The sequence below is a fragment of the Ahaetulla prasina genome, chromosome 10 (assembly GCF_028640845.1).
Source record: "Ahaetulla prasina isolate Xishuangbanna chromosome 10, ASM2864084v1, whole genome shotgun sequence".
Lineage (NCBI taxonomy): Eukaryota > Metazoa > Chordata > Lepidosauria > Squamata > Colubridae > Ahaetulla > Ahaetulla prasina.
Window position 1 is genome coordinate 30,676,734 of NC_080548.1, and position 60,948 is coordinate 30,737,681.

The 60,948-nt window shown below is 48.9% G+C and overlaps 3 protein-coding genes across 4 annotated transcripts; 2 read left to right on the forward strand and 1 right to left on the reverse strand.

The window, feature by feature from the left end:
• The first annotated feature begins 2,955 nt into the window (after positions 1–2,955).
• Positions 2,956–7,988, forward strand: LOC131204861 (homeobox protein Nkx-2.4-like). Its single transcript, XM_058196484.1, has 2 exons — positions 2,956–3,205; positions 6,813–7,988. The coding sequence occupies exons 1-2, from the start codon at positions 2,956–2,958 to the stop codon at positions 7,316–7,318; spliced, it is 756 nt and encodes a 251-aa protein (XP_058052467.1). The 3' UTR covers positions 7,319–7,988.
• Positions 7,989–19,426: 11,438 nt separating this feature from the next.
• LOC131204533 (gap junction delta-2 protein-like) lies at positions 19,427–28,808 on the forward strand. Its single transcript, XM_058195919.1, has 3 exons — positions 19,427–19,497; positions 24,635–25,100; positions 28,342–28,808. Exons 1-3 carry the CDS (start codon positions 19,427–19,429, stop codon positions 28,702–28,704), a joined length of 900 nt encoding a protein of 299 aa, XP_058051902.1. The 3' UTR covers positions 28,705–28,808.
• An 8,702-nt stretch (positions 28,809–37,510) lies between these two features.
• On the reverse strand, positions 37,511–55,183 carry NOP53 (NOP53 ribosome biogenesis factor). 2 transcript variants are annotated; one of them, XM_058196148.1, is made up of 13 exons: positions 54,912–55,183; positions 54,000–54,064; positions 52,182–52,266; positions 49,725–49,927; positions 48,929–48,999; positions 48,751–48,846; positions 48,449–48,553; positions 46,903–47,109; positions 44,678–44,853; positions 44,069–44,135; positions 39,632–39,708; positions 38,881–38,937; positions 37,511–37,583 (listed from the first exon to the last, which is right to left on the reverse strand). In XM_058196148.1, exons 1-13 carry the CDS (start codon positions 55,145–55,147, stop codon positions 37,577–37,579), a joined length of 1,452 nt encoding a protein of 483 aa, XP_058052131.1. In that variant the 5' UTR covers positions 55,148–55,183; the 3' UTR covers positions 37,511–37,576. The 2 variants fall into 2 exon arrangements, with proteins under 2 accessions (XP_058052131.1, XP_058052132.1); XM_058196149.1 differs by lacking the exon at positions 37,511–37,583 and having other exon boundaries at positions 38,877–38,937.
• Between the last annotated feature and the right edge of the window lie 5,765 nt (positions 55,184–60,948).

Below are 60,948 nucleotides of genomic sequence, written 5' to 3' on the forward strand. Positions count from 1 at the left end.
CCGGTTGTTAAGTGAATCTGGCTTCCCCATTGACTTTGCTCATCGGACGGTTATAAAACTGCAACCGTCATAAATACGAGCCAGTGGCCAAGCACTGGAATTTCGATCACATGACCATGGGGATGCCTCAAGGGTCGTAAGTGCGAGAAAGTCCCTTTTTCCAGGACCGCTGTAACTTCGAACGGTTGCTAAACGAACTGCTGTAAATAGAGCAGGGGTCTCCAACCTTGGCAACTTTAAGCCTTTTTAACTGCTAGTGGGGGTTTGAACTGATTGGGTGGGAGCTTGGCTGTGCTCTGATTGGATGGGGTTTTTTTTGTGCTCTGATCTGCTGGGGGTGTGTCCTGTGTTGGTGGGGGCTTGGTTGTGCTCAGATTAGTCTGAGTTGCAGGGGGATTTGAGCTGGTGAGCTGCATTGCTGTTGTTTGGCTTCGTGTTTGTGGTCGTGCTACATCTTCATAGTGGGTGTCTGTCTGCTGTATGTATGGATTGGAGGGGTTTGAAATGGCTAATGTTGCAGCTGCGGTCTGGCTTCTGGTCCTTGGTCGTGCTTCCTGATCAGTGTGGGTTTGGGTCTGCTTTCTGGGTGGATGTGTGGCGGTGACATCCTGTGTGGACCTCGTGAGTGTGGGTCTGGTGTCATTCCTCGTGTTAGGGACTCGTTTGTCAATAAGGGCGGGTTTCCAAATGGCTGGTAGGCGGGAGGTATCATCTCGTTTGTTCATGCTGTGTGGGCGTTTTTCTATCTCGATGGCTTCTCTGATTATTCTGTTGTTAAAGTGTTCAGTTTTGGCAAAGCTGGCTGGGGAATTCTGGGAGTTGAAGTCCACCAGGCTTAAAGTTGCCAAGGTTGGAGATCCCTGAAGTAGAGGACTAACCAATACTTAACCTGGACGTCCAACTAGCTCACAGCATTCCATCTTAGAACTAAGGAGAAATTTCCTGACGGTGAGAACAATTAACCAGCGGAACTGCTTGCCTCCAGAAGTTGTGAATACTCCAACACTGGAGGTTTTTAAGAAGAGGTTGGACAACCATTTATTTATTTATTTTATTTGTCAACAAGTACAAGAAAACAAGTAACAGAATAGACGTAAACATGGACACGTGAAAAAAATTGGCACGTACACACAAAAAAAGGATATAAATAGGCAAAACATAGCCATAAACAGAGCATATAAAACATTTGCAAAACCAATTCTTGAATACAGCTCGCCTGTCTGGAACCCATACCACATTTCAGACATCAATACAATTGAACGTGTCCAGAAATATTTTACAAGAAGAGTTCTCCATTCCTCTGAATACAACAAAATACCTTATGCCACCAGACTTGAAATCCTGGGTTTAGAAAACTTAGAACTCCGCCACCTTCGACAGGACCTGTGTTTAACTCATAGAATCATCTATTGCAATGTCCTTCCTGACTACTTCAGCTTCAATCGCAACAATACAAGAGCAAACAATAGATTTAAACTTAATGTTAACGGCTTCAATCTTGATTGCAGAAAATATGACTTCTGTAACAGAGTTATTAATACTTGGAACACACTACCTGGCTCTGTGGTCTCTTCTCAAAATCCCCAAAGCTTTAACCAAAAACTGTTCACTATTGACCTCACCCCATTCCTAAGAGGTCTGTAAGGAGTGTGCATAAGAGCACAAACGTACCTACCGTTCCTGTCCTGTTGTTTCATTACTGCTGATTCAGTTCTACAGAGGAATTATTGAGTCTGTCATTTGCACCTCTATAACTGTCTGGTTCGGTTCTGCAACCCAACAAGAAAGACACAGACTTCAGAGGATAATTAGAACTGCAGAAAAAATAATTGCTACCAACCTGTCTTCCATTGAGGACCTGTATACTGCACGAATCAAGAAGAGGGCCGTGAAAATATTTGCAGATCCCTCACATCCTGGACATAAACTGTTTCAACTCCTCCCCTCAAAACGACGCTATAGAGCACTGCACACCAGAACAACTAGACACAAGAACAGTTTTTTCCCGAAGGCCATCACTCTGCTAAACAAATAATTCCATCAACACTGTCAAACTATTTACTGAATCTGCACTACTATTAATCTTCTCATAGTTCCGATCACTAATCTCTTTCCACTTATGACTGTATGACTGTAATTTTGTTGCTGGCAATCCTTATGATTTATATTGATATATTGACCATCAATTGTGTTGTAAATGTTGTACCTTGATGAACGTATCTTTTCTTTTATGTACACTGAGAGATATGCACCAAGACAAATTCCTTGTGTGTCCAATCACACTTGGCCAATAAAAATTCTATTCTATTCTATTCTATTCTATTCTATTCTATTCTATTCTATTCTATTCTATTCTATTCTATTCTATTCCCAATTAATGCAGTTATACATACTTATGCTTATATATATGCTTATATATTATATAGTTATTTTCATGCTTATGCTTATACATACTGTTGTGACAAAATAACTAAATAACTAAATAAATAAATAAAACACATAGAACGATTACATATAATTGGGAACAGTAGGACAGGGTGGGTGGTCTTTTGTCTGAAGTGGTGTAGGGTTTCCTGCCTAAGCAGGGGGTTGGACTAGAAGACCTCCGAGGTCCCTTCCGACTCTCTTATTCTAATCTATCCTATTAAGCTGGCTGGGCTCTTTCTTTGCCGCTCTTGTTTTAATTCAGTTTTGTCAAAAGAAGGAGGAGGTTCCTTCCTCTCTCCCCCTCCTCTCCCCTCCCCTCCCCTCCCCTGCCCACCTTACCTTACCCCACCTCCAGGGTGGGGGGTGGGGGGTGGAGTCCTTAATCTTTGATAAGGTGCAGCAGACTTAAGATAAAAGCCCCAGATTGTGGACAGGAAGCCCTGGCCGCCTTCCTTTGAAAGCCAGGGGAGAAAGGCACTCAAGAGGTCAGTTCTGAAGGTGCTGCCATCCCTTCTGGGTCCCCGCCCCATGGAAGATCTCAAGGGCTTCGCTATGGAGAGCTTGGAAGATTTCTCCCAGGCCATGTCAGCAGGGACCCACCAGCGGGCTTTGGTGGGGTCTCCTTTCTCCCTGGCTCACTGCCTCTCCCAAAACACCATGCTGGGATGTTACCCTGGGTCCTTCCCCAGTCCAGCCGAACTACCTGCCTACCCGCAGGAAAGCTTCAGGAATGGGGAGTGGTACGCCTCCAGCCCCCCAGAAGGACCTTACTCTTCAAGTAAGTGCACGGCTTGGCTGTTGGCCTTTTTTAAAAAAAAAAAAAGAGGGAAAACTGGGTTAGTTCAACCTCCCAAAGGTGCTTTTCATCTCCAAAAGCCAACTGGGTTTTCTTGGTGTTTTTTTGTTTTTTGCTTTGAAAACGTTTCGCTTCTCATCTAAGAAGCTTCTTCGGTTCTGTCCGGAACCTCTTCCCTTCAAAAGAAGAGAAGCTTCTCGGATGAGGAACCGACAAGAAACAAACAAACAAACAAACAAACAAACAGGAAAATCCAGCTGCCTTTGAGGCAACCGTGACCTGGACGATTTGAGGATTTCCGTAGACGTGGATTAATCCAAGGTGGCAAAATATAGATTGATTGGTCCATTTTTTTTAATTTGCATTTATATCCCGCCCTTCTCCGAAGACTCAGGGCGGCTTACACTATGTCAAGCAATAGTCTTCATCCATTTGTATATTATATACAAAGTCAACTTTTATTGCCCCCAACAATCTGGGTCCTCATTTTACCTACCTTATAAAGGATGGAAGGCTGAGTCAACCTTGGGCCTGGTGGGACTTGAACCTGCAGTAATAGCAAGCAGCTGTGTTATTTATTTTATTTATTTATTTTAACCAATTTATTTGTCATCCATCTCGCAGTTCGAGGCCACTCTGAGTGGAGGGGGGGGGAAACAGGAGGAGGGGTCCTTCGTGCTCTCTGAGCTTGGTTGTTTTGTTGCGGTTGTTTCGTTACCCAAACCGGGTAATAATATCATCAGTGCTTCTGATGCCCTTCTAACCCTGATGATGTAACCTTGTTTGGTAATGAAATGTCTACAAACAAACAAACAAACCCAACAAGCTCAGAGAGTATGGAGGATCCTACACTCTTCCTCTTCCCCCTCCTCCCTTCTCTGTTTTACAAACCCCCTTCCCTTCTAGCACTGATGATGTTAGCTCGTCAAACATCTGCAAGAAAACAGCACCAAGGACTACTCCTTTCAACCCTGAGCTACAAGGATTCTCCTTGCATTAAGTCAGGAGGAACTTGGCCGCCCTACTTCAAACCAAACCAGGCAATTTAAAAGCACCAGCTTTCAAATTGTGGCCTAACCCCAACACATCAATCCTTTCGTTCAGCCAAACGGTGATCCATGATTCCCAGCGTAAACATCTTGATCTTGATTGCGTCTGTCTGTGTAAATGCAGCCAAGATGGCTTGTGTAAACCATCATTTCCGGCGTAGCGAGATGCATCAACCCCTGTCAGTGTGTTACAGGACCCTCTTATAACCTGGTGGGGCTCTATAGATATTAGTTCCGGAGCGAATTTAAATAGTTATTTTACGAAACAAAATTATATATCCGGCACCTTCTACCAGAAGGAATCCACGTTTTTCAAGACTGGTCAGTTCAGGGGTGAAATGTAAAATTTGTTACTACTGGTTCTGTGTGGGGGGTAAAGTTTTTTTTTTACTTTTAAAAGCATTTTTTCTACAACCTCTTCGGCTGAATGGGTTGTAGAAAAAATGCTTTTAAAAGCCTCTGACGATCAGGCAACTCAGCTGGGATCGGCAGAGGAGCCTTTTAAAAGCATTTTTTTCTAAAACCTCTTCGGCTGAAGTTCTCTTTCTTGGATTCACGATAGTTTGCTTTAGAAGAGAATAGTTGTAGCTCGGGGTTGGGCTGTGGGGTCCTTGATGCTCTCTGAGCTTGGTGGGTTTCTTGCAGATGTTTCATTACCTAAGGGGTCTGTGTGGCTCAGACTGCTAAGACAGTCTGTTATTAACAGCAGCTGCTTGCAATTACTGCAGGTTCGAGTCCCACCAGGCCCAAGGTTGACTCAGCCTTCCATCCTTTATAAGGTAGGTAAAATGAGGACCCAGATTGTTGGGGGCAATAATAAGTTGACTTTGTACATAATATACAGATGGATGAAGACTATTGCTTGACGTAGTGTAAGCCGCCCTGAGTCTTCGGAGAAGGGCGGGATATAAATGCAAATTTAAAAAAAACAAAAACTAGATAATGTCATCAGTGCTAGAAGAGAGTGGAGTTTGTGGAGAGGAGGAGGAGGAGGAGGAGGAGGAGGAGGAGGAGGAGGACTATAATGTCCGTGATCTTGGAGGGTTTCTTGCAGATGTTTCATTACCGAACTAGGTAACGTCATCGGTGTTAGAAGTGAGTGGGGTTTGCAGAGTGGAAGAGGAGGAGAAGGTGGAAGAAGAGGAGGACTGGGGCATTCTTGTTTCTTGTAGACGTTTCATGACCCAGCTAGGGAACATCTTCAGTGCTAGAAGGGAGCGCGATTTGCAGAGAGGAGGAAGAAGAGAATTGTGAGATCCTTGGTGCCCTCTGAGTTTTCTGGTTCTCTTGCAGAAGTTTCATGACCCAGGTAGGGAACATCATCAGTGCTAAAAGGGAGCAGGGTTTGCTCTCCTTATATACAAGTCACACACACACACACACACACACACACACACACACACACACAAATGGGGTTTGATTTCTCTGCAGCACCCACATGGCCACAGGATCAAAATTTGGGCACTTGGCAACTGGCATCTATTTATGACCAATTACATTGTCTTGAGGTCGTGTGATCAAGGTTTGCAAACTTCCCAGCCAGCTTTGGACAAGCAGAGTTAGTGGGGGGAGCCAGATTCCCTTAATGCCCGCACGATTCCCAGAACGACGATGGCAAGAAAGGTTGTCGAATGGGGAAAAACTCACAACTCCCGTCTTGCTCAGCCACAGAAATTGTGAGCTCCGTTGTGGCTGTAAATCAAGAACTACCTGTGTTCCCAAGAATCCAGAACCTGGATAAATGAACTCTGATAACGTCTCACCCTTCCCCTTTTAAGAGATTAACAGAGTTGGAAGGGACCTTGTAGGTCATCTAGTCCAACCCCCCCACACACACACAACACCCAAGCAGGAGACTCTACACCATTTCTGACAGATGGCAGTCCAGTCTCTTCTTGAAAGCCTCCAGTGATGAACTTCCCACAACTTCCGAAGGCAACTTCTGTTCCATGGGTTGATTGTTCTCACTGTCAGAAAATTCCTCCTTATTTCCAGGTTGAATCTCTCCTTGATCAGCTTCCATCCATTAGCCTTCAGGTTATTTAGGAAATAGCATGACACCCTCCTCTCTGTGGCAGCCCCTCAAATATTGGAAGATGCTCTCATGTCTCCCCTGGTCCTTCTCTTCCATAGACTAGCCAGGCCCAGTTCCTGCAACCGTTCTTCGTATGTTTTAGCCTCCAGTCCCCTCATCATCCTGGTTGCTCTTCTCTGCACTTTTTCTAGAGTCTCAACAATCTTTTTTATAGTGTGGTGACCAAAACTGGATGCAGTACTCCAAGTGTGGTCTTACTAAGGTTTTATAGAGTGGCATTTGTACCTCCCTTGATCTTGATTGTATCCCTCTGTTAATGCAGTTTAGGATTGCCTTGGCTTTTTTGGCTGCCGCCGAATACTGTTAGCACATATTTAGCTGGTTGTCCACTAAGACTCCAAGATCCCTCTCAGAGTCACTGCTATTGAGCCTGGTTTCACCCAGTCTATATGTGTCCTTTGCGTTTTCCTTGCCTAAGTGCCCCCCGTTTTTTGCCCCCCCCCAGTCTGCAGGTTTATGGGTACCCCTGGCTTCAGCATGCCCGGAGCAGACTGTATGGGCTACTTGGGCGAAATGGTCAAGCAACCCTCCTTCTCTGCGGGAAACCCCTCCAAGCGCAAACGCCGAGTGCTTTTCTCCCGAGCTCAAGTCCAGGAGTTGGAGAAGAGGTTTGAGATGCAGAAATACCTGACTGCCCCCGAACGGGAACACCTGGCCACCGTGACCCGCCTCACCCCCAACCAGGTGAAGATCTGGTTCCAGAACCACCGCTACAAGCTAAAGAAGCTACGGGGCCAGCCGGTGGAGGTGAAGGCCGGCTTGCAGCAGGAGGGTCCCCCGCCTTGTGACAGTAGCACCGTGGCCCACCCCGGCGGCTATCCGTTCCATCGGACGCCTGTAGAAGAGAAGCTCCTCCTGCAACATCTGTCTCCCAGCCCCAGCTCCACTGCCGATGCCCAATCGGGCCTTGAAACACCCGAAAGCGGCTTTCTCTTTGGCAAACCCTGGTAGTCTATCCATGGATTGTCACACGGGCTGGGCCTAGATGACTTGCTCCATCCAAGGAGCGTGATGATGGAGCCCAGCCGTTCTAAGGACAAAAGTTTTGTTTTTATTTTATTATTTATATAGCCGTGCCCGTCTTTCGGCTCCTGCTGGACGGCTCCCGGGCGAAAACTCAAAAAAGACCAAATTCAATCGTATCCAAAAAAACAATCCAACAAAGCCGATGAGATTAGAAATGACGAGAACCCCTGGCTTTGAATCAGACTTAGTCTATTCTTCTTGGGCAGAATTTTATTTTATTTTTTTGTGGGGGAGTAGGGTGGAAAGCTAGGGCTTCGAGGCATTACAGGAAGCTAAGATGGAAGAGGCCGGTTGAACTTCATGTGGCAGAGAGTCCCACAGGGCCTTGCATGGTTCTATCCATCCAATGGCAGCCGAGCGTTCGAGCCTTTTTGAAGAGCCTCGGTCTGGAAAGTCTTCCAGCTTTTAGGTCAAAGGAAAAATGCCAGGGGTTCAATTGGATCGGATCCCCAGCCCCCTTCGACCTCTTGATCATTTCAGCCCCACTTCCGGTCTCCACCATCAGACACCAGATCCTTCAATAGATCTGCGAGAACGTCTCCCAGAATCTTCTACTCGTCCTGAGCTCCAAACATTTCCTGCCTCCACAATCTGAATGGACAGCCAGAATTCCTCCAGACCAAGGGTCTCCAACCTTGGCAACTTTAAGACTTGTGGACTGCAACTCCCAGAGTTCCTCAGCCAGCAAAGCTCTGGGAGTTGAAGGAACTCTGGGAGTTGAAGTCCACAAGCCTTAAAGTTGCTAAGTTTCCAAGTTTGGAGACTCTTACTCCAGACCCTCCATGCTTATTTCAGAGTAAAACCACTTTTCGTGGCCCGCAGTTGGTGAGCCTTCGAGTCTCGGGCAAATATTTTAGGATCTTTCTACAACAGGGGCCACAAAAAAAGTATGTTTGTGGGGTATGTGTGTTATGGGGTGTGTCTCTCTCTGTGTGTGAACCTGCTGTCTACGATTTGAGCTGGACAAGGATTTGTACAACTCGGGACCAAGTTGGTTTAGCTTGTGGCTGTGTGTCGAGGACTACCTGCATCTCAGAAACAATGTCAGATCATGAATTTAATCGTGCTTGTGGGTAACCGGTGACCCCTGCAAAGAGACCACTAATGTACAGGAACATCAGAGAGGGGGCTAAGATAAATGAAAGATAACACACCCACACACCCGCATTTGTTCCCCATTTTTCAGAAAAGCATTTCTTGCAAAGAAACCTCTTCGAAGAGGTTGTAGAAAAAATGCTTTTAAAAGGCTCTGACGATCCCAGCTGAGCTGTCTGATCATAAGAGGCTTTTTTTTTTACTTTTAAAAGCATTTTTTTCGGGCGAAGAAAAAATGCTTTTAAAAGTAAAAGAAAAAAACAACTCTGATGATCGCGCGGCTGAGCTGGGCATGGGGGGGGGCAGGAATTTTTGCTACTAGTTCTCTGAACCACCCACCACCATCGCTACCAGATTGGGAGATCCGGTCTGAACTGGGAGCATTTCACCTCTGCTTGTGCCCTGTGGCAGGAGAACATGCCAAGGAAGTCGTTGCCAGTTATTTGCACCGAAAGCGGGGAGGGAATTGAAGAGAGTTTTCTGAAATGATGCCTCCTGCAAAGCCAAACGCCGAGGTCTCTTCGGGGCCCACTCTGGTCCTCCCGGGAGTCCCCTTGCAAGGAACTTACTGTCCCAAGACAGTGTGCCCATGTAGGACAATTGGGTGGGGGGGAGGTATGGCGCTGGGACGACAAAGAGAGCCCCTTAAGCTCAGAGTCAGGTAATTTCCAAACTGGGAAGCAGAAAATAAATTTCTCAGTACCCACCCCTCAGGTGGGTGAGATCCTGCAGGCAGCTGGCCTCTGGCTTGCAAACCCTGGTTTAGGGCTTAGCCAAGGGTGTGTGTGGGGGAGAATTCTGGGGGTTGAAGTCCACCTGGCTTAAAATCCATGAGTTTGAGAAAAGCTGCTGCTTAGGAAAGGAACAGATGGTTGCAATTCAAATTTGCAGCTTTTTTTGCCTGGGGCAAACAGCAGCTGAGCTGAAGGCTAACCTGCTCAGCTTTGTGGGTAGGAGAACCCAGGCAGATCCTGGCCCTCAGGCCCTCCCGGGTCTGCAAATGGCTTAAGTCTCCACTTTCAAGTGCCAAGTTTGTACAATGGTGATGGTGGGGAAACTCTTTGCAAAGTTCTCCCAAGACAAAAAAGCACCATCTGCATGACTTTAACTCTGCATGCTAAAAGGACTGCTTAGCAGGGCTTCCCCATTTGTTTTCCACCTTATCAGGAAACCTTTCACGCCCCAAAATGTAGATTAAGAAGGTAGAGAATAATAGGGTGGGAAGAGACCCTGGAGGTCTTCTAGTCCAACCCTCTTTCTCAGATCCTGTTTCATCCTGGACAATTTGGCTGTCCAACCTCTTGAAAACTTTCAAAGATAGGGGTCAGTTTAAAATGTGTCTGTGGTCATTGAGTAATTGGGTTTGAGCCCAAAGGGGAAAAATACACTTTTTAAAACCCAATTTGGGGTAATTTACCCAGATTTGGGGATAGCCCTGCCTTAAATTGTTGCTTTTATAGGAAGCTGGTAGCACTGAGTGAAATCTACAAGGAAGTCTGTGGCTTTATATGTTGAAATCCGACAGTGTTTTTAAAATTTCTCAATACAATTGTTTGCTCTCCAAAGAAACATTCATTGTAATTTCTTTTTCCTCCTCAATGATTTCTTTTTAATACGTTGCATTAAAAAGCACCAGTTGATCAGATTGCTTTTTCAGCATCCATAAAACCATTCTCTTTTTCTCTGTTATGAATGACTTGCTGTTATCAATAAACTTCTTAGATCACCTAAAAAAACACATTTTCATTATCATCAGTGGATGTTAAGTATCTGCTTATTTATCTCGGATAAGCTTCCCTTCTTCCTTGCAAGAATCCTATCTATGATGTGAATCTACCCAATTGTGACTTTTTCAAATCGTTCTTACTTTTGTTGCAAAGAGACTAAAATAGTTTCTTGGTGCCAAAGCTGGTGAAACACGTGCACCCACATGCCAAAGGAAATATTAATAAAAGATGCAAATACATTCACAAGGGGCCTGAAAGGAAGTTTCTTCTAATAAGCGTTAAAGATAAAAAATAATGTATTTTTCCAGATATCCCCTTCTGGGATATCTCCCTTCTGGGAGTTGAAGTCCAACAGGCTTAAAGTTGCCAAGGTTGGAGACCCCTGCTCCAAAGCACCTGAAGGCAGGACAAGAAACAAATTGGGTGGAAACTAATCAAGGAGAGAAGCAACTTTGAACTAAGGAGAAATTTCCTGACGGTGAGAACAATTAACCCGTGGAACTGCTTGCCTCCAGAAGTTGTGAATGCTCCAACACTGGAGGTTTTTAAGAAGAAACTGGACAGCCACTTGTCTGGAATGGTATAGAAGCAGAGTAACAGAGTTGGGAGGGACCTTGGAGGTCTTCTAGTCCAACCCTCTGCTGAAGCAGGAAACCTTAATACCGTTTCAGACAAATGGCCGTCCAATATCTTCTTAAAAACGTCCGGTGATGGAGCATTCACAACTTCTGGAGGCAAGTTTAGAATAGAATAAAGTAGAGTAGAGTAGAGTAGAAGAGAAGAGAAGAGAAGAGAAGAGAAGAGAAGAGAAGAGAAGAGAAAATAGAATAGAGTAGGATAGAATAGAATAGAATAGAATTTTTTATTGGCCAAGTATGATTTGACACACAAGGAATTTGTCTTTGGTGCATATGCTCTCAGTGTACATAAAAGAAAAGATACATTCGTCAAGAATTCTAAGATGGCAGAAAAATGGGGCAAAACTGCTAAGGAAATGCCTCCTTAGCTCCTGTTTGCTTCTCTCCTTGATTGGTTTCCATCCGTTGCTTCTTGTCTTGTCTTCAGGGGCTTCGGAGAATAGACCCAGTGATGAAATCCTATTTTTTTTACTACCGGTTCTGTGGGCATGGTTTGGTGGGTGTGGCAGGAGAAGGATACTGCAAAATCCCCATTCCCACCCACTCCTGGGGGGAGGATACTGCAAAATCCCCATTCCCACCCACTCCTGGGGGGAGGATACTGCAAAATCCCCATTCCCACCCCATTCTGGGGCCAGCCAGAGGTGGTATTTGCCAGTTCTCCGAACTGCTCAAAATTTCCGCTACCGGTTCTCCAGAACCTGTGAGAACCTGCTGGATTTCACCCCTGGCTTGACTGCTTCCCCCCCTTCTTTGGGGCAACCCCTCAAATACTGGAGCAATGCTAACGTGTCACCCTTAGTTCTTCTTTTCCTTACTCCTGGTCTCCTGTTAATAGGGTCTGTTGCATGAGCAGGGGGTTGGACTGGAAGACCTCCAAGGTCCCTCCCGAACCGTCTCCTTCTGCATCGTGTATTCCTCTTCTCTTCACTTGTACGGGACGTCCTGTCCTGCTCTAACCCCAGGAGCCTGAAGAATGCCGTGAGCTCATGCAGTTCAGCTCTTCAAGAGCTTCTTCTAATATTGACTGTCCTTTTCACCCAGCGCTCCTTCCACCCCCCACCCCCCACCCCCGAATCCCACCCACCCTCCAACTTGTTGCCCGCTTGCTAGAAAGCACTTGGAGAGAAACAGGGTCCCGGTGGCGCCAGCGAGGAACGCAATCTTGTTGACTTTTCCTCTCTTCGCTGAAGATTAAAGGCGCCAATTGTTTGAAGGTGGGTCACTCTGAACAGGAAATGACACACACCCCCCAGCAGGTCCTATGGAGAGATTTGTGTGTCCCCCCCCCCACACACACACCTCCTACTCTTCAGGTCTGAAAAAACATCAGCAAAAGGCTGTGGATGCTGGGTTCAATCCCTGCCTTTGCCTCCCCCGATAGCTTGCTGAAGTGTGGCTGTATCACCGTTCAATCTTCCTTAACTTGGTGGAAGAATTATAAGAATCGGAAGGGACCTTGGAGGTCTTCTAGTCCAACCCCCTGCTCAGGCAGGAGACCCACTACCATTTCAGACATGGCTGTCCAGTCTTTTCCTAAAATCCTTCTGTGATGAAGCACCCATAACTTCTGGTGGCAAGCTGTTCCACTGATTCATTGTTCTCATTGTCAGGAAATTTCTCCTTAATTCTAGGTTGCTTCCTCCACCCATTGCTTCTTGTCCTGCCCTCAGGTGCTTTGGAGAATAGCTTGACTCCCTCTTCTTTGGGGCAGCCCCTGAGATATTGGAAGACTGCTATCATGTCTCCCCCAGTCCTTCTTTTTTTCTAGACTGTTGCAACCGTTCTTCATATGTTTTCGTCTCCAGGCCTTTAATCATCTTAGTTGCTCTTCTCTGCACTTTTTGTTTTCAAAGTCGCAACATCTGTTTTGTAATGTGGTGACCAAGAATGGATGCAGTATTCCAGGTGTGGTGTGGTCTCACTAAGGATTTATAAAGCTAGACATCAGCGTCACAGGAAACAGGATATACAAAGACATCATATATCAGGGGTCTCCAACCTTAGCAACTTTAAGACTTGTGGACTTCAACTCCCAGAATTCCTCAGCCAGCTTTGCTGGCTGAGGAACTCTGGGAGTTGAAATCCACAAGTCTTAAAGTTACCAAGGTTGGAGATCCTTGTCATATATCAGACATATATGTTGCAGGAAAGTTTCTACTAATTCTAATATTTCAGTATATCTATTTCCTTACACTAAACTAGAGATAACCAATTCCTGCAAAAAGGGGTCTGCCCCAAAGCAGAGCCGGGGGGAGGGGGGGAGAGAACCTATTTTTCAAAGCCCCCGAAGGGAGAATAAGAAGCAACGGATAGAAACTAACCAAGGAGAGAAGCAACCTAGAACTAAGAAGGAATTTCCTGACCAATTCGAACAACGAATCGGTGGAACTGCTTGCGTCCAGAAGTTGTGGGAGGTTTTTAACCAAGAGACTGGATAGCCATTTGTCTGAAATGCTTATAGGTTATCCTGCATGAGCGGGGGGTTGGACTAGAAGATCTCCAGGGTCCCATCCAGCACTTGTTATTCTGTCTTGGGCTGAGTGAATGCACAGTACACAACGCCACGCTAAAGCAAACACAACTCTAAGGAGGATCGGTCACCTTCAAGAGCTCCTCTTCCAAAGAGTAGGCAGGCACCCAGCAAACCTGGCATAGCCAGCTGGCAGAAGCTGAGGAGCACCCGCCCAAATGCTAAACAAACAGCCCTCTTGTGGGTCAGGCAGCCAGGACGTCGTATTCCCGAAGGGTGACTCAAGCCACTTAAGCTCAGCATCTCAGGGTCTTGAATGGGGTTGCACCATCTATCCTCCCACCCCTACCCTCCCATCCGCATCCCCCGCCCCTCCGCCTTGGAACAGACCGGAGTCTCTCCCTACGGTAAGTCGTGGTTTCTCCTCAAGACTCTTGAGTTTAGTCAAGACAGAGTTGGGGAATAGGGGCGTGCCACTGACCCTCAGCCAAGCCCCTCACTTCACCTTGGCTGGTCCTTTTGTTCTCCCCAAACTTTCTTCTAAAGTTTTTTTTTTTTCCCTTCTAGTATCCCACGCCCAACAAGGGCCTAACGGGAAAGACCGTAATGATGGAGCCGCTGAGGTCAACCTCTTCAAGCTGTTCTTTCAGCTCAGTCTTTGTCAACAGGGCCTCTGTGGCTCAGGCTGCTAACAAGGGCCTCTGTGGCTCAGGCTGCTAATGCAGTCTGTTATTAACAGCAGCTGCCTGCAATTACTGCAGGTTCTAGTCCCACCAGGCCCAAGGTTGACTCAGCCTTCCATCCTTTATAAGGTAGGTAAAATGAGGACCCAGATTGTTGGGGGCAATAAGTTGACTTTGTATATAAATATACAAATAGAATGAAGACTATTGCTAACATAGTGTAAGCCGCCCTGAGTCTTCAGAGAAGGGCGGGATATAAATGCAAATAAAAATAAAAAAAAATAAAAACAGCAATGGCTCATGCTCCACATTTCCTCCTAATCTTAGAAGACTCAGCCTTCTGTCCATCCAAGGTTGGTAAAATGAGGATCCAGATTGTTGGGGGGGGACACACACAAGATGCCGACTCTGTAAACCACTTAGAGTGGGCTGTAAAAGCCCTGTGAAGCAGCATATAAATCTAAGGGCTATTGTTATCACCAGTTGTTCCCTTGAGCCAACGCGAAGGGAGCTGGTCCCCACTCACCCAGCCTCCCTTGTTGAAACACGCAAGCTAAGGCCGCTTGTGCCTTCGTTCCAGCAGCCGATCAAGACCAGATTAGTTACGCAACATGTGTTACGGGATGTCATTTATCTATAGGTTACGTTTTCATTTGTTAATAGCAGCGAGCAGAAATGGCAATGACGAAGGTAGGGGGTTCGCCCACGGAAAGCCATTGGACTGGGTCCTTTTTGGCTGTGCTCGGCCTGGCCTGAGAAGATGGGTGTGCAGAGCCCATTTGGGGCAAATTTGGGGAGGTTTTTGCAAAAAAGAAAGAAAAAGAAAAAAAGGAAGTGGACAGCTGCGATGGTGGCCTTGAAGATTTGCCTGACTAGCACAGCCTTAACCGCACGCCCTGCTTGAGATGCCTCGAAAAACGTGCGTGAAATTCACTTTGCGCCGTGGTTGATCCAGGGACCGAACCGTGGTTTGGCTTTACTCACAGGAAACCCTAATTAGGCCCCCGCTTTAAGCCGTAATATGCTTTAACTTGGAGAGCGATACGTGTTCTGGGAACGTAGCGAGACCGTGCTTCCTTAATCTGGCGCAGACTTAAATATGTAGCCCAGGAATCCAATTAATGGGCTTTAATCAAGTTAGTTACAAATCAAACGGCTGCCTTGGCATGACCTCTGCGCTTCGATCGGGGTCTGGGTGGGTTCGTTGCCAGGGTAGCTTAGCACGTTGGGCGAAGGCAAATCATTTGGTTCGGTTGGTGCGGTGTTGATGGGGCTACAACAGAAACCAGGGGGGTCGTGAGTTCAAATCCTCCTTTCTGTGTGGAAAGCAGCTGGGTGACTTTGGGCTGGTTCCTCTTTCCCTCCCTCCCTCCCTCCCTCCCCTCTCTCTGCCACGAAAAAGCTGCCAGGAAACCACTTCCAATAATTTTGTCAAGAAAACTGGAGGGACTGAGGGAGGAAAGGAGGGGAGGGGAGGGGAGAGGAGAGGAAGGGAGGAGAGACAGAGAGAGAGAAAGGAAGGAAGGAAGAAAGGAAGGAAGGAAGGAAGGAAGGAAGGAAGGAAAGAAAAAGAAAGAAAGAAAGAAAGAAAGAGAAAGAAAAAGATAGATCCAACACCAGAAAGAAGTTGTGTGGATTGGGTGAATGGAAGGAAGGAAGGAAGGAAGGAAGGAAGGAAAGAAAGAAAGAAAGAAAGAAAGAAAGAAAGAAAGAAAGAAAGAAAGAAAGAAAGAAAGAAAGAAAGAAAGAAAGAAAGGTACAACACCAGAAAGAGGTTGTGTGGATTGTGTGAATGGAAGAAAAAAAGGTAGGAAAGAAAGAAGAAAAGAAAGAGAGAGAGAAAGGAAGGGAGGAAGGGAGGGAGGGAGGGAGGAAGGAAGGAAGGAAAGAAAGAAAGAAAGAAAGAAAGAAAGAAAGAAAGAAAGAAAGAAAGAAAGAAAGAAAGATCCAACACCAGAAAGAGGTCATGTGGATTGTGTGAATGGAAGGAAGGAAGAAAGGAAGAGAGAGAGAAAGAAGGAAGGAAGGAAGGAAGGAAGGAACGAACGAACAAGCAAGGTCCAACATCAGAAAACTATTCCTGTACAATCCTGCGGATTGTGTGAACACGATCGCTAAGCATCCTTACAATCGCGAGCAAATTTCACTTCCTGGAAGGGTTTGCCATTGGGGGTGGGGGGTGGCTTGGAAGGAAGCTGGGGGGGGGATGCCAATCGGGGTCCCCTCCTTCTCTGCCTTCCAATTGTTGTGGATCGGTTGAAATCCGGAGCTGGTGGCCAGATTTCCCCCCGGCCCAGGGTTACAGGGAGCCCATTTTTATCTGCTTAGCAAAGGTCGCCTGGCTACTTTAAATTGAAAAGAACATCCATCTGGATCCCTTCCTGAGAACTTCAAGCCTCTTTTCCTGCCACCTCTGTTGGCCTCGGATCCCACCGTTATCCAGGCCAGGGTTCAGGCTGAGGGTGAGGCCAGGGGAAGAAAAGGGCAACTAATGGTGGCGGGGGGGGGAGGAGGGGGGCTGGCCAAAAAGCCAGGATTGCCCCCTCCCCAGTGAGAGAAAGAAAAAGAAAAGGAGGAAGCCAGCAACTGGGGTCACAAAATGCCTCTCGCCTCCTCGCCTGTCTCGGTTGCAACTGTCGCTCCGGAACACCAGAATTCCAGCATCTCCCCCCAAGTGTGTGTGTGGGGGTCTCGAGTGGTCCCACCTTCCTGGTCCCACCTCAAAGGGAAGAAGACCTCCGCTCTGCCCAGCTTCTCGGAGCCCACCAGCCACCTCAAAAGCCCATCACCCCCTTGTCACCATCCCAAAGAGGGCCGCACAAAGAGCAGGAACCAAGTTGTTCTACCAACCCCACCAACCCACCAAAAAAACCCCCACCAACCCACACTCTTTCTGAACTGCTGCAGTTCACAAACCACGATTTATGGCTTAGCGCGCTCCGCAAAGCCCGGCCGTTCTCTTCCTTAACCAATTAAACCAGGATTCAGCCAAGGATGAGTTCTTAGTTGGCTGCGTCGTGGGTTACTGATTTTCGACCTTGGGAAATTTAAGACGTATGGACTTCAATTCCCAGAATTCCCCAACCAGAGCTTAAGTGGACTTCAACCCCCAGAATTCCCTAGGCTGGGTGGAGAAAGGAAGTGTTAAAGTTGGGAAAACATGACCTAGCTAGGTATAGTAATTTGATTTCTTTTCTTTTTTAAAAATATTTATTGAATTTCCAAAAGTTAAAATACACAATACAAAAAAAAAGCACAATACACAAAAGCAAAAATATAAAACAAAGACAAACGCATCAAAATTACATTACTCATAACAGCTTTTCCTTTTTCCTATTTAACCTCTATTTCTATTTCTCTATTCCTCTATCCTATTTAACCTCTATATACAGATTCTACTTCTAAGTATCTCTATAAACCAACATTCTTATTTAAATTATTTTAACCTCTATTCAGAATTCAGTCTCTTGACAAAAATCTCCCTTAAGTGTTATGCTTACTCTCCAGCCAGGAATGCCATCTATTCCAGGGGTCTCCAACCTTGGCAACTTTAAGCCTGGAGGACTTCAACTCCCAGAATCCCCCAGCCAGCAAAGCTGGCTGGGGAATTCTGGGTGTTGAAGTCCTCCAGGCTTAAAGTTGCCAAGGTTGGAGACCCCGATCTATTCCATATTTGACAGTATCTTCCCTCTCCTGCATTTCCATCGATAATCTATCCATTTCTGCACATTCAAATTTTTTTATTATTATAATTTGATCCGGTGGGATATCTTTTTATATCTTCTGCCCTGTTATTTCATCCAGCCATTTTTTTTATCTCCCCCCCAAAAAATTTCTTAATCTTAGGGCAGGTCCACCACATGTGGTAGAAGGTCCCTAGTTTGTGACCACGTCTCCCAACAATTCGGGGACCTATTTAGAAACTCGGAAAGTAATTTGATTTCAAGTTGTTGTCAGAGAGGGTGGGGTTATCTGTCTTGTACTTCGGGCTTTCAGTTCCCATATAGCCGCTTAGGCAGAAAGTCAACAGGTGAAGAAGCTCTTCTAAGAAAAAAAAGAACGCAAAATAATGACCAGGGTCTCTCAACCTTGGCAACTTTTAAGTTACGTGGAGTTCAACTCTCAGAATTCCGCAGCCAGCTGGTTTTGGTGGTGGTGGCGGGGAGACACTTGCAACCATCCCGAATCTCTCTCTCTCCCTTTCTCAAGTCTCTCTTTTATTCCCACGGGTTCTATGCCAGGGACCGGATTCACACGACATCCACCACCACCACCACTTTAAACCCGCTCGCTTTCTGGCTTCTTCCAACCCACCGAACCCGTCCGCTAAGCGCAGCCCGAAACAACCCTCCCCCCATCATCCCGCGCTTTGGCCCGTTGTGGGAACCTGCCCCGCTTGGACCTTTCTCGCGTAACGCGGGAACCCGCTCACTTTCCGTGTCCAGGACCGGGGTGGGGGAGGGGGAGGGGGATGCTCGCTGCTTCGCGCCCCAAACCCCCCCCCCGCCGCCGCAAACCCCAAACCCGGAGGGGACGGACAATCCTCCCGCGAGAGAAGAACCTTCTACAGGACTCCCCAGGGAGAACTCCCAACACACACACACACACACAGAGAGAGAGAGAGAGAGAGGCAACCGCGGGGCTTTTGCAAGGCTGCGCCCGCGAGCGCCCGCACCTGAAATCTCCCTTCCGCGCGTTTCTGGCCGCGGGTGGAAGGTAGTGGGGGGAGGGGGAAGGGCTGGTTTGCAACGGGATGCCCCTTTCTGGAGGTGCCCCCCACCTTCATCCCCCGAATTAGCATCCTTGCGCACCTGCCGCCGCCGCCGCTGCCTTCCTCCTCCTCCTCCTCCTCCTCCTCCTCCAGCGTCGGCAGGTGCGGAGAAAGCCCGCAACGCCCCGGCGGCCCACGCGTGTCCGCGTCCGCCTGCCTCTCTCTCCCCGCAGACTCTGGGCGGTCCCGGCTCGCTGCGCGGTCGCCGCAGTGCCCACCTCGGTGGAGAAGGGGGGGAGAAGGGAGGGAGGGGGAAAGAAGGGAGGGAGGGGGGGAGAAAGGAGGGGAGGAGAGGGAGGGAGGGAGGGAGAAGGGAGGGAGGGAGGGGAGGGGAGGGGGCGGGAGCGCGCCCCGCGCCGCCCGTGCGCTCGGTGCCTGATCCGCGCCCGCGGTGCCCTTGAACGGCGCCCGGCCGCGAGGGCGGCAGGCGGCGAGGCGGGGCGAGCGGGCGCCCGCGGCCACCCCCCCTCCCGCCGAGGCGATGGCGAGCCGGGGCCCCTGGTGGTGGCGGCGGCGGCGGCGGCGGCGGGGGCCCTAAGCGGCCGGCGCAGAGGCGAGCATCGGGCGGCGGTGGCATCGGCGGCCGCCCCCAGCGTCCCTTGTCGGAGGAGCCCTCGGATGCGGGCGGACCGTCCAGCCCGGAGCGATGGGAGAGTGGACTATTTTGGAACGGCTGCTGGAAGCTGCGGTGCAACAGCACTCCACCATGATCGGGAGGTGGGTTTCTTTCCCCGCACACCGCTCCAAGAGGACTAGCGCCTTGGCCCCCCGCTTCGCCCGAGGGCCCGGAGATGCCCGCGCAAGGGGGTTGAAGGGTGGAGGAGGTTGGGGGTGAGGGGGTAAAGGGTGGAAAAGCCGGAGGGTCCGGCTGGGTTCTCTTCGCCGCCGACCGCGGGTCGGGCTTGGGGGGTATGGGGCAGAAGAGGGGCTGATCCGCAAAACAAAAACAAAAAAAACCACAACTCTGCGGTGGCACCGGGAGGGGAGCCCAGACTCGGCCCCCCCCGCATTTTGGCATCCCGGATCAACCGTCTTTGAGCCCTCTGGGCTTAGTACCCTAAAGTTTTTCAAGATCGTGATTCAAGGTTCTGCACATCCCGGCAGACTACAATGCCCATGACTCCCCGACCAGCACAGGGCCACTGGGAGCTGTGGTCCTGCAGAGCTGAGCCTGAGACCCTTTGCAAGGAAGGAAGCAGGTTGGCTTCTCCGCTTCTTTCAACCTCCCTCATTTTCTCAGAAATCCCTCCAAATCCCCCTTTGGAATTGGGACAGCTGCACCCAGACTTGAAGGATGTGCGGGGAGGGGGGAGGTTGTGGGGGAAGGCAGATTGTCAAGGGGTGGGGGATGGGGGGGGCGTAGAGGGAGGTCTAGAGCCCGGGGAGATCCAGGGGTGGGCAGGAGGCAGAGGGTGGGAGAGGCAGCTGATAACCTGCCCAGGGAAAGTCAAGACAAAAGCTGGGAGGAAAGGAAAGTGAAAAACATGCTTTGCTTCCCCAGAGAAGTGGTCCATCCATTCCTGTATCTTTTTGAGAGGCGGCCCAGATGCTCCGGCTGCTGCATTTGGCCAGAGTTACCACCCGGAGCTGGCAGCTTCTCCTCTCTTGTCCCCTTCCTAAACCGTAGAGCAAGCCAGTCTTCTCAACCCTGACTTCCCACTGAGACGCTTTAAGCTTTATCCTTACTTGGCAAGTTTTAGGTCAGTTTCTAGAAGCGCAGAAAAAAATAGGACATTTTTGAAAAGATGGGAGTGGTGGTGTTTTTTTTAAATGTCTTTGCAACCTGTAGGTTTCTGACCTGGGGAAGACTGTAAATACACTATATATCCTGTGAGATGGATGGATTGATGGAGGGAGGGAGGGAGTGATGGCTGGAGAGAGAGCGAGATGATAGATAGATAGATAGATAGATAGATAGATAGATAGATAGATAGATAGATAGATAGATAGATAGATAGATAGATAGATGATAGATAGATAGATAGATAGACAGACAGACAGACAGACAGACAGACAGACAGACAGACAGACAGACAGATTTGTGTGTGTCTGTGTTTGTGTAGAGAGAGATTTTTTGCTGGACTGATGGGAGACCCTGTATTGCAAAAGAAAACTTTTAAGCCTTAAATTCATGTGACCACATTTGCAATGCCTTCTGGTTGGTTGATTGGTTGAAGGATGGTGTCTCTTTCTGAAGTTTTTTTTTTAAATTCTGAGTGGTGAATTAATAATGTGAAGGATTAAAGGATTTTCTTTCCTTAATGTTTAGGGCTTGCTTTTTCTCCCTCCCCTATCAAAGTGGCAGGCAGTTCCATAGAGAGGAGGAGGAGGAGGAGGATAAGAAATGGAGGAGGAGGAGAGAAGGAGGAAGAGGAAGAGTCAGGAAAAAGAGGAGGGGAAAGAGAAGGAGAGGAAAAGGAGGAAGAGAATAAGAAATAGAGGAGGAGGAAGAGTCAAGAAAAACAGGAGGAGAAGGAGAGGAAAAGGAGGAAGAGAATAAGAGGAGGAGAAGGAGAGGAAAAGGAGGCGGAGAATAAGAAAAGGAGGAGGAGGAGGGAAGGAGAAAGATGAAGAATACAAAAAAGAGGAGAAGGAGAAGGAGAGAAAAAAGAGGAGGAGAATAAGAGGAGGAGGTAGCAGCTTTATCTAGGCTCTGTGGAGGGTTGTGAAGGAAGGGGAAACAGTGCCAGCCTACATTATGTGCGGAACAAAGGTTCACCATTCGTCCCATGTTCTAATAATTCTAGAAACAATATTTCTCATCACCATCTTTGTCCGGGATCATTTTCTTTCTATTCCTGTCCTCTTTTTCGCTCTGTACAATGAGCAGATCGGAAGTAAATCGTCTCAAAGGATACGGGATTATCATTTAACCCCAGCTGCCACTTCCCCCACTGAGACCCAAAGGTGTTTCTTGGGTCCAAACCCATCTTGCTACCCTACAAGACCTGGCAGTGTGGCACCGCCGACCCTCACGCCCAGACTCGCACGACAGTCTCAACGCCAGCCCACACAATCTTTGTCTTGAGAGCTTGAAATAGAAAGCCGAAAAAGAGAAGGAAAGACAAAGGCAGAATCCTGTGTCCCAAGATGATCCCTCAGCAGGTGCTGCTGTCTTCATTGACTCAAATCATCCATTGTGTAGTCATGCTCCTTAGCCCCCTTCCTCCCCCCACCCCCGGTTTCTAATTTTATTCATTGACTCTTCCTTGTATTATTTAGAGGAAAAGAGAGGAATTCCTTGGCCAAGGCTTCAAACTAAGACAGGAGTTTTCTACTGAGGATGCGGGCTTTAAAAACTTAGGAGGTTGAAATGGCTACGAACCACCAGAAATAGCCAAAATTCGAAAGGGGTTTGCTAAAGAATTGTAGGAAATCGAGGCCTGGAGAAATCTCTTTCTAGTGTGACCGGACTGGGTACCTATTAACCTTGTTTAAAGTTAGGATTGGAGACTCTGAAATGGATCTAAAAACCTTGTTGGTTTTGCACAGCGATGGGATCCTTGATGCTTTCTGAACTCGGTGGTTTTCTTGCAGATGTTTTTTTTTTGTTTTTTTGTTTTACATTTATACCCCGCCCTTCTCCGAAGACTCAGGGCGGCTTACAGTGTATAAGGCAATAGTCTCATTCTATTTGTATATTTTTACAAAGTCAACTTATTGCCCCCCCAACAATCTGGGTCCTCATTTTACCTACCTTATAAAGGATGGAAGGCTGAGTCAACCTTGGGCCGGGCTCGAACCTGCAGTAATTGCAGGCTTTGTGTTCTTAATAACAGGCTGTTCTTAATAACAGGCTTTACCAGCCTGCGCCATTCACCGGCCCTTATTATTACCCAACTAGGCAACCTCTTCAGTCTACAAGGGAGGAGGAGGAAGAGGAGGAGGAGGGTGATGATTCTGAAATTGTTGTTGGTCTTTGAGCTAGCTGGAGAATTCTGGGAGTTGAAGTCCCCTCCCCATCTTAAAGGCTGGGGAATTCTGGGAGTTGAAGTCCATCCATCTTAAAGGCTGGGGAATTCTGGGAGTTGAAGTCCATCCATCTTAAAGGCTGGGGAATTCTGGGAGTTGAAGTCCATCCATCTTAAAGGCTGGGGAATTCTGGGAGTTGAAGTCCATCCATCTTAAAGGCTGGGGAATTCTGGGAGTTGAAGTCCATCCATCTTAAAGGCTGGGGAATTCTGGGAATTGAAGTCCATCCATCTTAAAGGCTGGAGAATTCTGGGAATTGAAGTCCATCCATCTTAAAGGCTGGAGAATTCTGGGAGTTGAAGTCCATCCATCTTAAAGGCTGGGGAATTCTGGGAGTTGAAGTCCATCCATCTTAAAGGCTGGGGAATTCTGGGAGTTGAAGTCCATCCATCTTAAAGGCTGGGGAATTCTGGGAGTTGAGATCCCCCCCATCTTAAAGGCTGGGGAATTCTGAGAGCTGAAGTCCCCCCATCTTAAAGTTGCTAAGGTTGAGATACCAAAAGCCGTTTTGCCAGAGGTTAGTAGGCTGGACCTGAAATTTACCTTTCTAACCAGGATTGTGGAGTTTTCTAATTCAGGATAGGCTTGGGTCAGGCGCTCAGCTCCTTGGCTTGTTCAGACATCTTTCTTTCCACTGTCGTTACCATCCCTTCTAAGTTCATCCTTCATCCTAGCATTGGCTTTCTCTTCCTAAGCCATGTTCAAATCATCTTTTAAGCGGGTTGCCCTTCTTCTGTTGGCAAAGCTAAGCTGGACTGGGTGCCAGAATTGATACTGGATCAATTACCTACAAATGCTTTGCCACCCGCCTCTCCCCAAGTAGGAAAAAAAAAAGTGACACTAATGTTTTTTGAGTGTGTATTCCACACCTCACATTCCAATAACCAGCAAACTGCCTTCAAATTGTATCCGTCCCAGATTTAGAACGACTGTTTGTCCTCTGTGGCTCAGACTGGTAAGACAGTCTGTTATTAACAGCAGCTGCTTGCAATTACTGCAGGTTCAAGTCCCACCAGGCCCAAGGTTGACTCAGCCTTCCATCCTTTATAAGGTAGGTAAAATGAGGACCCAGATTGTTGGGGGCAAATAAAAGTTGACTTTGTATATAATATACAAATGGATGAAGACTATTGCTTGACATAGTGTAAGCCGCCCTGAGTCTTCGGAGAAGGGCGGGATATAAATGCAAATAATAAAAAAAACAAACTGAGAATATATTCTGAAAATTGAAAAATTTCACCAGAAGACGGTGAGTTCTAGTCCCGCCTTAGGCATGAAACCTGGCTGGGTGGCTTTGGGCCAATCACCAGGAGATGGTGAGTTCTAGTCCTGCCTTAGCCTGGAAAGCCAGCTGGGTAGTTTGGGGCCCATCACTTCTCTCAGCCTATCCTACCTCACAGGGTTGTTGTTGTTGTTGTTGAGGGGAAAATAGGAGGAAGAAGGAGCATTATGCATGTTTGCCGCCTTGAGCTATTTATAAAAATAATAAAAGACAATGTAAATAAGTAAATACATGCAGAAATAACCACTTTTTCCACGCCCTTATTCGGACATGGGCCCGAAACCCAGCCTGCGTCTCTTGTGAAGACCCTAAGACAGGGGACTGCAAACTTGTGGACTTCAACTCCCAGAGTTCCTCAGCCAGCAAAGCAAAGCTGGCTGAGGAACTCTGGGAGTTGAAGTCCACAAGTCTTAAAAGAGCCAAGTTTGCAAACCCCTGACCTAAGAAAATGGAGAGAATTGCCCTGCGGGCACCTTTCCACTAGAATGGACTACAGCTCCCATCCTTCCTAGTCCGACCTGGTTAGGCATTCCAGGGGCAGGGAAGGGGGCTTTGTGGGGAGGAGGGGGCTGCTTCTCAACAGCTGCTCTCCCTGCCCAGGATCCTGCTGACGGTGGTAGTCATCTTTCGCATCTTGATCGTGGCCATCGTGGGCGAGACGGTCTACGAGGACGAGCAGACCATGTTCATGTGTAACACGCTGCAACCTGGCTGCAACCAGGCTTGCTACGACAAGGCCTTCCCCATCTCCCACATCCGCTACTGGGTCTTCCAGATCATCCTGGTTTGTACGCCCAGCCTCTGCTTCATCACCTACTCCGTCCACCAGTCGGCCAAGCAGCGGGACCGGCGCTACTCCTTCCTCTACCCGCTACTGGAGAAGGAGGCGCTCTGCGAAGGCAAGAAGGTGAAGAACGTCAACGGGATCTTGGTGCCCAACCCCGACGGGTCCTCCAAGGAGCCCGACTGCCTGGAGGTGAAGGAGATCCCCAGCACCCCGCTCAGGCCCCCCAAGAGCGCCAAGGTCAAGCGGCAGGAGGGGATCTCGCGCTTCTACATCATCCAGGTGGGTTGGGATGGGAGGTGGCACCATTTCAGGGAAGGACCTTCTTGACGGGCACATTCTCCGGGCCTCCACCTGGAAGGGCCAGTGGAAGCGAAGGAGCAGGTGCCTAGGGAGGTTTGGAAGGGGGATCCAAGATGTCGGTGGGGGGATCAAGGCCAAGAAAAGCTGACACTAGTCTTGTAATGGTCTGTGTGAATGGCCTTGGAGACAGGAGGAGAAAGAGCTGCAGGGGGAACAGAGAAGAGACAGCTCAGGGGCCTGGGGAGCATCTCAGAAGGGAAACTTCCTAATCCAAAGGGGAGAGAAGGGGAGGGGAAGGAAGGAAGGAAGATGGAAGTGGATGGAAGCAAAATGGGAATGAGAGAAAGGGAGGAGGGAGGAAAGGAAGGAAGGAGGCAGGTAGGAAAGAAGGAAGGAAGGAAAGAAGGAAGGAAGGAAGGAAGGAAGGAAGGAAGGAAGGAAGGAAGGAAGGAAGGAAGGAAGGAAATGATAGTGGAAGTGGAAATGAATGTAAGCAAAATGGGAATGAGGAAGGAAGGAAGGAAAATGGATGGAAGGAAATGAGAGTGGAAGGAAGGAAATGGGAATGAGAGGAAGGGAGGGAGGGCAGGAAGGGAGGAGAAGAAAGAAGGGAGGGAGGGAGGCAGGCAGGAGGGAGGGGAGGCAGGAAGGAAGGAAAATGGAAATGAGAGGAAGAAGGGAAAGGGGACGGAAGGAAGGAGAAAGAAGAGATGGAGGGAGGCAGGAGGGAAAGAAGGAGGAAGGTGGGAGGCAGGAAGGAAGGAAAATGGAAGGAAGGAAATGAGAGTGGAAGGAAGCAAAATGGGAATGAGTGACGGAAGGAAGGAAGGAAGGAAGGAAGGAAGGAAGGAAGGAAGGAAGGAAGGAAGGAAGGAAGGAAGGAAGGAAGGAAGGAAGGAAGGGTTAAATATTTCCAGACTTGCAAGAGTCTGTTACTAAAGGGAGTGCCACTACTCGTGGCTTTGATTTCTTGATTGGACGGCCCGCAAGGGCTGGCAGCCCTTCTCTTTTAGAGCCGAACGGACATTTCTTGTGCAAAGTTCCTTGCAGAATTCAGCTTTCCTGGTTTCTGCTCAGCAGAAGAGGTAAGACAGAAGGGAGGGGAGGCTCCCCCCTTCCTTCCAGTTGCTTTTACCTTCCTCTCTTTCTCTGCGGAGGGCGGAGTGTGTGTGTGAGAAACAGCACCAGGATCTTACTGAACAGCAGCAGGGAGAAACTTCTGCAGGGCCAGGGATAGGCGAGCATAGCAGCAGCAGCTCCTACAAGTAGTTCTCAAGTTCACAAGCATTCAATTTAGTCAGGAGACGGTGAGTTCTAGTCCCAACTTAAGGATGAATAGGAGCTGGGTGACTTTGGGCCGGTCCCTCCCTCTCAAGCCAACCTGCCTCACAGGGCTGTTGTGCGAAAACAGGAGGAGGAAGGAGCATGATGAAGGCTTGCTGCTTTGACTTACTTGTAAAGTAATGCAGGTAGTCCTCAACTTACGACCACAATGGAGCCCAGCATTTACGTTGCTAAGTGAGTTTTGTCCCATTTTTTTAGGACTTTTCTCGCTGCATTGGTTGAGTGACTCAATGCACTTCTTAAATTAGTAACGCGCTCGTTAAGTGAGCCTGGCTTCTCTATTTTATTTATTTATTTATTTTTATTTATTTTATCACATTTATATACCGCCCTATCTCCCGAGGGACTCAGGGCGGTTCACAGGCAATTAAAAAATACATATAAATACAAACTAAAATGACAATTAAAAAGCTTATTCTATAGCCGAATTATTAAAAAACAGTATAAATAATAAAAACCCATTTAAAACCAATAAATTTAAAATCTAATCCAGTCCCGCGCAGATGAATAAGTGTGTTTTAAGCTCGCGACGAAAGGTTCGGAGGTCCGGAAGTTGACGGAGTCCTGGAGGGAGTTCGTTCCAGAGGGTGGGAGCCCCCACAGAGAAGGCCCTTCCCCTGGGTGTCGCCAGACGGCACTGCCTAGCCGACGGCACCCTGAGGAGTCCCTCTCTGTGAGAGCGCACGGGTCGGTGAGAGGTATTCGGTAGCAGTAGGCGGTCCCGTAAATAGCCCGGCCCTGTGCCATGGAGCGCTTTAAAGATTGTCACCAACACCTTGAAGCGCACCCGGAAGGTCACAGGTAGCCAGTGCAGTCTGCGCAGGATAGGTGTCACGCGGGAGCCACGAGGGGCTCCCTCTATCACCCGCGCAGCCGCATTCTGGACTAACTGAAGTCTCCAGATGCCCCTCAAGGGGAGCACCATGTAGAGAGCATTGCAGTAATTGACTTTGCTTGTCAGGTGGTCACAAAAGGGGATCACGTGACCCCCAGGACACGGCAACCGTCATAAATGTGAATCAGTTGTCAAGCATCCGAAAGTAAATCGCATGACCATGGGTTTGCGGCAATGGTCGTAAGTGTGAAAAACAATCCTAAAGTCACTTTTTTCAATGCCGTTATAACTTCGGTCACTAAATGAATTGTTATAAGTTGAGGACACCCTATATTTTAGTATTTTATTGTACACCGCCCAGAGTCCATCCAGATCTGAGGGAGATGGACAGTTCAAAAATGTGAGAAATAAATGTTAAAAAATGAACATACGAAGCAGTCCCTGTTATGTCCCTAGCTATAGATGTATAAAGCAGGGGTCTCCAATCTTGGTCACTTTAAGACTTGTGGACTTCAACTTCCAGAGTGAGACTCTGGGAGTTGAAGTCCACAAGTCTTAAAGTGACCAAGGTTGGAGACCCCTTGTATAAAATACCATTTTCTACTAAAAAGAGAAGAGCAGCCACAGATGCTGGTCAGAAAAATGACCCGCAAGTTCCTTAAAGAAAAGAAATAATAGGGAAAAAAATGTAATAAATTGACAGTGTGACGATGTGAGACAACCCAGGAGCAAATACAGGAAACAGAGGTTTGTATTTAAATAGTGGTTTTTATCTACAAAGAATATATACATACACATACTTTAGTCAGACCTCAAAACAAACAGCAATCAGCAATTACAGCACGGAAGCACACACACACACACAGATACGCTCTCACAGGGCCTCTTCTTATTACAGGCTCTTAAAGTGATATCGGCCCAAAAACCTTGCTGACTCATTCTTAGCATTACATCATCGTAGCAGCTGGTCAGCTGACATAAATACTAAATAACAAGTAGAAGAAAGGAGGTGTGCTCTAACTACTTCTCTCTTGGGGCTAGGTGGTTTTTCGCAATGCCTTGGAGATCGGATTCTTGGCTGGGCAATACTTCCTCTACGGATTCAACGTGCCGGCTATTTTCGAATGCGACCGCTATCCCTGCGTTAAGGAAGTGGAGTGCTACGTGTCTCGTCCCACCGAGAAGACCGTCTTCCTGGTTTTCATGTTCGCCGTCAGCGGCATCTGTGTCCTTCTCAACCTGGCCGAGCTCAACCACCTGGGTTGGCGGAAGATCAAGACGGCCATCCGGGGGGTTCAAGCCAGGCGGAAATCCATCTGCGAGGTGCGGAAAAAGGACCTCTCCTCCTTGGCCCAAGTGCCTACCTTGGGGCGGACTCAATCCAGCGAGTCCGCTTACGTCTGAGCGGGCCGGGACGGCCCTCGGCCGAGTGGACACCACCAATGCAAAAAACAAAAGACAAAACTAACCGTTGTACCTCCCAGGTTCACCATCTAACACAGGGGTCCTCAAACTTGGCAGCTTTAAGACTTGTGGACTTCAACTCCCAGAATTCTCCAGCCAGTTATAACTAGAGCTGGCTGGAGAATTCTGGGACTTGAAGTCCACAAGTCTTAAAGCTGCCAAGTTTGAAGACCTCTGATTTAACATATCAGCGGGTGCTTTTCGGGCCCCTTCCTCCGTTGTAGGGATAAAAAGAGGAGGGGGCTTCCAAATCGCTTTAACAGCCGGTGGGAGACATCCAGCTGAGAAAGAGGGGCCTTCCAGCGGTGGGTTTCAAATTTTTTTACTACCGGTTCTGTGGGTGGGGCTTGGTGGGTGGGGCATTGCTTGGTGGGTGTGGCAGGGGACGGATACTGTAAAATCTCCATTCCCACCCCACTCCAGGGGAAGGTTACTGCAAAATCCCCATTTCCTCCCGATCAGCTGGGACTTGGGAGGCAAAGAATAGATTGGGACCGGACCAGTTGGAATTTTTACTACCGGTTCTCCAAACTACTCAAAATTTTCACTACCGGTTCTCCAGAACTGGTCAGAACCTGCTGAAACCCACCTCTGGGGCCTTCCTTTTTTCCATCCCCCACCCCACTGCCGGCTGTCTTCCGATGAATCTCTACACACACACACGATCATGGTGCAAGCCGTTGTCAGATGCATGAAAACTTGTGCCTAGAACTCCTTGGAATGAACCGGGACGGGATGGGGCATTGGAAGGTGGCTTTTGAGCCAGAGGGCAGAGAACTGGCTTGCTTGCTTGCTTATTTGGGGTAGGGTGTTTTTTTTTTTAAATATTTTTTCCAAGAGAGCAGAGAAGGGAGGCAGACGAGAGAGAGAGAGAGAGAGAGAGAGAGAGAGAGAGAGAGAGAGAGAGAGAGAGAAAGAAGTAGAGAAGGAGGGAGGGAGAGGAGGTTTCTGGCTGCCTGGTCTCCGGTTCGGAGAGTCCGTTTTCTCTCTGGGGCTGCTATGGTGTAAATATTATGCAGTGTAACAAACGAGGAAATGTGGTTTTTTTTTAAAAGGAAAAAAAAAGAGGAGAAAAAAGAAGAAGAAACAAAAACTCAGTAAAGAACGCAATAAAAAGGAATGTTTTCTTTTCTTTTCTTTTTTGCGGATGTTCTGACTCGGGATCGGAGCGGGAATGAAATGAAACTGGGGCCTATTAGGTCGAACGTCTGGCGAAATCTTTTACTTCCGAAAGAAGGGAATATTTGGAGCTTGGGGTTGAACTGTGGGGTCCTTGGTGTTCTCTGAGCCTGATGGTTGTCTTGCAGACGTTTGTGACCCAGCTAAGTAACATCATCAGTGTTAGAAGGAAGTGGGATTTGAGGAGGAGGAGGGAGAGAGGAGGAAGAGGAGGGGCTTCCAAATCGCTTTAACAGCCGGTGGGAGACATCCAGCTGAGAAAGAGGGGCCTTCCAGCGGTGGGTTTCAAATTTTTTTACTACCGGTTCTGTGGGTGGGGCTTGGTGGGTGGGGCATTGCTTGGTGGGTGTGGCAGGGGACGGATACTGTAAAATCTCCATTCCCACCCCACTCCAGGGGAAGGTTACTGCAAAATCCCCATTTCCTCCCGATCAGCTGGGACTTGGGAGGCAAAGAATAGATTGGGACCGGACCAGTTGGAATTTTTACTACCGGTTCTCCAAACTACTCAAAATTTTCACTACCGGTTCTCCAGAACTGGTCAGAACCTGCTGAAACCCACCTCTGGGGCCTTCCTTTTTTCCATCCCCCACCCCACTGCCGGCTGTCTTCCGATGAATCTCTACACACACACACGATCATGGTGCAAGCCGTTGTCAGATGCATGAAAACTTGTGCCTAGAACTCCTTGGAATGAACCGGGACGGGATGGGGCATTGGAAGGTGGCTTTTGAGCCAGAGGGCAGAGAACTGGCTTGCTTGCTTGCTTATTTGGGGTAGGGTGTTTTTTTTTTTAAATATTTTTTCCAAGAGAGCAGAGAAGGGAGGCAGACGAGAGAGAGAGAGAGAGAGAGAGAGAGAGAGAGAGAGAGAGAAAGAAGTAGAGAAGGAGGGAGGGAGAGGAGGTTTCTGGCTGCCTGGTCTCCGGTTCGGAGAGTCCGTTTTCTCTCTGGGGCTGCTATGGTGTAAATATTATGCAGTGTAACAAACGAGGAAATGTGGTTTTTTTTTAAAAGGAAAAAAAAAGAGGAGAAAAAAGAAGAAGAAACAAAAACTCAGTAAAGAACGCAATAAAAAGGAATGTTTTCTTTTCTTTTCTTTTTTGCGGATGTTCTGACTCGGGATCGGAGCGGGAATGAAATGAAACTGGGGCCTATTAGGTCGAACGTCTGGCGAAATCTTTTACTTCCGAAAGAAGGGAATATTTGGAGCTTGGGGTTGAACTGTGGGGTCCTTGGTGTTCTCTGAGCCTGATGGTTGTCTTGCAGACGTTTCGTGACCCAGCTAAGTAACATCATCAGTGTTAGAAGGAAGTGGGATTTGAGGAGGAGGAGGGAGAGAGGAGGAAGAGGAGCGGGGGGGGGGGCGAGGAAGAGGAAAGGGAAAGAAGTGGAGTATTTTTGTGCTTGAAGGGCAGGTTAGATTGCTGTAAAAGACTTGTAAAAGAGAGAATCTGTGGAAGTCGCCCTTAATCAATATAAAATAATCCAGAACCTATAAATAACATATAAAACTCTTAATTCCAGACATCTCCATTGGGGCATTTTCCTTCGTAACTGAAATATACAAATTCCTCCTTGAGTGGCTCACTTTTGCAATTCCAGCCAGGCTGTTTGAAACTCTGTGAAGGGAAGGGTAGTATTTCCCCAGCCTTGTTGTAACTCTCTGCACATGCTCAGTGATGCTTCCGGCTGTTCTTCGGTCCTCGGATGGGTGGGAGAGGAAAAAGAGGGATTTAGCCAAGCCCATCCATCTGCTTCCCTACAGCCCCAACAGCCCAGGGCCTGACCCTGCAGAGAGGCAGGGCCCTCTGACTCCCCTCCTTCCCCCCCCCCCACCCCATGTCCTCCCCCCCCCCCAAGTAGCTCTTCCACCCACATTACTCTGGGTTGTATTTAGAGCTTCACCTTCTAAGCTGCTTTGCTGTCCTAGCTAGAAAAGCAAAGGATCAGAGCTCAGCGTAGTAAGCTCAAGAGACGAACGATCGGCAGCAGGCTGAGTGTGTGGGTGTGTGTGTAAGAGAGAGAGAGAGAGTTTGTGTGTGTACGTTTTCAGGCTAGGCTTGTATTTTCCGCCTGCGGGGAGCTACTGGGCACCCCGCCTCCTCCAGCCCCCAAGACAGGAACCTTTCGGGGGGGTCACAGTTTTAAAAGAGGAAAATGTAGGGCAGACTTGAGTTATCGATAGAAGCGAGTATATTGGAGGCTCAGGGCCCTTGGTGCTCGCGGAGCTGGGCGGTTTTCTGGCAGACGTTTCGTGACCCAGCTAGGTAGCATCATCAGGATGTTAGGAGGGCGTGGGATTTGAGGATGACGACGATGACGATTATGGGATCGTTGATGCTCAGAGAGTTTTCTTGCAGACGTTTCATGACCCAACTAGGTACTATCATCAGTGCCACCAGGGAGTGGGGTTTGTGGAGAGGGGAGGAAGACTGTGGGGTCCTTGGTGCTCCCTGAGCTTGGTCATTTTCTTGCAGGCGTTACATTACCAAACTAGGTGGCATCATCAAGGGAGTGGGGTTTGTGGAGGGAAGATGACTGTGAGGTCTTTGATGCTTGGTGGTTTTCTTGCAGGCATTTCATGACCAAACTAGGTAGCATCATCAGTGCTAAAAGGGAGTGAGTGTTCTGTCCCCCTCAACCACAACCCAAAAGACACGCGAGCTGACTGTATTTGCCAGCAATTTATTCCTACTACAGATATCAGTTCTGGCAACGAACCTGCGATTGCCTGTCAAGTCCTCCGATCTCTTCAGTGCAACTGCGGTCCGTTGCTTGAGCAACCCAGAGTTCAGAAATAAACAGAAATGCAAAAGCCAATTCCTTAGTCTCGCAATAAAGCAGCCAAAGTTTCCAAAAGTCAGTTTTTGTCCATCACGAAGCCCAATGGCAGCTCCACCCACTTTTATACCCTGTGGGGTGTGGCTCTGTGACTCAGCACTCCCTGAGCCGGCCCCTCCCTTTCCTTTGCTGTGCACGTTGCCCTCGCATCTGCTGCCTACAATGCCCTGCTGCCTTGCATCTAGCCAAGATTGATCCTCCTCAGCTGGCTCTTGGGGCGTTGCCAGGGAGAAGGAGGGGTTGGGGGAAAGAGGCTGTGTCAGCTCCTTCTCCTCCACCTGGCCTCCCTCTGGAACCTGGAGCAGAGCCAGAGGGGAAGGTCCTGCAGAGGGAAGCCCTGTCGGCTCTTCCACCTCACTCTCTGAGTCACACTCTGCCAGGAGGCCAGATTCGGGGGCCCGCAGACACAACAGTGAGATTGGAGGAGGAGGACGAAGACTAAGGGGGCCTTGATGTTTTCTGAACTTGGGTCATTTTCTTGCAGACATTTCATTACCAAACTAGGCAACCTCATCAGTGCTAAAAGGGAGTGGGATTTCTGGAGAGGGTAGGACGATGACTGTGAGGTCCTCAACGCTCTCTGAGCTTTGTGGTTTCCTTCCAGACGTTTCCTTACCCATCTAGGTAACATCATCAATGCCGAAGTCCAGTGTTAACAGGGACTTCTCTGGGGTGGAGTGGGGTGTGTGTGTGTGTGTGGACAGGCAGCCCGCCCCCCCTCGACCATCTCTCCCTTTCACGCTGACTCATTCGCACTGGGAAGGAAATATGATCTGATTTATGCCCGTACCTGCAGAGGTCTAACAGCTGCCAACCTGGCATCATTCCCGGGACTGCAAGGGAGGGGAACCATACAAAATGCAGAAGACTGCGGTCCTATTTTTTTTGGGTGTGGGGAGGGAAACCAGCCCAGTTTCTGGACTCATTATCTTATGACAAGTTTAGAACCGGGTTAAGTTTCTCCTTTGGGACAACCGTGACTTGGACGATTGAAAATCTCCATAGATGGGACAGATTCGTTTAATGGCCATTTTGAAGTTAAAACGGCCCAGAGGAAAGGGACTTACGACCGCTCCTCACACTTACGACCGTGATAAAAATCCAGGCACTTGGCAAACGGTGTATATTTACGACGGTTGCAGCGTCCTTCAAGCTAGGATGACAGCCAGGCATTCGGGATGCTACCAACAGAAGAGAATATTTGGAGCTCGGGGTTGAACTGTGTGTGTGTGTGGGGGGGGGAGTCCTCGGTTGTTTCCTTGGACGTTTCGTTACCGAACTAGCTAACATCATCAGTGCTAGGGGGTGGGGTTTGCAATGAGGAGAACGATGCTGGTGGAGAGGTCCTTGGTGGAGACGTTTCATTACCATACTAGCTAACGTTTTCAGTGCTAGAAGGGAGTGGTGTCTGTGGGAGAGGAGGAGAATGAGAAATGTGGGGTCCTTGGCGCTTTTTGAGCTTTGTGGTTTTCGGCAGGCATTTCATTACCAAGCTAGGTAACATCATCAGCGTCAAAACCATCAAAAGCACTAAGGACCCCACACCAAATTGTGGTTCCCTCCGCATTGTGCCCCACTGCGTCTCCAGTGGTGATCCTCCTTCTCTTCTATCTCCGTGGAACTCACCCCCGCAACCCCACAACCCCCCCCCAGACCTGGGACAGGGGCATCCCGCTGCCCCTCTCACACACACACCCACCCCAGGTTCAGGATCCAGGGCAGCCGACACTTTTGGGACTCTGGTGAGGTGACTTCTGCTATTTTTACGCCCCGATTAGAGGCGCTTCGGCACATGACGAGCAAAGAGTGTGATCCGGTGTGAATTATGCACAGTTCCTGTGAGGTGCTATTGAGAGCTGAAGCAGCAACGGATTTAGGCGGGGGTGGGGTGGGGGGTGGGGGGGATGTGGGAAGAGGAGAGAAAGAGAACAGAAGTAGAGAAAAGAGAAGGGGCGACCCCAGGGTGGCTGGGAAAAAGGCTCTCCTTGAAAGCCCCTTGATACCCGTCTCCATCAGCCAGATTAAAAGGATGGGCAGGGAGGGAGAAGGGATGGTGAGACCAGTGGGAGACTGGAGAATGGACCTTCCTCTCTCACTCCTTCCTTCTTTCCTCCCTTCCCTTCTTCCCCTCCCTCCTTTCCTTCCTGTCTTCCGTCCTCCTTTTCTTTCCTTCATCTCCCTGCCTTCTACCCTCTTTTCTTTTTCCTTCCTTCTTTCCTCCCTTCCCTCTCCCTACCTTCTTCCCTTCCCTTCCTCCCTCCTTCCTTTTCTTCCTGTCTTCCACCCTTTTCTTTCCTTCATCTCCCTGCCTTCTACCCTTTTCTTTTTCCTTCCTTTCCTCCCTTCCCTCTCGCTACCTTCTTCCCTTCCCTGCCTCCCTCCTTCCTTTTCTTCCTGTATTCCACCTTTTTCTTTCCATCTCCCTGCCTTCTACCCTTTTCTTTTTCCTTCCTTCTCTCCCTCCCTTTTCCTTCCTTCTTTCCTCCCTTCCCTCTCCCTACCTTCTTCCCCTCCCTCCCTGCCTCCCTCCTTCCTTTTCTTCCTGTCTTCCACCCTTTTCTTTCCTTCATCTCCCTGCCTTCTACCCTCTTTTCTTTTTCCTTCCTTCCCTCCCTCCCTTTTCCTTCCTTCCTCCTTTCCTTCCTTCATCTCTCTGCCTTCCGCTTTTCTTTCCTTTCTTCCTCTCCCTGCCTTCTACCCTTCCTGTCTTTCTACCCTTTTTTCTTTCTTTCTTTTTCTTTCCTTCCCTCCGTCTTGTGCTTGAGGTTGGGGGGGAAAAAATGAAACTTTTGATTTTGGGTTTTACCGATAGACTTGCTGTTAAAGAGAAATGGCTGGTTTTAAACTATTATGTCAAAGCAAAATAATAATAAGTTGAGGTTTGACGTTAATGCCTTATCTTACGGCACTGATGGCGAGTCGGAAGTCAATGTCTTGTCTTTCTCTCCCCCACCCCGCTTCTTCTCCACACCTTCCCCTTTCTCCCTTCTTTTGGCTTTTCTACTTTTTTTTTTGTGTATCAAAAATTAATAAAATTGTTAAAAACATTAAAAAGTCCACTGTGCCCCACAGCAAGAAATGGGGACTCAAACAAGCCAAGACGGACTCAAACCAAGGAAAGGAATTGAGGCTCAAGGGCTTTGGAGGGAACTGGGAGGAAGGAGGCAGAAAGATGGGGGGTTGGGAAGGGTCCATTGCAGCCTGGAGACCCTCCCCCTGATCCAACCGATGCCCGAGATAAACCAGCACCTGCCAGCTTCCAATCTCCCGCAGAGATCTAGTTGGCGAGCCATAATTTTGCAGCACGCGAAAGGCTTACGGCCGGGAGACCGAAAATGTGACTATTCCTAGTCCGTTACGTCCTGCCCAAAGCAGGGTAAATTCGCAGCTGGGAGCTCAACCGGGAGGAGAATCAAGAGACGGTTGGGGGACAGTTGGAGATAAACCCTTGAGCTTCGTATTGGACGTGGGGGGGGGGGGATGTTTTAATCCTCTTTGCTTTAGACTGCGGGGTGGGGGAGGGGGGAGAGAATTGACGGCCCTTTTAATATCATTGGAGAGGCTGTTGGAGGAAGGAAGCGGCGGCGATGAGACGGGAAAAAAAGGAAAGCGAGAGAGGCGGCCAACAAAAGGTCGTCACGTGGCCGCAAAACTCACGGGACGAGAATGTCTCGCTTAGCGATTGGGCTCAACCGCGGTCATTAAGTCGAGGATTACCTGTAGGAGCCAGGTCCCCAAAAGATTTGGAACCCCCAGAATCACGGCCCAGTCTGAAAAAAAGGGGCATTGGGAGAAAACCCAAGCAGATTTCAAAGCCACTGTGAGGCTCCCTTCCCGCCCCCTCGCCCACCGCGGGACTTTTTATCTAAAGTAATCAAATGATTCCTAATCTCCCCGATTAAGACACAGCTCAAGTTTGTCCAGCTGCAGATTTGAAATTCCGGTTAGGAAAAAAAAAAGACAGACAGAAGGAGGGAAGTCACTCTTCTGCTTATGGTCCCCAGCCCCAGAGTCATCTTCTCCAACCCGGCGTCCTTCTTCGATTAGGGGTTACAATTCCCATCATCCCCTACCTAGCCCAGGGGTTCCCAACCTTTTCTATAGCCCGCAACCCTAGAACGCTTCTGATATATTCTCTCACCCCTTAAAAATATTTACACGCGCATAATTATACATATACTAGGTGGCTCAGCGGCTAAGACACTGAGCTTGTTGATCGAAAGGTCAGCGGTTCGAATCCCTAGCGCTGCGTAATGGGGTGAACTCCCGTTCCTTGTCCCAGCTTCTGCCAACCTAGCAATTCGAAAGCAGGTAAAAAATGCAAGTAGAAAAAATAGGGACCACCTTTGGTGGGAAAGGAAGAGCGTTCCGTGCGCTTTTGGCGTTTGGTCATGCCGGCCACATGACCACGGAGACGTCTTCGGACAGCGCTGGCTCTTCGGCTTTGAAACGGAGATGAGCACTGCCCCGTAGAGTCAGGAACGACTAGCACACATGTGCAAGGGGAACCTTTACCTTTACTATACATATAATTTTGAAACTTCTAAACTCAAGTTTTCGCACACACACACCCCCCCGGGAATATTGTCTCACACCCCCGGTTGGGAACCCCTGCCTTAGCCAGACCAGGTTAAGGAAAAGGAGAACGGGCGAGGGTCTCTGGTGGGGAAAGGTGGTGGGGATAACCCAGGGGAAAAAGGGGAAAGAAATCAAGCAAAACAGACTTGAGGTTGGTTTGTGGCGTTTTAATGAAACACGTGGGAGATCTCGGGTCGTTAATTTTCGCACTTCTATAATCTGCAGAGAAGACAAGGAGGGGGAGAGAAAAGAGGGGTGAACGAGGTGTGTCGTAATTAAAACGATTAAAAAAAATAATAATAGAAGGAGCTGGAAGTTTGCTTTTCACCCCCTCGCTACCCCCAAAGTGAGAAGTACCGGGGAAAAAATAGATATAAATTAGGTCACCCCTGAACCATCGAACCTGGATGGGGAAGAAACCCCCAGCTCTTGTGGGTAGTCAGAGAAGAGGGCAAACTGCCCCCAATTGGATTTCAATCCTGTTCCAAGAAGTCCTAGTCTCCGTTTTGGGTGGGGTAATCTTCTCTCAATGAATTATCTTCCCCAGTGAGATGAAATTCTTCCATTCTTAGATGGTGCTTTTTCAAAAGGATTTTTTTGGGGTTTTTTTTCCCCCCTCCTTGAAATCGTTTCGTTTCTCACCCGAGAAGCTTCTTCAGTTCTGGCTGAACGGCGGAGGAGGGGGGTCAACGACTCTCAGAAAGAGGACTAAGGACCAGATGACGGCAAGGAATATCAATCCTGCCATCCTCCGCCATTCCGTCAGAAGGGAGGAAGCTTCTCGGATGAGAAGCGAAACGCCTTCAAGGAAAAAAAAACTAAGAAAAGTCCAGTTGCCTTTTGAAAAAAAGCAGATTTTGGGACAACTATGACCTGGATCAGGGGTCTCCAACCTTGGTCCCTTGAAGACTTGTGGACTTCAACTCCCAGAGTCCCTCAAGCCAGCAAAGCTTGGAGGTCATCTAGCCCAGGGGTCTCCAACCTTGGTCCCTTGAAGACTTGTGGACTTCAACTCCCAGAGTCCCTCAAGCCAGCAAAGCTTGGAGGTCATCTAGCCCAGGGGTCTCCAACCTTGGTCCCTTGAAGACTTGTGGACTTCAACTCCCAGAGTCCCTCAGCCAGCAAAGCTGGCTGAGGAACTCTGGGAGTTGAAGTCCACAAGTCTTCAAGGGAACAAGGTTGGAGACCCCTGACCTGGATGACCGAGAATCTCCCCACACCCCTTCTTAAGACTGAAAACTGAAGGGTCCAGGACTTACAAGCAGCTTCAGATTTCAGGATCAGGACTTGGGGTTCTCAACTTCAAATGTAAGAGGAAGAAGGGGTTTTCCCTCAGTCATCAGTTTAGAAAGCCCATAAGCACGTCGGCTGCTCCTGATGGGAGTTGTAATCCATCCCAAAGACACCAGCCCTCTAAGGACAGCCTTAGAGCACCCTTCTATCCTGGCCTGCTTCAACCCAACTGAACCAGTCAGCCAGTCTTGGCCAGAGCTCTTCGTAGCCTCAAGCAACTTACGTGATCTCCCGGAAAGCTCGCTTTTCAACGTATTTCAGCCGGTATTTCCTTTTGAACCTGGGTAGGGAAGAAATCACATTATTAAGAGTCATCGAGAGCTGAGGCACGTCCATCCGTAGGGGCAGAAAATTAAACCGGCTTGTTCCCATCCAAAGCGGCTGTTGGCAAAGTTGTGTGAAAAGGATGCAGGACTATAAATAAAGTTGTTTGTCGTCCCGTCGATCAATATCGCTTAGCTAACGGAAGCTTAGGGAGCTGCTCTCCATCTTGTGCCTTTAAAAATCTTTCTTTTAAAAAAAATAATAAGTGGTCCCTCAACAGCGTTGGCTAATTTGTGTCATTCAACGGTTCATGATCTAAACGTGAGAATAGGTTTGTGGAAATTGCGGGTGAGTGGGTGGGAAATCCGCCTGGCTCTATGCCAGTGGTCACCAACTGGTGGTCCGTGAGAAAATTTTGGTGGTCCGTGAGAAAAATATTGGACTAAATCAGGGGTCCTCAAACTACGGCCCCTGGGCTGGATATGTGCAATGAAAATTTGTGTTGCTGCAGAGAGTCTCCCCCTTACGAAGAAGCTGCGGTTTTGGCCCCGGCTATAGTTGTAAGGTACCACCTTGTATTTCCTACTAAAAAGAAGAGAGCAGCCGGTCAAAGGAAACGACCCACAAGGTCCTTGAAAGGAAGCGGGAGGAGAAGCGAAGGTTTTGGTTCCACCGTTTTCTCATTCCATGATTCCATGCCAGATACTCACTTGGCCCGTTCTCGGGGTTCGATAATGTTGCGTTTCTGTAAGCTCTTGAATCGGTCCTTCAGGATGCTGCCTTCTGGCTGGGGGAGAAAAGAAAAAAACAGAAGTTCAGGATGGTCAACAGCAGAGATGGGGAAGGAGAAGGGAGGCCCAGATGGCCTTCGGGTTTCAGAGATTAATCAGGAAAGCTATCGGAGGTGCCCAGAAGGGAGGGAGGGAAGGAAGGAAGGAAGGAAGGAAGAAAGAGAGGGAGGGAAGGAGGAGAGAAGGAGAGAGAGGAGGAAGGAGGGAGGAAGGAAGGAAGGAAGGAAGGAAGAGGGAGGAAGGAAGAGGAGGAGGGAGGAAGGAGAGAGAGGGAGGAAGGAGGGAGGGAGGGAAGGAAGAGGGAGGGAGAAAAGGAAGAAAGGGGGGAAGGAAGAGGGACAAAGGGAGGAAGGGAAGGAAGGGAGAGGGAGGGGAGAGGAAAGGAAGGAAGAGGGAGGGAGGAAAGGAAGAAAGAGAGAGGGAGGGAGAAGGAAGAGGGAGGGAGGGAGGGAAGAAAGAGAGGGCGTGGAAGGAAGAGGGAGGAATGGAAGGAAGGGAGAGAGAGAGGGAGGGAGGGAGGAAAGGAAGGAAGTAAACCCAATTTCCAGTACAGGTAGTCCTTGACTCACAACCACGATGGAGCCCAAAATGTCTGTTGCTAAGCAACAACTGCTAAAGGAATCACTGCCGTTGTTAACGGTTGTTAAGTGAATCTGGTTTCCTCACTTCCTCCTCAGAAGGTTGCAAAAAGAGGATCAGGTGCTCCCCCCCCCCAATCATACAGCAACTGTCATAAATGTGAGTCAGCTGGCAAGGATCTGAATGTAAATCACGTGACCCTGAGGATGCTGCAAAGGTCACCCTTTTTTTCGGGGCCATCGTTAACTTCCTGTCACTAAGCGAAGCGTTGTTAAGTCGAGGACCGCTACCTCCACTCCAGCCTCCAGCCACATCTTCGACCACAACTGCCCAAACCAGATGTGGTGAGAAAGGAGACACGCCTTGAAAGTTTTCCATGCAACCCCCCCCCCAATACCTTATTTTATTTTTAAAAGAAAAAGGCAAAGTGAGAAAGGCCCCCTCCTTCCTCTACTCCTCCCCCCCCCCAACACGGGGGCCGCGGTGTGGCTCAGGCTGTAAGATAGCCTGTTATTAAACACAGCTGCCTGCAATTACTGCAGGTTCTAGTCCCACCAGGCCCAAGGTTGACTCAGCCTTCCATCCTTTATAAGGTAGGTAAAATGAGGACCCAGATTGTTGGGGGGGCAATAAGTTGACTTTGTAAAAATATACAAATAGAATGAGACTATTGCCTTATACACTGTAAGCTGCCCTGAGTCTTCGGAGAAGAATAAATGTAAAAAAAAACAAAAAACACCTTCAGAAGAGACTCTGCAGGCGACACAAGTAGAACTTTTCAGGCCATCTCAGCTCCTCACTGTACACGCTACCTGCGGGGAGGGGGTGAGGTGCCTTCCTGCTCGGTTGAGGGGAAGAGTGGTTTTTCTCCGAGATCTGCCAGGGTGGGAGGTTGGGAAGCTGGGAAGGGAACGGGCGACGCCCTACTGAGCTGTGCGAAGAGCCCACCGGCAAGGCCAGGGTTGAAAGAAAGGCCTCTTTGGTGCTCTCTGAGCTTGGCTCTTTTTATTCAGGCGTCTCGTTACCCAACTAGGTAACATCATCAGTGCTAGTAGAGAGTGGAGTTTGCAGAGAGGAGGAGGGGGGAGGGGAAGGAGGAAGAGGAGGAGGGGAAGGAGGAGGACTGTAGGGTCCTTAATGCTCTCTGAAGGTTTTCTTGTGGACGTTTCATTACCCAACTAGGTAACGTCATCAGTGCTTCTAGAGAGTGGAGTTTGCAGAGAGGAGGAGGAGGAGGAAGGGGAGAACTAAGGGGTTCTTGGTGGTCTCTTGAGCTTGGCTCTTTTTATTCAGGCATTTCATTACTCAAGTTAGCTCAGGTGTCTCCAACCTTGGTCCCTTTAAGACTCGTGGACTTCAACTCCCAGAGTCCCTCAGCCAGCAAAGCTGAGGGACTCTGGGAGTTGAAGTCCACAAGTCTTAAAGGGACCAAGGTTGGAAAGCCCTGGACTAGATGACCTCCAAGCTTTGCTGGCTGAGGGACTCTGGGAGTTGAAGTCCACAAGTCTTCAAGGGACCAAGGTTGGAGACCCCTGAGCTAGATGACAGTGCTAGCCCCAGAGGGAAAGGAGAAAGGTGAGGCTTCCGAAAAGCCCCTCCCAGAATTAACAGGAAAAGCTGCAACAGCCCCAGCGGTTAACCTGGCATTTCCTTCTCCTTGGAACGTCGGATCCATGCTTTTCTTTGGAAAAACCCTTTGATCCCCCACATCAGGGGAATCCCGTGGACTTTCTCTACGCGACACCATCATGTTCGGGCTGTATAAAAACAGTCTTACTTTTTCATTGGTTTCGTATTTGCTCACTGGGAACGTAATTGTGCTTTTAAAGGGGATTTTTGTTGATGTTGTATTTTTGGACCATTCGCTAATCCTCCATGCTGAAAAGGAAGGGTGGGGTGGGGTGGGCTGGACGGTGCCTCAGTTCCCTGATCCTTACCCACTCGGTAGGACCAGGGGGCTCCCCTGGGGTCCTTCACATTCCCAGCAACAGCTGCTGCAAATTCTCCGAGCGCAAGGATGGGTCTCATCATTGGACAACCGGGAGGGGGGGGGGAGAGGAGGAGAGAAAGGGAAGGAAACAGAGCTCCCAACAGAACCTCAGTGTTGTGTCTGTGCCTCCCGAGCCGGGCTTCCTGCCAGAAAGTGACTTGGAAAGTGAGGGGGAAGGGCCATCAGGACTTATGTCGGGAGCACCGGCTTCCCTGGCTCAGCTCCAGGAGCCAGAAGCGGGCCAGGTGGAGGAGATAATGAGTCCTCCATCCCCTGACTCTTTTCTCCTCCCGGGCCACGCCTCCAGACCCAGCTGACGGCAATCAGGCCTGGCTGGACCCTAGGTTTCGTAGGCAGGAGAGGCGGGAACAACAGAAGCAGGGGTGGGGCAGGCCTAGGAAGTGCTGAGTCATGGAGCCACACCCCACAGGATATAAAAGGCAGCGAGAGCTGCTGTGTCTCTTTGTAACAGGCAAATCCACTGATTAAGAGCTGAAGTTTGTTTCTGGGTGACTCACCAGCATCGTGGAAGATAAGGGAGGCTCTTGGCAGACGCTGGCTATTCTGCTGCCATCATTCGGATGGAGGCAAGGGAGGACAGAACACTCAGCAGGAAGATCGTTCTCTCTGCCGCTTGCCCTCCGTTATTGGGAGCACTCCCACCACCCCCAGTGCCAGATCTCTCCCAAGGCTCTACAGGTATAGTCCTTGACTTACAACCACCATGAAGCCCAAAATGTCTGTTGTTAAGTGAGCTTGGCCCCATTTTATGGCCTTTCTTGCCACTGTTGTTAAGCGAATCACTGTGGTTGGTGAGTGAATCTGGCTTGACTTGTCGGAAGGTCGCAAAAGGGAATCACATGAGCCTTCCCCCCCCCCCGCCGGGAACACAGCAACCGTCGTAAATATGAGACAGTCGCCAATCATCTGAATTTTTAACACAGGGAGGCTTGCGAAGGTCATTTCCCCCCCAGTGCCGTCGTAACTTCAAAGGATCACTAAACAAATGAACGGTCATAAGTCAAGGACTACTTTTCGATTCCGCCCAGCGTCTCGCAAAAAAAGGCAACGGGGGTTGGGCAGCCCTTCTTCCCAACAAGGCAGAGACAACCGAATGGAAACCTTTCGCTAACTGGAACCCTGGGGGATTGGGCAGCCCTCCCATCCCCACTCAGTGGCCAGGGAATGGCGCTTCCAAACACCCGAGGACGCCCAGCCGGAGAGAGGCTGATGGAGAAAGGCTGGCGTAATTTAAGACGTGGCTAGCGCAGAGCCGAGAAGGAGCCAGAGGCCTCCTCCAAAGAGTGGCTGTTGTGGTCCGCCAGCGGCCAGAGCCCAGTGGGCCCATGTGCAGAGTTGCCAGACAAAGGGAACAGCTGAAGAACAAGGGTCGACTCAGGAGTAAGGCCACAGGTGGACGATGAAGGGCCCCTCCCGGAGGGACTAAAAGAGGAGCGACAGGGGAGTGGAGTTTGCAGGAGGCAATTAGTTCGCTTAATTGGTTCGTGACTCTCAAGAGACTCTTGCCAAGTTTTGAAGGAATCGGCCTGGCGGCTCCCCAAGCCAGATAAGGTCTGTGGCTGTAAATTCTCCCTTGAAAGACTTTGCCGGATGTGAATGAGAGGAATTCACTGTTCGTTTAATATAAGGGGCTTTGTCGGGACCGGGATCCTGCTTCGTGCTTTCTGGGGAAGCCGTGGCACGGAATTCACCCGAAGGAGATCTAACAGAGGGGCAGGCTGCTTCTCTGCCATGCAGGTGTGCCAAGAAGCCGGAGCGCCACTTACCCTGAGTGTCCTCAAGGACTCCGCCAGCTCACTGCTCAACTGCACGTCCACATCGGGTTCTTCGTACCTGCCGGGAGAAAGATCGCGGCCTGGCTGAGAAACAAGAGGCCAGTTTCTCTTTCTACCACCCCCTCTTTTTCCCCCTGGGCGTGCCCATCAAAGCCCCTGCCTGCTCTCTCTTTTATTCCTTTATTTGTAAAAATATATTGGGCGCCCATCTCACCACAGGCGAGTAACTCTGGGCGGCTTACCAACTTAAAAAAAGGCAAATCCAATACAAAAGCTAGAAGTCCAATGCCAAACAATGCAGGCCAATAAAACGATGGGGAGGGTGGGAGCAGGATGGGGGGGAAGGGGGAGGAGGTGGGATCTGTTGATTAAGCGATTGATGACCCCCCCCCCTTTATCCCCAAGCTACGATCTGGCAGGGCCAGACCTTTAGGCTCTTGGGGAAGTTTGGGAGGGTGGGAGCTTTGCTGGCTGGGGTATTCTGGGAGTTGAAGTCCTCCAGGCTTAACGTTGCCAAGGTTGGAGACCCCTGCACTAGAGTAGACCTACCCAATCCTTCGTATGTTTCAGCCTCCACCCATCTTTGCCCCCCTGACTTACTTCAGCCTGCCCAGCCGTTTGGGCTTGACGGCTTCCAGTTTTCGCTTGGCTTCCCGTCTCTGCTTCCGGCATTGCAGCTCGGCCTCCCGCTGCTTCAGCTGCAGCCGGATGGATTTCAACTGGAAGAGCTCCTGTTTCCGGAGACGGGCGGCCTTCTCGGAGCGCTCGCGGGCTTTCTGTGTCGGGAGAAGCAGCGGGGAGGAAAAGGAGGGTGAGGAGGAGGTCAGGGGCGCCGCGTGGGGCCAGTCGGGTTTTCTTTCAGGGACTGCCGAGCAAAAGGGCCGCAGTCTTCCCACCCACCCACCCACCCCTCCTGCCAGCGTGGTCTCGGTGGGTCCACAAGCTGGCATCTCCCCTGCTTCTGCAGAGCTCACGCAGGGAGATGGCAGATGGCAGCGCGAGGCTGAGCCAGATGGTGGGGCGTTTTGTGAGCCACAACATCCTCGGCAGAGGCTAAATAAGCCTCCCGGTTGGCAAGGGGCCCAGGAGGCAGCCCCGGACCGGTGGCATTGTTGCTTCAAGGACGGCGAGGAGAGCTGGAAAAGGAATCCCGGCCACGCCCGTCACACAACACACAACGACGGCAGACCCAAAGGAAATGGCGCCATATTTACTCTGCTCACAATAACATAACATAATATAATAACAGAGTTGGAAGGGACCTTGGAGGTCTTCTAGTCCAACCCCCTGCCCAGGCAGGAAACCCTACACCACTTCAGACAAATGATTATCCAACATTTTCTTAAAAATTTCCAGTGTTGGAGCATTCACAACTTCTGCAGGCAAGTCGTTCCACTTATTAATTGTTTAACTGTCAGGAAATTTCTCCTTAGTTCTAAGTTGCTTCTCTCCTTGATTAGTTTCCACCCATCGTTTCTTGTTCTACCCTCAGGTGTTTTGGAGAATAGTTTGACTCCCTCTTCTTTGTGGCAACCCCCTGAGATATTGGAACACTGCTATCATGTCTCCCCTAGTCCTTCTTTTTATTAAACTAGACATACCCAGTTCCTGCAACAGTTCTTCATATGTTTTAGTCTCCAGTCCCCTAATCCTCTTTGTTGCTGCTCTTCTCTGCACTCTTTCTAGAGTCTCAGCATCTTTTTTACATCGTGACGACCAAAACTGAATGCAATATTCCAAGTGTGGCCTTTCCAAGGCCTTATAAAGTGGTATTAACACTTCACGTGATCCCTTATGCCATCAGGCTTGAAATTTTGGCCTTGGGCAACCTGGAACTGCGCCGCCTGCGGTCTGACCTAAGCGTAGTCCATTGTCTGCTACCAACGTCCTACCTGTCAACGACTACTTCAGCTTCAACCACAACAATAAAGGAGCACATGATAGATACAAACGCAAGGTAAACCGCTCCAAACCAGGCGGCAGAAAATACGACTTCAGCAACCGAGTGGTCAATGCCTGGAATGCACCGCCTGACTGTGATTTCATCCCCAACACCCCACCCCCAAATTTTAACCTTACACTGTCTACTGTCGGCCTCACCCCATTCCTAAGAGGTCTGTAGGGGGCGGGCATAAGAGCACCAGCGTGCCTTCCGTCCCTGTCCTAATGTCCCCATTTATTCGTAGCCATTTACTGTGTTTATACTTATGTTTATAGTGATACCTGTTATATTGTACATGTTTGACCAACTAAATAAATAAAATAAAAAATAAATAAATTTCTGTTTTCTGCCTTCCCCGAAGTGAACGGAATTAGAATTCGGGGCCCGGATCACTCATTTTACTCTTCTGGCTGAGGAATTCTGGGAGTTGAAGTCCTCCAGGCTTAAAGTTGCCAAGGCTGGAGACCCCTGGTTTGGAAAGCTGCTTCTAGCAGCAGGTTGACTGGCAGGTTATGGGAACTGGGCATGGCTGGTTTATTGAGTAGAACAGAAAGCAGAATTGGAAGGGACCTTGGAGGTCTTCTAGTCCAACCCCCTGCTTTCTGCAGAGGGCACGAAATGTGGATTTGCTCCCGCGGTGAAAAGTGAAACCTTTCAAACCCCACGGCTGTCCCGCCTTCCGCAGGCTGCGTCTGCTGTCATGGAAACGCACTCTTGAGCCGCTTGGAAAGGCAGGACCGCTACCTTCACGGGCAAGCCCGCGTGGGCTGGGAACCAGGGGGATTGTAGTCTTAACCCTTTCTAGAAATTGAGGTTGTGCAAAGCAGATTTCCCGCCCTCAAACCCGCTCCCCCGGGATCATCCGCGGGATAGGCGAACCCACCAGCTGTTTGGCGGCTTTCTCTTTCTTGCGCTGCTGTTCCGTCTTCTTTTCTCTGACCGCCGTTGCTGTGAGGAGACGGGAGGCCTGGTCGGAGACTGCCTGCTGATCCTCCTCGGGGGGTCTTGGTGGGCTGCCCTGCCCTTCCTCCTCATCCTCCTCCGAGTCCTCTTCCATGAGGCCCTCGCACTGTTCCTGAAACGCTGACTCCTGGCAAGAGGGCAGGAGAGGAGGGGAGATGAAAGGGAAGCACCAGAGGCGAGGCAGGCCTGTGCCCGCTGCCCATGCTCAGGAGGTCAGAGATTGGCCTCTGGGATTCGCTGCTCCCAACAGACTCACAATAAACTGCGTGTCCCATTCGACACACAAGAGTTTCCAAAAGAGGGAACCGGCCTCTGGGCAACCCCTGCCCAGGAGCCCCAGGTGAGCCCAGTTGTGGGACGTGCAGGTACATCATGGCCCCACAGCCTGACTTGCGAGGTGAAGGAGAAGCGTCCTTTGGTGATTTCCACCTCGAGACATTCTCTTTATTTAATTTTGTACTTTTGCCTTTATTGTTTTTATACACAACTCGGTCTGTAAAAAACCGAGAGGCGGTTTTGTCCAGTGGGTTAAGGCACCAGGCTAGAAACTGGGCATGAAAACCCGTTAGGTGACCTTGGGCTGAGCAAGGAGGCCAAGCAGAGCCCTAAGGCAGGACTAGAACTCCCAGAAGGCTGGGAGTTCTAGTCCTGCCTTAAGCATGAAAGCCTATTGGGTGACTGGGCCAATCACCAGGAGGCTGGGAGTTCTAGTTCCGCCTTAGGCAAGAAAGCCAGCTGAATGGGCCAATCACCAGGAGGCTGGGAGTTCTAGTCCGGCCTTAGGCAAGAAAGCCAGCTGAATGGGCCAATCCCCAGGAGACGGGGAGTTCTAGTCCTGCCTTAGGCACGAAAGCCTACTGGGTGACTGGGCCAATCACCAGGAGGCTGGGAGTTCTAGTCCGGCCTTAGGCAAGAAAGCCAGCTGAATGGGCCAATCCCCAGGAGACGGGGAGTTCTAGTCCTGCCTTAGGCACGAAAGCCTACTGGGTGACTGGGCCAATCACCAGGAGGCTGGGAGTTCTAGTCCGGCCTTAGGCAAGAAAGCCAGCTGAATGGGCCAATCACCAGGAGGCTGGGAGTTCTAGTCCTGCCTTAGGCACAAAAGCCTGCTGGGGGATTTTGGGCCAGTCACTCTTTCAGCCCAACCCACCTTACAGGATTGTTGTTGTGGGGAAAATAGGAGGAGGAAGGAGTATTAGCCATGTTTGCTGCTTTTGAGTTATTTATAAAAATAATAAAGGTTGCTCACAGCTTTGCAGTCTGCAAGACTGCACCATCCAGAAAGGTGGGCGGGGGGGAGAAAGCTGGCTCAAAACAGGCCAACCCTGCTGTCCCCATCGGAATTGTGACACCCCCCCAACCTTGGGAAAGTCCTTCCTCCAATCATTCTAATCTCCTCTCTGGAGAATTCTATCCCAAGGACAGAATTCAGCCCTTGTTTCGGGACTGGCCCTCCTTGTACTCACCTGGGTGGGGGCCTCAGCGGCCGTGGGGAAATTCAACTGGCGCTGCAGCCTCTCCTCTGCCTTCTGCCTCACCAGCTCAGCTTCAAAGGCCTGGAGGAGCAATGCCTGGGGGAGGGGGAGGGGGGGAGAGCAGGGCAAGAGAAGGCGACAAACACAGTTGAGCTCTTCCCACGGACCTGAGCAAGCTTCCCACCTCCGTGAAATCCACTCCAATGGATCACACGGGATTCCCCAAGTGCCAGACGCGAGGAAAATAAAACCTCCCTGCTTTTTCACGGCAATTCACCAAGTGTTGCCCATACCTGGTGAGACTGGAAGCTGGGGTTGTAAGACCCTCCTGGGGAGATGATCTCCATGGCTGGCAGCTCGGACGGGGTCTTCTTCAGCCGGTCGGGACGCTGGAGGAAACATCCCAGGGTGTGAGGCTCAGCCCGCGGACAACTATCCCACCTCCCGCTACGGGACGGGCCCAGCGCTTACCTTCACGGGCTGCTTCTTGGTTTGTTCCAGGAAAAAGGCATCCTGCCCAGCTAGAGCTTTATCAAGGGGGTCTGACGGCGAGAAAACGTAGAGGCGGTTTGGTCTAGTGGTCATGGCACCAGGGCTAGAAAGCGTTGTGAGTTCAAGTCCTGCCTTAGGCAGGAAAAGCCAGCTGGGTGACTTTGGGTGACCAGTCAGAAATGTTTTTCATTTCACTCCCAATTTCGACCGATTTGAACTATGATCAATCACCAGGAGACTGGAAGTTCTAGTCCCGCCTTAGGCAGGAAAGCTGGCTGGGTGACTTTGGGCGGATCACCAGGAGACTGGGAGTTCTAGTCCCGCCTTAGGCATGAAAGCTGGCTGGGTGACTTTGGGCGGATCATCAGGAGACTGGGAGTTCTAGTCCACTTTAAGCACAAAATCTGACTGGATGACTTTGGGCCAATCATCAGAAAACCGTGAGTTCTAGTCCCATCTTAGGCATGAAAACTGGCTGGGTGACTTTGGGCGGAACACCAGGAGCCTGGGAGTTCTAGTCCTGCCTCAGGCAGGAAAGCTGGCCGGGTGACTTTGGGCCAATCATCAGAAAACCGTGAGTTCTAGTCCCATCTTAGGCATGAAAACTGGCTGGGTGACTTTGGGCGGAACACCAGGAGCCTGGGAGTTCTAGTCGTGCCTCAGTCAGGAAAACCAGATGGGTGACTTTGGGCCAATTACAAATATATTTCTTTTCACTCCCGATTTGAACGATTATTCGTTCTGTGGCTATCAGTTGGATAAACAAAAGGCTTACTTGAATCGGCCCAAATGTCATAGAACTCCCTAGAGGGATCGGTCCCGCTGTCTGCTCCAGCTGCGTTGGCTTTGGGAGGGTTTTGCAACCTCTGCTGGAGGAGCCGTTCTTTTCGGGGCACCAGCCCCTTTTCCGCCAGCTTCTCCCAGAGTCGCTCTTTCCGTTTCAACTTCCGGCCGTTGGGGACCTGATACGAAAGGATGCTGAGGAGGAAGGAGACAGGGTTTCGGTCGGACAGCTCGGTGTGGTTCAAAACGCGTTAAAATGGCGCAATTCACACCCACCGCTGAGCCATGGATCACAGGAAATAAACTGAAGCGGTCAAAATCCTCTCCCTGCGTGCCAAAAGGCAAATTGAGACATGCCTCTGTTTGAATGTTTCTGGCGATATTTCCCGTTTGAAGAAGACGGCAACAGTGGGGCTGCTTCTTTGGACACGATTTCCAGGAGAACCTCAATTTTTGGAAGTAGTGCTATGGGGAGTACATGTAGTCCTCGACCTAGGTGACCTATGACACCTATCCTGCGCAGACTGCACTGGCTTCCTGTGGCCTTCCGGGTGCGCTTCAAGGTTTTGGTGACCACCTTTAAAGCGCTCCATGGCATTGGGCCGGGTTATTTACGGGACCGCCTACTGCGACCGAATACCTCCCACCGTCCCGTGCGCTCTCACAGAGAGGGTCTCCTCAGGGTGCCGTCAGCGAGGCAATGTCTGGCGACGCCCAGGGGAAGGGCCTTCTCTGTGGGGGCTCCCACCCTCTGGAACGATCTACCCCCCGGACTTCGTCAGCTTTCGGACCTTCGGACCTTCCGCCGCGGGCTTAAAACATACTTATTTAATTGTGCAGGACTGAGCTAGATTTTAAATTTTGGGTTTTAAATTGGGTTTTATTTCTATTTTTAATTGGACGGGCTTTAGAATAAGTTTTTTAAATGTTTTGTATTGTATTTATATTGTATTTATCTGTTTTTAGTGCCTGTAAACCGCCCTGAGTCCCTTGGGAGATAGGGCGGTATATAAATATGATTAAATAAATAAATAAATAAATAAATAAATAAAAATACAACAGTTCATTTAGTGATCGTCTGAAGCTACAACGCACTGACTGTTTTTCACACTCAGGGCCATTGCAGCATCCCCATGTTCACGCGGTCAAAATCCAGATGCTTGGCAACTGCCTCGTGTTTATGACGGTTGACTGTGTCCCAGGGTCAAGTGATCCCCTTTTACGACTCTTCTGACAAGCAACGTCAAAGGGAAAAACAGATTCACTTAACAACCGGGTTACTGAGTTATCAACTGCAGCGATTCACTTTAACAGCTGAGGCAAGAAAGGTTGCAAAATGGAGCAAAAGCCAGTTAACTGTCTCACTTAGCAATGTAAATTTTGGCTCAGTTGTGGTAATAAGTCAAGGACTATCTATAAAATTCTACAGAGGAATTATTGAGTCTGTTATTTGCACCTCTATAACTGTCTGGTTCGGTTCTGCAACCCAACAAGAAAAACACAGACTTCAGAGGATAATTAGAACTGCAGAAAAAATAATTGCTACCAACCTGCCTTCCATTGAGGACCTGTATACTGCACAAATCAAGAAGAGGGCCGTGAAAATATTTGCAGATCCCTCGCATCCTGGACATAAACTGTTTCAACTCCTACCCTCAAAACGACGCTATAGAGCACTGCACACCAGAACAACTAGACACAAGAACAGTTTTTTCCCGAAGGCCATCACTCTGCTAAACAATTCCATCAACACTGTCAGACTATTTACTGAATCTGCACTACTATTAATCGTTTCATAGTTCCCATCACCAATCTCTTTCCACTTATGACTGTATGACTATAACTTGTTGCTGGCAATCCTTATGATTTATATTGATATATTGACCATCAATTGTGTTGTAAATGTTGTACCTTGATGAACGTATCTTTTCTTTTATGTACACTGAGAGCATCTGCACCAAGACAAATTCCTTGTGTGTCCAATCACACTTGGCCAATAAATTCTATTCTATTCTATTCTATTCTAAAAGGACAGCATTTCAAAGAGGATACTGGACAATCAAAAATATTCCATGAAGGGTTAAGTTATATGGGAGAAATTCTGGAATCAGGGCAGCCCACAAGGGAGAGAAGAAGAATGATGGCAATCTTCTAAGATAGCAAAAGCTCAGAAATGGAAACTGAATATTTTACAAGATGACAAAAACAAAAGGAACCATTGTTTGGTGGTTTTCTTCAGTTTTTTTCCACTTTTTCAGCTGCCCTGGACTACTCAAACTGCAAGAAGAGTCATCCAAATTAATTAAAATAAGACCCATTCCTCTGCCCTCTACTGTCCTTCCCTGAATCACAAACATCCCCAAAATGTGAGAGAGAGAGACCCCGAAAAGGAATGAAGATGCCGGCTTCCCACACTCATCTCACAATGAACGACGGAGACAAAACTCACTCTTTGGGCGGAGGGACCTTGGAATCTGGCTGTAGGATCAAGTCAATCTTCAGCGGTTTCTTTTTGGCTGGTTGCTCTTTCTGACCTGGAACAAGAACGTAGGCAGGAAATGAACCCAGGAGCATCAATCACACCAGGCGTGGTAACCAGTCAAAGGTGAGGACTGCGATTCTTGAAGTAAAACCACCAGATTAGGTCTCTTTCCCTTACTGTGCTCTGCCCTCCAAAGTCCCTCGTCAAAAACCCGATTTGCCAGTGGCACTAAAGCCGAGCTATGAAGAGGAGTTGTAGCTAACTCCCTTTATTATGCTTTCATTAAAAAGATCATTATCATTGTTAAAAACATGATTTTTTAATTGTTTTAACATGCTTTGATGTCTGAATTGTATTTATGAACTCTAAGTTGACCAGAGTCATTGATTGAGATGGGCAGCTATAGAAATGGAATAAATCAATCCTGCAAATCTAAAGGAAGAACCAAAAAACACCATCGAGGGGAAGTGATCAGAATGGATCACTGATGATCTCAAGGATATTGATCAGAGGGATATTGTAACCCATCGAAACGACTACTAGTCTTACCCTCAAGTCTAACGGATTTCCCCCCTCAATTTAGTTCTAGGTTCTCATTTTTTTAAGGCACTAAAGTCCCAAAAGGGTTTTGTTGGAGCTTTAAAAAACAAAACAGGTAGGAAAAAGTGACTCGTTTGAATTGTGGTGCCTGGAAAAGGCTCCTGTGTATCCCTTGGACAACAAAGATTAACAAATACTGGAACACCTAACACCAGACATGTCACTGAAATGCAAGATCACAAAACCGTGCCTCACTTATTTTGCCCGTGTTTGTCGGATTTCACTGGAGAAAGCAATTACGTTTGGAAGAGTTAGTGGTCAAAGGAAACCAGACCACCAGGGAACATGGTGGCTGGACACCATCCAAGCTGACCCCAGGCACAGAAAACAGATTCAATAGAACAGGGGTGTCAAACTCAAGGCCGGGGTGGTGGTGGTGGAGGGAGATCCAGCCCATGGGGTGTTTAGATCTGGCCCGTAGGGCTGACCTGGAAACAGTGAAGGACTTGCCTGCGTGGCCTTCCCAAGCTCCGTTTTCGCTGGCAGAGGGTTGCAGGAGGCCGTCAAAACAGCAGCTGGGGAGCCTGTTTTCGCTGGCCGAGCACTCGGAACATCACAGGAGCCCCCCTGCCCCATGAGTGAGGTTGAGCTGACCCTGCTCCCTGGCCACGCCCCCTCCCCCCCTCGAGGTCAAACACAACCCTGATGCGGCCCTCCATGAAATCGACTTTGACACCTCCTACTTTAAACAATTCAAAGTAGTAGTGCAAGATTGGGAGATGTGGAGAGATGTGGAGAGACCGGGCCCATAGAATTGCCAAGAGTCGGGCACAACTGGATGTTATCATTATCATCATCATCACTGTGTTGCAATCTCAAAACGACGCTATAGAGCACTGCACACCAGAACAACTAGACACAAGAACAGTTTTTTCCCGAAGGCCATCACTCTGCTAAACAAATAATTCCATCAACACTGTCAAACTATTTTCTAAATCTGCACTACTATTAATCTTCTCATAGTTCCCATCACCAATCTCTTTCCATTTATGACTGTATGACTATAACTTGTTGCTGGCAATCCTTATGATTTATATTGATATATTGACCATCATTTGTGTTGTAAATGTTGTACCTTGATGAACGTATCTTTTCTTTTATGTACACTAAGAACATATGCACCAAGACAAATTCCTTGTGTGTCCAATCACACTTGGCCAATAAAAATTCTATTCTATCTCTCACCTTGTTGTTCAGTGCTTGTATCTACGAAGAAGAGGCTGTCATCAGGCTTTTCCGACACCGGTCCTCTGGGGAGAAATAGATATATTTATAAATATATAAATAATATACAGAAATAGTTCACGGTCTTTCATCAAGAGCTAACACATTCCTGAGTTCTCAGTAATGGGAAGCAGCCAGTCTTCTCCTCCCCAACTGTTAACATTGGGGCAGGATCTGCTTCATGAAATGCCCTCAGGACTTTCACAACCATGAAGCCCTCGGCACAGGTAGTCCTCGACTTACAACAGTCCGTTTAGTGACCGTTCAAAGTTACGACCGCACTGAAAAAAATGGGGCTTTTTTCACGTTTATATAATAACCCTTGCCGCATCCCCAAGGTCACAGGGATCAAAATTCAGCCGCTTGGCAACCGACTCATACTTATGACCGTTGCTGTGTCCCGGGGTTATGCAATCCCCCTTTTGCGACCTTCGGACAATGGGGAAGCCGGATTCACTTAACAACCGTCCGACTAACGGTAACCACCGCAGCAACCCACTTAACGTGTCGAGATAGGTTGTAAAATGGGGCGAAACTCCCTTAACCGATGTGTCAATAGAAACAGAAATAAATAGAAATAGATGCAATAGAAATATAAATAGAAACAACGGGGCGAAACTCCCTTAACCAATGTGCCGATAGAAATATAAATAAATAGAAATAGAAACAATAGAAACGCTGGGAGCTCCATGGCGGTCGTAAGTCGAGGACGACCTGCGACCAATTTTTCCTCGGGCCCCTCCGCGCATGCGCAGAAGCAGTCTCGAGGCTGCTCTCAGGGATAGCCTGCCTCCGAATCTGGAGGCTCTCTTTCTCCCGTGCAATTCCCCTTCCGCCGCTTCAGAGGCCTCCCTAGGCGTCGCCGGGCCTCACCCCAAGTGCCGCAGCTCCGAGACCCGCTCCTCCAGCCAGTCCCCGAGGTCCCGGCCCAGCTTGGCCTCGGGGCCCCGCCAGCGCTTCCAGCCCTTCTTGCGGTTCCGGGCGCCCCGGCCGCCCACCCGCCGCGAAGGGAGCCGGCTGGGGTCACGCGAGTTGGCGTTGAAGCCCAAGAAGGAGGAGGAGGAGGCGGAAGACGCGGCCGCCTGAGGAGCAGCGCCCGGCGCCGCCATCTTGCGCCACGAGATTGAGAGAGAAAGGAGGGGGGGAAGGAGGGATGAGAGAGAAGCGGAAGAGCGGGGGAAAGAGCGCCGCCCTGACGGAATAGGAAGAGGGAAAAGGCGGCTTCCGGCGGAGGGTGGCGCCATTTGCGTGGAGGAGGTGGGAGGTCGCCCCTCATTAAACCACAAAGAGGGGCGAAAGGATAGACTAGAATAGAATAGAATAGAAGAATGAAGAATTTAGAATAGAATAGAAAATAAAAAATAGAATAGAATATAGAAAATATAGAATAGAATAGAATAGAATAGAACCTTTCGTCGCGAGCTTAAAACACACTTATTCATCTGCGCGGGACTGGATTAGATTTTAAAGTTATGGGTTTTAAGGGGTTTTTATTATTTATACTATTTTTAAATTTGGCAATAGAATAAGTTTTTTAATTGTCGTTTTTAATCTGTATTTATATGTATTTCAACTGCCTGTGAACCGCCCTGAGTCCTTAGGGAGATAGGGCGGTATATAAATTTGAAAAATAAATAAATAAAATAAATAGAATAACAGAGTTGGAAGGGACCTTAGAGATCTTCTAGTCCAACCCCCCGCCCAGGCAGGAAACCCTACACCACTTCAGACAAATAGTTATCCAACATCTTCTTAAAAACTTCCAGTGTTGGAGCACTTCACAACTTCTGGTGGCAATTCATTCCACTGATTAATTGTTCTAACCGTCAGGAAATTTCTCCTTAGTTCTAAGTTGCTTCTTTCTTTGATCAGTTTCCACCCATTGCTTCTTGTTCTACCCTCAGGTGCTTTGGAGAATAGCTTGACTCCCTCTTCTTTTTGGCAGCCCCTGAGATATTGGAAGACTGCTATCATGTCTCCCCTAGTCCTTCTTTTTGTTAAACTAGACATACCCAGTTCCTGCAACCGTTCTTCATATGTTTTAGCCTCCAGTCCCCTAATCATCTTTGTCGCTCTTCTCTGCACTCTTTCTAGAGCCTCAACATCTTTTTTACATCGTGGCGACCAAAACTGAATGCAGTATTCCAAGTGTGGCCTTACCAAGGCATTATAAAGTGGTATTAACACTTCACGTGATCTTGATTCTGTCTCTCTGTTTATAAAGCCTAAAACTGTGTTGGCTTTTTTGGCAGCTGCTGCACACGGCTGGCTCATATCTAAATGGTTGTCCACTAGGACTCCCAAGATCCCAAGACCTGACCTTCGGACCTTCCGCCGCGAATTAAAAACATACTTATTTATTTGCGCGGGGCTGACTTAAATTTTATTGGTTTTAAATTTTTTACTAGTAATTTTTAGGGGTTTTTAGTTTTTATGTTCCAAAGTTTTAGGCCAATTATGTAATAAGTTTTTTAATTCGTATTTTAATTGTACATCACATTGTTTGTTTTACCTGGCTGTACACCGCCCTGAGTCCTTCGGGAGAAGGGCGGTATAAAAATTGAATAAATAATAATAATAATAATAATCCCTCTCGCAGATGCTATTATTGAGCGAGGTACCATCTATACGGTACCTCTGCATTTTGTTTTCCTTGCCTAAATGTAGAACTTTACTTTATATAAGTAAATGTAGAACCTTCCTTTTTTTTCCACCCTTGAATTTGGCATGGCATGGCATGGCGGGATGGCAGAGACTTTCTGAATCATATCCTTGACACAGAAAGCTGGAATATTAAAAGCCCCCAAGGAAATGTCTTGTCCTACTCACTCTGGATATTTGGATGCCCTGGATCAGAGGTCTCCAACCTTGGTCCCTCTAAGACTTGTGGACTTTAACTCCCAGAGTCCCTCAGCCAGCAAAGCTGGCTGAGGAACTCTGGGAGTTGAAGTCCACAAGTCTTAGAGGGACCAAGGTTGGAGACCCCTGCCCTGGATGATCACTGATTCCGTGTACAGCCACTAGTTCTAGAGGAGATCAACCCTGACTGCTCTTTAGAAGGCCAGATCCTGAAGAGGAAACTGAAATACTTTGACCACCTAATGAGAAAGAAGGACTCCCTGGAGAAGAGCCGAATGCTGGGAACGATGGAGGGCAAACGAAGAATGGGACGGCAGAGAACGAGGTGGCTGGATGGAGTCACTGAGCAGTCGGCGTGAGTTTAAATGGACTCCAGAGGATGGTAGAGGACAGGAAGGCCTGGAGGAATGTTGTCCATGGGGTCGCGATGGGTCGGAAACAACTTTGCAACTAATAACAACAACAACAGCCACTAGGGGGCAGGCTGGTCCCAGGGCTCTGGCGCTGCAGTGGGTGGGGAGCTGGGTGTGGCTGGGAAGGCAGGGAAAATATTTGTCTATTTTTCTGGCTATGTTTTCTCAGAAGGCAGAGGAGGACTGGTGGGGGGGGGGGGGTGGAAGGTTTGGGGGTGGTGGTGTTTCCTATGAGTCAGTCGGTCCCACTTGGTTAAGTCGAAAGTCATCTGGGCACCGTCCCAAAATAAATCAATCGGTAAATAAATAAGAATGGGCCGTGCCCTGGCTTTTTATAGGCCTGAAAATGCTCAAGGAGGCTGTGGGTGCTGTTCCCAAAAAACCTTTACGGGGAGGAGCAAAAGGCTTTGAGCAACTGGAGGGACTGGGAGGGATGGACTGATGTGGGATTGAAATGGGAGGGGGGAGGGGGGAGCCGCCGTGGGGGTGGTGTAGGTGCGTGAAAAGATGGGGAAGATAGATTAGGGAGGCGGTTGTGGGTTCTCCGAGAGCCAGATGATGGGCAACCCGTTTCAGATTGTGCAGTTGTTGGCTGGGGCAGTTTGGGAAGTTGGAAGTTCAAACATCTGAAAGATGGCAAGGTTGAGAAATGCTGGCCTGGATTAATCCCTCCCTTCCTTCCTTCCTTCCTTCCTTCCTTCCTTCCTTCCTTCCTTCCTTCCTTCCTTCCTTCCTTCCTTCCTTCCTTCCTCCTTCCTTCCTTCCTTCCTTCCTTCCTTCCTTCCTTCCTTCCTTCCTTCCTTCCTTCCTTCCTTCCTTCCTTCCTTCCTTCCTTCTTTCCTTCCTTCCTTCTCTTTCTTGATTTCCCTCCCTCCATTCTTGTTCCCCATCCCTTCTTTTCTTCCTTTTTTCTATCCACTCACCTCTCTGCCTACATACCTAACTTCCTCCCTCCCTTCCCATCTCCCCCTCTTCCCCCTCTTCTTTCCTTCCCTTCTCCCCATCCTTCCTTCCTTCTTTCTGTCTCTCTCTCTCTCTCCCTTCCTTCCTTCCTTCCTTCCTTCCATTCACACAATCCACACAACCTCTTTCTGGTGTTGGATCTTTCTTTCTTTCTTTCTTTTTCTTTCTTTCTTTCTTTCTTTCTTTCTTTTTTTCCCCTTCCTTCCTTCCTTCCATTCACACAATCCACACAACCTCTTTTTGGTGTTGGATCTTTCTTTCTTTCTTTCTTTCTTTCTTTCTTTCTTTCTTTCTTTCTTCCTTCCTTCCTTCCTTCCTTCCTTCCTTCCTTCCTTCCTTCCTTCCTTCCTTCCTTCCTTCTTTCTCTTTCTCGGTCTCCCTCCCTCCATTCTTGTTCCCTCTCCCTTCTTTTCTTCCATTCTTCCATCCATTCACCTACCTACATACTTAACTTCCTCCCTCCCTTCCCATCTCCCCCTCTTCTTTCCTTCCCTCCTCCCCTTCCTTCCTTCCTTTCCTACTTCCTTCCTTCTTTTTTTCTCTCTTTTTGTCTCCCTACCTTTATTTATGTTCCCCCTTCCTTCTTTCCTTCCTTTCTTCCATCCACTCACCTACATACCTAACTTCCTCCCTCTCTCCCTTCCCTTCTCCCCTTCCCCCTCTTCCTTCCTCCCCTTCTCCTCCTTACCCTCTCCTTCCTCCCTCCCTCCCTCTATCTATCTGAAAGGTGTTTTTTTCCTACTCAACCTCCACAAGGCAGCAGGGAACAGGAAAGCTCTGGATGTTTGCGCACGTGGGGCAAAGCTGCAGGAAAGATGATGGCACGCTCCGGTTCTGTTCCTAATCCCAAACGTGCACTTGGGCATTTCAGGAAGGAACGGCAGAAACAAACACACTCACCCCAAAGGGATATCCTGCATTCAGCTGGAGGGATGGATACCTCGAAAACAACGTCTTTTATTTTCCAAGTGTCCGTGGGAAACGCGCCCAACGCTTTCCAGAGGAGGAAGCAAATCTAAGATCCTGGAGTAGTTTCTATAAAACTCTCCCAAGTGCAGATCCGCTCCTTCCGCAGCCCCATTGCAAGCAATATTCTTACTAGTCATCAGAGGTTTTAAAGCAACGCCCTGAAGACCATAACTCCCATTTCCCTCCAGAGACAGCGTGGCTGAGCATTATGGTCTACCTAACCTTCTGGTGGGGGGTGGGGGATGGAAAGAGAGCTGTGAATGCATGGGTTGGGAAGAGGAGACCTTCGTTCACCCTTGAGAGGCAGATTCGATTTCGTCCCTGCTCTTTTGGGATGTCTGCAGGTACTGCTAGTCCTTGGCTTACAACAGTTTGCTTAGTGACCGAAGTTACAACGGCCCTGAAAAAGGCGATTTAGCGACCATTTTTCACACTTACGACCATTGCAGCATCCACACCGTGCATTTCGGATGCTTGACAATGGACTCACATTTATGACAGTTGCAGCTCTGAAGAAGCTGAAGAAGTTTCTTGGATGTTGTGACTGAGGCCCAAGTAGTGATTGCCAAACACAATTCAGTCCTGAACAAACTTATTTTATTAAAACAGCTGAGAATTCATTCATTCTCAGCTTAGGCCAAAACAAATTCTTCATAAACGGTCCTTCGGCCTTATCACCAACCTTTGTTGTCTTTGGCAACCTGCCAAAGGCTTTTCTTGGCAAAAATCCCACAAAGTTCAAAAGATGCTGACAAGAAGCAATGGAATCAACGTTGCTTTTCCACAAAGAACCCAATGGCTCGTTGCTGCTTTTTTAAGCCTTATGGGAGGGGCCAATCATCTTCTGGCCTTACTCCTGAGTCGTCCTTTTTGCTTCAGCTGCTCTTGCCTTCTGGCAGCTCTTCTCATGCGTGCACTAGGAATAGGCTCCCCCTGTTCCTCTGCCTCTCTGCTGTCCGCCTCTGGAGGCTCCGGAGTCTGCACATCGCTCCCAGATGGCCCTGGCCCTATCTCTGCCTCCGATGCAGAGTCCTCATCCGGGCCTTCCCCTGACTCCAGGACTGGCCCATCGTCCTCCCCAGACTCCTCACTGTCCGACTCCGCTGCCAGCTCCGCAGGCTGCTGGCGGACCACAACACCGGATGAGAAGCGAAATGTCTTCAAAAAAAAACAAAAAAAACAAACAAACAAACCCCCAAAGCCCATAAAGTCCATTTGCCTCTTGGAAGAAAAAGCACTTTTGGGACAACTATGACCTGGATGACTGAGAATCTCCCTCGACATCTGTGATCAGCAATTCTTCTGTTTATCTCTTGTGAAATTCAGATCAGTTCCAAGCAACCGCTCAGGGGAGCTTTGCCAGAAAATGAAGAATTTGAAAAGGCAGAACGGAGGGAATTTAAGCCGCAAGACGATTGGTAGAAATACAGCTGGCGCATTTGGGAAAAGCTCTTTCGTTTCTTGCCGATACATTTTCAAGGCTGCTGCGGCATTTTTTGTTTTTTTAAATGCTGGGAATTTTAAGCGGGGGGGGGGGGAAGGAGGAGTTCCTCTTGCGTTTCAGACCCGTGAATAGCCCAAACCCTGCCAAGGCCAAGGCCTTCAAATCAGCTGAAAATCATATTTCTGAGCTGTACCAAAATAATATGCCCCGAAGGCATCTTCAGTAACTGGAAGGTGTGGGTGGGGGGGAACCTAAGCGGTGC

What these genes read in the sequence shown, in the direction of transcription:
- LOC131204861 (XM_058196484.1), top strand. Translation starts at nt 2,956, where the DNA reads ATGGAAGATCTCAAGGGCTTCGCTATGGAGAGCTTGGAAGATTTCTCC. An exon ending in AGAAGGACCTTACTCTTCAA is followed by an intron (nt 3,206 to 6,812) that starts GTAAGTGCACGG and finishes GCCCCCCCCCAG; the next exon opens with TCTGCAGGTTTATGGGTACC.
- NOP53 (XM_058196148.1), bottom strand. Translation starts at nt 55,147, where the DNA reads ATGGCGGCGCCGGGCGCTGCTCCTCAGGCGGCCGCGTCTTCCGCCTCC. An exon ending in TGACATTTGGGCCGATTCAA is followed by an intron (nt 49,000 to 49,724) that starts GTAAGCCTTTTG and finishes TCTCGCCGTCAG; the next exon opens with ACCCCCTTGATAAAGCTCTA. An exon ending in AGTCCTTGAGGACACTCAGG is followed by an intron (nt 39,709 to 44,068) that starts GTAAGTGGCGCT and finishes TTTCTCCCCCAG; the next exon opens with CCAGAAGGCAGCATCCTGAA.
- LOC131204533 (XM_058195919.1), top strand. Translation starts at nt 19,427, where the DNA reads ATGGGAGAGTGGACTATTTTGGAACGGCTGCTGGAAGCTGCGGTGCAA. An exon ending in CACTCCACCATGATCGGGAG is followed by an intron (nt 19,498 to 24,634) that starts GTGGGTTTCTTT and finishes CTCCCTGCCCAG; the next exon opens with GATCCTGCTGACGGTGGTAG. An exon ending in CGCGCTTCTACATCATCCAG is followed by an intron (nt 25,101 to 28,341) that starts GTGGGTTGGGAT and finishes TCTTGGGGCTAG; the next exon opens with GTGGTTTTTCGCAATGCCTT.